Consider the following 72089-nt stretch of genomic DNA (forward strand, 5'->3'; position numbering starts at 1 on the left):
GACTGCTTGTTCATTAGTTAAGGATACAAATAAAGAACGGAATCTTCGGTGATTTCTTGGTTGTTATTTTTTTTTTTGTGCACGTCAGACCTGCATACCCACCCCCCACTCCACGAGACGTTGAACAAAGGCCTGTAGGACTGGACTGCGGTAGAGTGCTCGCACCCCAAGTACTTTTAGGGCAATCCCCTCTTCATAAAGGAAGAAGCCTGTCATATCAAGATGCCCACCTTCCATATCGCAAGATAAATCAGTGGCCTTAAACTGTTCGGTGTTTTTAAACAGTATCTCAAGAATTGCTTTCCCCGAATTCCCCAGAGGTGTAGCTGTGGACAGATATAGATGTTGTTGTGGATAAAGATGATGATTATGATGACGATGATGATATCACTGATTGGTAGAGGGTAATCATTTAGAATCGGTGTAGCTACCGACACAACATAGCCAGCTAAAACTGAATACGTTTTCCTTGCTGGAGATTCCTGAATCCGTACTGCTGAAGGAGCTGTACTGGAAATATTAGTGAACAAACACAAGTACAGCCTCGGGGAGCACAAGTGCGTCACAGGTGCTTTCCAGCAGACAAGCTCAAGGACAGGTGACGTCTCCGAACACAATCACGCGTCACGATACGGTCGGGGCGTTTTGCTGTTTCAGAAACGTCGACCCATCCTTTCGTCGTTTTGGTGATATTTTCGTCTATATACTATTCAGCTTTCATTCTGTTTCAGTTCTTATCGCGAGGGCTATTTTCGGTGTGTCGTCTTATCCGTGAAAGTCAGAATAGTCTTCCTGAATACAACTGAAAATCTTCATTTGCGCCTCACAAGGAAAATGGGCTTGGGCATACTTTAAAATTCTAAATGTGTGTAAATTTATATGTATGTAAATATTGTCCCGGTCATTTTTGCCTGCGCAATTCTTGCAGAGCACGCCGGTGCAGATAGTTATGATGTTGATCTGTATCACAGTTATGCTTTGGGAATTACATTTTGCTCATAGAAGGGAAAAACACACTAGATTTTTGGCTATAACCTTTCTTTCACCTTACTCGCCTCATCAGAAAGCTTCTCCAAAACATTAACATGAAAAGACACAACGGACAAGGCCTTTTCCCTCTTCTGAAACTTTGAAACAAACCTTACACAGTCCATCTTTTGCAGACTGCACAATTGGCATCGTACTGTATTTGTGTGTCTAACGCAAAGCGAAAATACTTGTGTGCACTAAAATAAGAAGAATGACAATAGCCCTCTGTCGTCGTTTGTCGTTGATCATAAACCGACAACACTGTTGATAAACATTCGCCACGTGGGTATTGAACAGCTTATTCTGCTTTAGTGAGTTTACATTTTCTTTTAGCTGTTTCTATTTTCCTTTCACCCGATTTGTGGCTATACACCATGAACAATACGTGAACAAATCTGTTTTGCTACGTTTATAGTAAATCAGTGTAGATTCGAATCTGCCAGCAAGTCCGGAACACGCGGGGTAGCATGATCATTATTCTTATCGTCGTGAAATTCATATTGGACGAACCCGGGTGACGGAAAACCTGACAGCTATGGTAGTGCAATTCACACATAAACTATTTAACTGGGAATTAGTTCATGTCGATATGATCATACAAATAAGTTTAGCGGGGGAAGGGTAGGGTGTCAAATGCTAATAACATCAGGGCATTACAGCGTGTTTGCTTACTGGGATGGAAATCGTAGTTTATCTACAAGCGTACACACACGCAGCACATAAATACATACAACCTTCATACACAGCATCATTCTAGTAAGCAAATAATAAAATCAAGGCTACAGTAAGCCGATGAATTACCTCCTACCCCGGATGCATGTGCTATGCCATCGATATCTGTAGCGATACAGTCATTAAGACAGTTACGAGCAAGAACAGTCAAGACGCATTAAAGTCTTCTTACGTTACCGTTGTCTCGTTGTCTTTTTGTTAGTAACACCATCTCATGAAATCGTTTAGGAATGGTTTTAAAGTAGACTAGTTTTTCAAGCGACAGTTAAAACAATGGTATTTTTGCCTATCAACACCAACCAAACTGTATCTGAAAGGAAAAGATTCTAACTGCTGAACATTTTACAGGCCGGTAAATACATACAACATACGTACTGTACGTTTGCGGTTTATGTTTAATTGTAATTTATGTCACCTGTTTTTATTGACAGTATTTTATTTGCACTTAGCTTTACAGTCCTATCGAGTTGGCTCTTCTTTTAAACCCCAATTTTCCGGATGGATAATTCGATGCTGTTTTCTGACACTCTTTTCTGTTGGTAGTAATCTGTTTTAACATGTGATTAATTATACCGTTTTACGCTCTTTTCTGTACGTTTTACGTTTTCATCATACTTCATTTAAGTATTTATCAACACCCTTTTGATACCGAAGCATTCTGAGGATTTTGAAAACCCAGAAGAAAAAGCGGTAATAATTAATATTAATAAAATAATAAGTATAACAAATGCAGTGAATTGAGTAAGGGATTTATCTATTACGCAAATATATCCCCACGCTGGAACATTACTGGTAATAATCAGGCTTTCATCCAATTTCAGGTCTACGGACGACTTCACGAAGACCAAAAACAGTGGAAGTTAATTCTTCATGATTATTGTACTATCATAACTGTCATTCAGTTACACATGAGGAATTCTTATATAACGTGAAAGAAAGCGCGTTCCCTTCGATCGGAGATTCTTCTCGAGTATTGTTGGTGAAAGAAGGGATGAAAAGTTTTCTTTAAAAGTTCCTTTTTTTACCATTCTAGTAATCACAGCATAAGCATCTACACGGCTTTACTCCATGAACAGGCAGTTCTCGAAAACGCTTCTAACAACTCGCAGTACCTTGCACGGATGTGTTGAGACATTTTGTTGCTTTTGTTTTAATATTCGGTGTGTCAGTTGTCAAGCCAGCTAATTTAGCTACCGACCTTAGTTCGCCAATCGCTGCATACCACTGGTAACCTTATAGCATATGAAATTTCAAGAACATGTCTTTGACTTGCCCGTTTTTCCAAAGATCAGATTCATTAAAAATTTAACATTTTGAAATATGACAGTCATTTTTACCGCTTTCAATTGGGATATAAACACTTAGTTTAGCCTTTATATCTTCACCATGAAATAAGGACACGTCTGCCACCTAGTGGCACAGTTGCATTGTCAGCTTCTTGAGGACCATGGCTCTTTGGCACAACTGCCGTTAAGCATCAAAGCTGAAATGTATATTCTAATAACGGATTAGACTGATGCAGCCAAAACCGTCCTCCAATAAGTCCAAAATTGTTTTGATTTTCCTACAAGAAAACATAGCTCAAAGTAACATTACGAATGTTATTGAAAACTCTTAATGGTACACAAGTTAACTACACTTCATACATATTTGAATGCAGGAGAAAAACGCAAAGTGTACCGTATTAATCGTATGCAAGACACGATTGACCAAACCTGTTCTTCATACATCTTTGAGCTGTATAGTACGAGAACTGAAAACCTATCAAAATCCTATCTGTAACAAACCGTGCAGTCAACGGGTTCTCCAAGAAAACAGATGTAGTATCTTGTATTACAGTTGTTAAAATCCTGAAAGACAAACCTTAAAAAGATGAAAAGTTTCTGTATCCTTTTGCCTTCATAAAAAAAAACTCAACATGGCCAGTATTGAAGCCATAAAGAGACTTTAACCAATTAAGGGGGGAAACAGCATCTTAAATGGTTTTTGGGCAGAAGTACTGTGAGCTTTGAATTCATTTTTATAATATCAAGAAACCACATGCCATATTGCACATTTTGAAAGCTCGGTTACATGTCCCTGGTCTGTAACAGGGGCAAACCCTTTCGAATTCATCAACGAAGGCTTTGTGAATAGTCTTACCTCTGTTCTTCAGTCTACCAACCTGCTGTTAAAAAAAACAAGTAAAGAAGCAACACAAATGAGGGGCCGGGCAGCCTCCCCTCTCCCAGAGCCCTTCCTGTGTTCCGACTCAGGACTGCACCGTTCTTGTCCACACCCCTAGCAGCCACGCAACTGCATACGCAAAAAAGGCCACAGAGGAAACTACAGATCTACTATTCACAAAATTTATTTAAAAAAATAAAACCCAGACAAAATAAGTATTTTATTTACAGAAATATTAAAAATAGAATATATAAAGTACAAATTATATACAGCTGTTAATATTTTTTAAATTGCAAAAAAAAAAACCACTGAAATTTACTGCCAAAAACGTGGTTTTGAAATATCTGCTGGCTCTATCTTCCCCGCTTGTCTTTGATGGTGTAATGAAGAACCAAAGGCTGCGACTACAAAAAAACAAAAAGATGATGCTGTATAAATCGACAAGGTCGATGACATTAATTACTGATACAACACTTATTCCTGCTGGATAGTACCTCCTGTACTGATTGACCCTGTAAGGGATTTTTTAGGAAAAAAAATAATGGAATACTGAGCAAAACTAAAGCTTCGATTAATGCCACTCAAAATGAAAATGGAAAACGATTATCATGTGCCAAAATGTTTTAAAACAACCTGAGAGTTTGACTGCATAACCATAAGCTCTTTAATCAATTCATATCTTTTCTCTTCTTTGTACTCTACAATTAATTTTTGTCCTTAATCCTGTTTACAAAATAAGATGTTTTTTACTGAAGTGATTTCAGTCACACTTCTCCTAAAAGTGCTTTACATGTTGCTTCAGTGTGCAAAAGCTGCAAACTAGTCTGCACAGGAATTTCAAATTTGAAACAGTCGTTACCTTTCCAAACCAATGTGACAGCCAAAGTTGTTTCATGGTCATGTGATCCGGTAAGGACTCATTGTTGAATAACATCTGAACCTATAAGTGGAAAAGACAACATGAACCGATGAACATTACGAGATCTCTGTAAAAAACATAAAAGGGAATTTAAACATTTTCTTTAAATCAATTAATCTCTCTCACATGAGGGATTAGGTCAATTTAATCAGGAAGCACCTGTTAAACTATTTCTACTTTGAGCCCATTTAATGTGCTGCTTCTCAGGAAATGAGAAAGGTATGCAAAGGAATGAGCCAGGTAAATGTTATGTATATTCTTATAGCACAGGGGTGTTTTACAATCACTGTAAATATGCTTGTAGGTCTGGGTTTGCTACACATGGTGGTGGCTATATGTCACTTGCAGCTTTAAAAGCTGCTTTTCTTTTTCAAACCTTACAGCACAAAAGCAATTAACTATTGTCTGTGAAATGTTTGTTTTTGCCCATGTCGATTCCAATGCTTGTAATTCTTAGGATGGTAATAACATGCAATAAAAATAAAAATGGTAAGCCAACTAAAAAAATGAAATCCCCTTTCACAGGAACTTTCCCAAACTGGGCTATGCTGTAGATTATCTGCAGAGATCTGTGCTGAAATAGCAGCTTGACCTCAAACAGCAGTGCTTCCTTGAGGAACACTTTACAAAAAGTTAGAAATGTAAAGGAGACCACATCAAGTCTGCATGTTAACCATGTACGCAGTTGTTATTCCCTTAAACCAATGCAGTTTGATAGGACAGACAACTCAGTGATAGGCCCACTGTGAAAGAAAAGCAACCTTTAAGTTATAGTCTTGCTTTTGCTTCTGTTCTCCACTGCAATCTTAATGATTACAACAGGCAGACTCACCTGTTGTTTTTCAACACTGAGTCTGTGACAAAGGACTCTTCTCAGGTGCCTCACCTCTGCCCTTGCAGAACATCTGACATACTTCTGCTATACAGGAGAGACAGAAGAGTAATTACATGATTATTGCAGATAAATCCCACATATTTACACAAGAAAGTATAACTTCTGGAAATGTGACAATATTGTAATTCTATCAATTTTTTCTTACTTTGCCTGTCTCATTATGTGCTAATATAAAACATAACTATTTCCTCCCTGCATATTTCAGGAGAACCAAAATTTCAGTTTTCACCAATCTTCATCAAGTTACAGAACAGCATCTTGATCTGGACAGTACTCCCTAAACTCATGACCATAGGATTCTCAGGCAGAATTAAGCTTTCAGGTCAAGTCCATATCACATCATATCTCACAGCTGTATAAGCCTTGAGCAATGTAGTTTAAGCAGATTTTTCCTGTGGGTAAATTGGTACCAAACGTTACCTACAAAATAGGTAATTGACATCTCTGCGATCCACCTAGTGTAAAGAAACCGCAACATTTGAAATTCTGAAAAACATACATCAGAAACTCGGGCAGCAAATACAACTTGTGACCTGTCACACCACATATGTCTATTAATGTAGCTCTTCCCACAGTGTAGCCCCTAAGACACACAAGCAAGTCATTCATCTAACAGAATTCATTTGATGTAACTGGTTTATAACAGCCTTGATGCACTGGACCATTGTCTAACTAGAGATGATGCATCCAGATTTCACCCCAAAAACAGATGCCCGTTCTCTTGACCAGCTGCAATGAACCTCAGTCTGATGTCCACTAATAGTTTTTATCTTCTCACCAACTCCTACACTATCTGTAAAGTACTCTTGGATATCCCGGGGAATGGCTAGAAACGTAAACTTGTCAGATGCCAACTCTTGTCCTGCTCCTTTTCTTATGAGATTAACTTTTTTCTTCATTTTATTAAAAGGCGGGATACGTGGAAAAGAAAATTGTATTCTCTGTTGATGTTTTTTTCTAATTCTTCACAAGACAGGGGCATGTTTTGCTTTTATTTTAGAGTATGTACAGATTAAGAAAAATTCCTCTTTCATGCTAAAAGGAGCAGCTTAAGGATTTTCTACAGGAAAGGTTATTGAAGCCTTGGGTTTCACATGATGTGGTATTCACACCAACCCAAGAAGAGAAGCATGTCCTGGACTTCAATGTCTGTGGGTCACTACAGGTTATCCTCTACCATAAAAAACAATCATATGGTTTGGTTTAATTTACAAAATGGCTTTTTTTCCCCACAAATGATGGGTAACAGTTTTAACCAATATAAAACTGTGTCATGCGGTTCCCATGACATACACCACCTCTCACGCCTTACTCAAGTATGCCATTTTTCATTATATACAGAGACACCAAAACTCATTTTTGTGCTTATAATGCCTCTCGGTATAATTTAAAGACAGCGAGTAAATACATCTTCCACAAAATCACTTGTTCATACTAATGCCTAGAAAATCCTTTTCACGATACAGCTCATGCATAGAACCCAGAACTCTATAGACATTTAAAGTCATGAGAACAAAACTCACATGACTGTGCTTGCTGCATCATTTAATGCTGAACACTTAATTCAGTATCTGGTAACTGCATGCTACTGTGACATTGTTATGCTTTTACAATTTGCTGCAATGCTCAATTAAGATGACAGATTGCCTGCCAGGAACCATTAAAATTAACGAGTGTTCAAAGAACAAGAAATAAACTTAACATACAATATACCTTTAAATAAGTCTTAAAAATCTCCCCTTTCACTAACACAAAACTTGAATATAGATTGAATGTGCCTATTTTTTACTTTGAACAGCAACTGGTTCCTAAATTGAAAAAGTCATTTCAAAGATTAAGATATAACAATGAAAGAATGTCAATACTGTCTACAAGCAGAAACCTTTTGTGATAATTCTATTATTTCATTTCTATTTACCAATACATTTTTAATAAAGATAAAACACCAGCAGAAGGTCTGATGTCTTTTTTAAAAATCTTCAGCTCCCTTAAAGAAAGCAACTGCCTCTCAATAGCAAGGGAATTAATAAATTTACTGCAACAAGCCGAGAAACACTGAAATCAATAAACTCCCATCAACTGGAGTCAGCTGCTATAGAGAATTCCTGACCTCTTCCAGCCCTCCTTTGCTTCACATTAACTGCTGAGAGTGTATCTATTTGCTGTTAAATATGTTTTTGATTTACTGCCTCTTTGGTCACCACTCTCCCTGGCTATGTCCCCAGTCAATGAAAATGGGTAAAAGTTAATGAGAATTGACCCCCTCAGGGATCAGCAGAATTCAGTGGATACGGTGCTTTGGCACTGTGCAATATTTCTAAAACCAAACCCGCCGCCTTGATTTTAAGAGGAACCTTTTCCTCTCGGACCACTGTTATCTTAATTATACCACTTGGGTTCTCTATCCAGCATTATACCACTGACATGCTTCAGGAAATTTCATGATCACTTCTGCATTTTTACATTTATAGAAACACAAATTCAACATTTTTCAGTAAGCTCTATGTATATAGATATATTCTTTCATAAAATTCTAACAAACACATCAGTTGTATATTACAAACATTTTGAAATGCATTTCACAGCTGCAGGAATATTCACCCACCACTTTCATGCTAACATCTGGAAGTGCTGGTATATCAGTGAAGATACACACTTGATCTACTGCAGAATACTTGGTCCCAGTTGAATGTTTACAACTTAAGGAATTCCTCTTCCCTAGTTCTCATACATTCTCCTTACTCTAGTAGTATTAATATACTAATACTATTATAAATGTCAAGTGTCCAATTTTTTCACTTAAATTGGCGGGAACAAAAACGGGCAGGTTCCTGGAATGGAATTCCATGTTTAGCTTTGTGAATCCCTGGAAGTCAAAGAACAAACAAAAGCAATGATTTTGCTTTCCTGAATTTGTGGACCACCAGTTTGCACAGAGTGCGGACTAACAGGAGCAGTGACTTGAGTACTCCTACTATAGGTAGTTTTAGTAATGGTCTACTAATAAAACTATTATTCCTTTAACCAGCTTAGAGTTTCAATGAAAAATAACTGTACAAATCAAAATTCTATGATGCAGCTTTTGTAAACATATCTTTATAGAAAATTAGTTTTTAAAACTAATTTCAAGTTTCAAAACAATTTTCATTTTTTTTCTTTTCAATAACATGCTCCATCTTGTTCCGCTCATTAAAAATAAATGCAAGCCTGTGTTCCCCAACTTTAAATTAAACAATGAACCTCAGCAGATTTAAAGAACGCCTTGCGCAAATCAAAGTTTCAACTTTCAAAGAGTCAGGGAAATAAAGTAATATTTCAGCTTGTTCTTAATTGTGGCTTATCTGTATTCTCCTGTTCACATTCTTCTGACTAACCTAATACTGCATGCTCCATGGGTTAGCCATCGTTTCTCATCACTGCCACTCACCCACACGCAGTGGTCAAGAAAAACAAATTCTAAAGGAAAACCCTTAAGAGCCAAAAAAAAAAGTCAAGCATGGCACACGTCTTGAGGCATCCTTAATTATTCCCTATTTCCATTCCGAAGATAAATGACCACTGAAAGAGAATAACTTTCAACCTCCAGGCAAAATTAAGAAAACTACAGGAGAGCTAAAATAAGTTAAATGCTTGTGTAAGGAAAGCATACATTTCACAAAGAACATAACAGATATAATGAGGGAAGAAATACTAAAGCACAAAAATGATCCATTTAGTTCCTAATTGATTATTCTTTATACAGTTAATACATAAAAGACACAATCTTGTGCAATGTAAACCAATTCGAAAGGCGGAACATTTCATATGCTAGGTCTCTTATTGGCTAACAGGTATTGCCAACTAAAAGGCGAGATGGTATCCTCACAGAAGAACCCCACAGCAAACGCAGCAGCTAGCTGGTCCCCTCATTAGCAAACACCTTTTTGAAACGGTTTTACCGACCACCGGAAAAAATGCCGTTCCTGTTCATGGCTGACCTTGGCAAAAGCTCTTCTCTTGTTATGGTGACTGTATTGCATTGAAAAAGGAGATACTAGAGCCAGGTTTAACAGTTTTGAAAAGCATCTTGGCTTTCGCAACATAAGAAGAGCTGGGGAATGTGCATCAGCGGACCCTGAAGCAGGTATGGAGTCTCTAGAGCACATTAAGAAACTCAGAGAAGTGAGGTAAGCAAAAACAAGTGTACTCAAATGCCTCTGAACACAGCATGGTGAAACCTCTGCTGATTTAGGCTTTGGAAGGTAAATCATTGACCCTCTATACCAGAGAGCTAAATAACAGCAATTGTCTCACTGCACAAGTATTTAGGAACAGTTTTAACAATTGTTTCAATGCTCTGCTAATCCTACACAATATCCCAGTTAAAGTTGTTTACTGTAATTTTCGTCCCGGGTTCTGCCCTCGTAAATTAATTTTCTAACTTCTGTTTTTAAATGGCACTTAAATCTAAGGTGAGTGGAGCACCTTCAGAAACAACATAGGAACTAGCAGTTATTGCAGCATATTTGATTTGAAACATTTTAAATTCTACAGAGCATGTGATGACTGAATTCCAAGATCAGCATCAAACAGAATATTGTGAGGTGCACACAAAAGCAGCAAAGATTGTGGGATACTGGCAAAAGTGTGGTTCATCCTTCTTCCACCAGAACTGCAGTTGAGCTAGCTTACAGGAGTACTGAGTGAATACATACAGAACACAAGTAAAGGCAGAAGAATGCCTCAGTACCACGGTGCGGGCTTTCCATAGTAAACTCTGTGACTCAACAAGGGGCAGAGATGCCTCAAAGTGAGGGATGGGAAAAAACTGCAGGACCAATGTTGTCGGTCGAAAAATATGGCATTAATGGTCAAAAAGAATACAAGATATAATAGGAAGGGAGCTGTGCCTCTATCAGGCCAGGACAGCCAGTGCCTGGAGGAAGAGAACCAGGCAGAACAGACAGAGAGGGAAAACCTTTGATGTGGGATTAAGAAAAAGTGCTTGCTTCTTTTGTTTAAACAAAGGATAATGAGAGGCTTTCGAAGTAGGTGAGTATCCACAGAGGTAACCTTAAACCTTATATATAATAAAGCACTTGGCTGTATGGTTAGAACTGACTGTGCACTCTTTTATTGCTGGCCAGGCTTGGCGACCATCAACCAAGCTATCCCAACTCCAACACATACGGCAGCAAACTAGTGTGGTCAGAAAGGTAGCTGGTACTCACAAATATAATAAATCACTGCCTACACAAGTCCTGCCTTTCTCCTATTCCCTAACATATTCCTTATGCCAACACATACAAAAGAATGAAACCCAAATAAAATACTTTGAGTTTTTTTCATGTTTTGCCACAGTAAACATTTTCAATCAGATTGTTCCCAGTGTTGACAGTGTATTGCCATTTATCACCTTTATTGCTGGGAAATACTCTGCATCATTAGTACTGATACCTCAGTGCTGCCATCAAAGGTGTGCCCACAATCAAGTTATGTACAACTACGTGAAATATAAAAAGGGGGAAGGGCTCTAACCCTGCATTTGTGACATTTTCTGTAGCATGCGATTGGCCTCTTGGCATGCTACATCACACGCAGTACAATGGAGGGCAAATGAATTCAATAACACCTTATGTCATGTTGCTGTCGGTATCTTTTCGAAAAAGTCAAAATCAGTCTCACTAGTTTAGGAATGCGGTTGGACTTACCAAAACTGCCAAACCAACATTTTACTACACACTAGTTTTTAAAACATGCCAGCAGCCATATCATTCTGCAACTGGCAGCCCACTGGAGCTCAGCAGGTGTGAGCCTGGTCAGTACCTGGATGGGAGACTCCTGGGAAAAACTATGGTTGCTGATGAAAGAGGTTAGTGGGGCCAGCAGGGGGCGCTCACCCTGCGGTCTGTGTGGGTCCTAATGCCCCAGCACAGTGACGGGGACACTATACTGTAAACAGGCGCCTTCCTTCAGATGAGATGTAAAACCGAGGTCCTGACTCTCTGTGGTCATTAAAAATCCCAGGGCGTTTCTCGAAAACAGTAGGGGTGTAACCCCGGCGTCGTGGCCAAATTTCCCATCGGTCTTTACCAATCATGGCCTCCTAACAATCCCCCTCTATGAATTGGCTTCATTACTCTGCTCTCCTCCCCACTGATAGCTGATGTGTGGTGAGCGTTCTGGCGCACTATGGCTGCCATCGCATCATCTAGGTGGGGCTACACACTGGTGTTGGAGGGGAGTCCCCATTACCTGTAAAGCGCTTTGAGTGGAGTGTCCAGAAACGCACTATATAAGTGTAAGGAACTATTATTATTAAAAGTGAAATGAATAGATGGGGACCTCTGCTGGCACACAGTGGAATTTCCACCTTTTGATTGCATCCAGTCTTCTACACATTTGTTTGAAAGCTCTTACTGGAGATACTGCATAAAACAAAATGCAGCTGGGTACAATTAAAATACTTTCATAACCAAAGACATGATTCTCTCATTAGAAGAGATATTAACAATATTTGGTTTCTTTAAAAGATACTTGCAAATGTTAACAACAAGATGTTAAAAACTACTTTTGTAAACAACACTGCAGCAAGAACTGACAGCTGTTGAAAGCAAATACCAACATTAGCAGTTGTATTCTTTATAAGCACAGAAAACCCTTACCTGCAATGTGAGCTTGTTTTTGTCTTTCCCAGATGATGAACTAAAAGATGAATAACAGGAAAAAAATTAGCTTCACTAATGTGCATACTTTAAAACAATGTGTCCAGTATGGTCAATTCCAACCTGTATGACAAGAAAAATCATTGACCTACAATAAAACATCATACATATTTGAACAGTCTAACCAAATCTGAGGAACCTACTAAAGCTGTTTATTTGGAGAGAAACAAGACAAGAAATTCATATCCTGCAAAGCTAGAAAGGCAATCCATAGACTGATGACCTGTTCCATATAAGAGAATAAGGACACAAGGAAATTAAACTAAGAAATATCAGCTCTCAAGTTTCACATTTACTTTGGCCAGACATAACTCAAACACCAATGATACAACCTAACTTAAAAGGATTAATATTGCAATGCAAAAGGTCATTCTACTGTAAACATAATACTTATTTCAAAGTCTGGTTCTCTTATCAGAAAACCTAAGCACCTTATTACTAGTCATCTCATTTAGCAACAAGACAATATTTATTTCTTCATGCACATCTAAAAGTTTTAGGGTCAGTGTTTGACCCTAAAAAAGTGAAGACTGATCTAATTAAATTACCTTTGAATGTCGATTGAAATCAGCAACACACAAATATAGCTATCAAGCAAAACACTGCAGATATGTCTCACATGCTGCAGGAAAGAGATTAGTCTTGCCACCAATTCTACTAATACAAATTAAAGAACAATTCAATGTGTGAATTTTCCATTTGAATGGCAACCAGTTTGTCAGACAGCTCGTAACTGTAGCCAGGCAGCACACCTAACTAAAGTGTCCACAGGTGGGCCCTGCTAATTATCACTTAGAACTTATCCGATCACTTAGTCCTAATCCTAATTAGGCGTGGAACCAAGCAGTTGCAGAACTGCAGAGATTACCAAGCAAATTCAAACCTCCATTGGCTACTTTACAGATATTCAATTCAATTTATTTTATATAGCGCCTTTCACAGCAAGGTTGCCCCAAGGTGCTTAATGCAATTGACGATACATTTTGTCAATACAGATGTGCACACTAATTGAATTTACTGTAGTTTTTAAATGTGCTTTCTCTTTTTACACTTTGGGCTCAAAAATACCAGTGGAAGACAATGAACTCCATTTTACCATTCCCAGGCCACTGTTGATTTTTTATAAATCATGAGAGGACCACGCCTTCAGCAATCTGTGCATTTCAGAATTTCAGCAATATTAAAAGACTCTTTTCCTGTGATACTGTTCAGTACATCAAAAAAGCATCACCTATCACAAAAATGACAAAACTGATTAGGTAGGATTCACACTAAAATTTAATGAACACATATGTTACATGAATGTATTATACTGATTAACATATAGTCATCAACAGTGTCTTACTGAAAAAAGTACCAGGCTGCTAGCATGGGTGGCTACCAATGAAAGTGAGCGAAGCGGCACATCTGCGACAGAAGCTTTACACAAGGTTGCAGATGTTTTTTGGGGATTCTGGGATTCTATCCCATTCCTTGAGATGCTTGGGGAGGAGTCATCCAGGAGGCAAGGAGTCCCTAGGACACGATCAATTTAGAACCATGTAGTTTGTCTGCCATCAATTGGAGTATTGAAGCAATTAGAAACCCCTACCCAGACCACCGTACTTAAATCTTCCCAATTAATGGGTCTGCATGTCTGCTCCGTATCTGCTGACATGGGCGGATGTTCTCCTGGTTTACTGGACATCAACTGGAAACATTCACTAATAACTCAACTAACCAACTGATCTACTCCACACAGAAAATTTGTATAATACAAGGTGACATTTTCAAGTATAAAAGTTAAAAATATAAAAATAAAGACTATGTTTAAAAACTTTTATTCTGTTATCAATCTTAAGAACATGCTGTTCTATGCCTTGTGTGTATGGTTCAGCAAATTCACTTCATGTTGCAAGATACTTTAAAACATTACTCACTGTTTACTGCAGTGTCAGAATGCAAAGGAGCACTTAAAAGAAAGTTATACTGTTGTCAATAATTTTTCTTTTACTTTGAGCTGAAACTATTCTCTAACAAGTTAAGAAAAATTGGATAGTGATAATAGGCTTAAGTTTGATCTTGTGAATTATGAGAATCTGGTGCATTTCTGATATTATAATGCAATTCACTACAGCCTATATTATTACAACCAGAATTTTTAATGCATACAAAAAATTGTATAAAAAATAAGAATTGAAATAGCTTGTTTACTCAAGTATTCAGCCCCAAATCAATACATAAAGTCTAAACTGTATAGTGCTTCATATGTTGTTTTCCTTGAACAGGTTCTCCAATTGAACTCTATAGTTGTGAGGGTAGTCATTGGATCCTTGGTCACCTCTCTGACGATGGTACTTCTTACCTGGCTGCTCAGTTTGGAAGGACAGCTCTAGGAAGAATCTGTATTCATTCCATTTCCTAATGATTGACTTGACTGTGCCCCTTTGAATTTTTAACACCATAGATATGTTTTTATACCCTTCCCCAGATCTACGCCTCCTTACAATTCAGTAACAGAGTTGTAAAGATGGCTCTTTATGGTAGTTTGTGCTCTGACATGCACTGTCAGCCAAGGTACCTTATACAGACAGGTGTATTTCTTCTGAAATCATGTCAACCAATTGAACTGTCCACAGGTGCACTCAAGTTTTAGAATGATCTCAGGAGGAAAGTCAAGGCACCAGGGCTAAATTTGGAGTATCACAGAAAAGACCATGGGTACATATCAAATTAAGACATTTTCTTGTAAATTATAAAAGTAAAATAAATAACTTCTATCCCACTTTAACTTTATAGAATAAGGTGTGTAGATCAGAGAAGTCATTCCATATAAATATTTATATTTTATTTAAGACTGTGAAAAAATCCAAGGAGGGTGAATAGTTTCTGAAGGAACTGCATATACTTACAATGAATGCAGCACTAAACGTTTCTTGCAAACAAGACAAAATATTGTGACTTGAAATGCGAGGTCACTAATGATAATATAGTTAGAATTAATGTCTTAAAAATATCTAAATTATTTATTTTTAACAAAATTACATAGCATTCAATAGGTGAGCTCTAGGTCTCAACTGAATTCTTTTGCTTTTTAAAAAGTTCATTTTCCACTGTTTCAAGAATATAACAAATCTAAAGTGATTGTTTTTCTCGTTTTTTTTCTCTAAAATGGGTATTGATCATAGTGCGACCCAGCTGACTAAAATTCACTAGATTGAAAGATGAGTTCAGCCTGAGACAAGAAAGTCAATACAGAAGCTGATTCTGTTTTCTTTAACAGCTATTGATTGCAAAGTGTATGTTTGCAGCTATAAGAAGGTAATCGAGAAAGTAATCACTGTAGACAGGCTGTGAGTCAGTGAAGCAGTTAATGCATCATCTAAAATTATTAACAGTAGAGTAGTACAGACACTTGTTAATAAGAAATATATTCCAAATGAAAGTGCTTCTGTGCTTTATATATTCATACATACACACTAAGAGTATTTCGTAAGTGTTGAGTTTTACGGAAGTCTGTCAGAAAGGTTAATAGTTTAACCCTTTATTTATGGCCTGATTTTTTCTTTTTGTGCAAAAAAAATAAGTACTCATAAATTATATGGCCTGTTCACATCTTGCTCACTGGGAGATGTGCCATCTCGATTCTGATATTAATGTCACTGCTCACTTTAAATCTTCCCTTTCTCCTCTTTAAAGCCCAAATTCCTGGATCATAGCCTGTTTCTACTGAGAGGACTTTCAAGTCTTGACAGGCCATAGAGGGTTAAGAACATTTACAGTATCATCACTGTATTCAACAGACAGAAAAAGAAAAATAATGTATATTAAAAATATTTAAGTTTTCCTTTCCAGGGAAATTTTTCCAAATCTGATGTATTTCTAAAACTACTGAGAATTTGAAACCCATGTTATTGTAAGGTTAACCACAAATGTGTCAAGTAATTATATTTAAGGGCAAATGTAATATTTTTAAATACAATTATAATGAACAACATTAAAAAAAGATGACGAAGTACAAATTAGAAAGTAAAATAGAAAAGAAAAACAGGACATACTACATGAAAAAGACTGGAAGGGACAAGTAGGTCTGCACTGCATAATAGAAAAGTGAAATCAAAGGAAATATGAACTTTGGATCTAATCATAATTAAACATCCTTACCTTAGTCTTTCTAAACAGAGGGAGACCTGTTCATCGTATCTGTAGAAATGGGCTTTTGAGTGATCAAAACTGGCATATGGCAAGCCAGCTGGATCTGGCACAGAGTCTTAAAAAGAAAATAGAGAAAAGGCTTAAATCTGTGCTCACAACAAGTAGAACATTTTTGAAAAAGGCCTACAAACAAGAAATTAATGCAAACTAGAAGCAGAAAACTACATACCTTCAGTAGCAGGTTGGATAACTCGTTCTAAACCACGTGACTGATAGAACTCTCTAATCCTTTTGTCTTCACCTGGTTCATATGAAGAGATGCAAAGACATGAATAGTGTTCACATATGCATATCCAAAACTATAGAAGGTGCAATGGACATAGAATGGACATAGAATGCCCCAATTTTTTTTTATATGAAATGTGAAAGAAGAAAGCTAGCATTTTTCAATAAAAAAGTAGAAAGAAGCAACCTCCATAAGATTAAATAATACATATGACCTCCTGGAGATTTTAAAGATTACTTATTGATGTGTGATATAACTTGAAAGTTAGAAAAAAATTATATTTGACAACCCCCACAGCCATAATTAAATATCAATTTAGCCTTCAAAATTAAACTATAATGATGCATAACAATATACAGAGGATAAGGTTTATTATATAACAAAAAAGCAAAAACAATTAGAACACATTTATTACCAATTGTGTGAGTTTTAAGTCAAATGATCATTAAAACTAATCGAAAAGACTGTGGATTAAGTCAAGCATTACTTACAAATCACATTAATAATTAAATCAACCATATAAAATACCTTTTAAATACAACCACCAAGACTGAACTTTAAGCATGTTTAAATATAAGATTCTACATTAATATCTACAAAGGGCTAGGCACACTGGATGCAATTATGAGCTAGCAAATAAAAAGCAAGGTAAATAAAGAGTGAACAGAAAATTTTCTGAAAAAATAATCGCAATGCCGAATCCTATTACATGTCATAATGGATCAACTGCAAATCACCTTTATTACTACAGAAATACTGAACTGAAGTCTTTCAACTGGTCCAATGACTTCTCTGTAATTAGTAGCTTTAGTGACAACAGAGTCCTGTAACTGGATTGAGCAGAACACTGCCGTTTTAATTACCTGGTGGTATTCCTGTTACCATGTCCTTACACCAAATGTTTCACCCTCAGCTTTGTCTTCGTTAGTTAACAACAGTTTCCCTTTTTTGCATTTTTAAAAATTTGGTACACTTCACATCATTCACGTCACTACAGGCATTTGCTCACTCGATTCACACCCAGTGTGTAAGGCCCTCCAGTAACAATGTTAGTAAATAAGAGATATAGTACAAGATGTTTCTCTTGAGTAACTATTGATAAACTCTCCTCCACAGGAATTTGTGTATATATGGATTTTAAAGAAGTGAACTCAGATTGACTTTCCGAAAGTAAGTAGCCACTGGATTTTTTTAGACATCCAGTGTAGAAACCACTGTGATACTCACTGACCCTTGTCTTTAACATGTCTTAAGAATCAAAGGTGGTTCAACATATACTACCTTTTATCCATTTTTCCCCAAAACAAAGGGTTATATAAAAATCACAGCTGTATATAATGTTATTTTGTGTAACCTTTTTCCAAATTTATCATTTCTGGAATTTCATTGTAAAAACAAACTAATAGATTCCTAAAATTCAGCAGTCTGCTAACAACCAAGCATACATAAAAGCATTATGTAATAAATTAGCAATTTATAAGTGCTTTATTTGATAACCCAATTCATTATATTTAGGTTATGTTAAGAAACGCATGCTATGGATTACTTTTGTAGTCTTACATTCTGTGAAAAATAACTACTAAAGACTTATCCATTCCTTGGGACAACCTCTTTTCTGAAAAAATTAGTTTTGGTCAAAACCCACTTTTAATATCTCATCACACCTACACATTCTTTACAAACTACCATTGCTACATGGAACCTGCTTCAGTGAAATAGGTTGAAAAGCCACTTCCAAAAAGAGAAATGATTCCAACTGGAAGTGTTAGAACTTAATCCCATCACCTTTACCACACTAGTAGTACACACAGTATTTACCTTTTAATTGGCATTTAATTCTGTGAGAATGTTTTCAAAAAGTGAGGAGTAAAAAAACATGTTATTACTTCAATGCCAAGAGAAAGATCAGTTATTTACGATTTTTTATAGTAATAACTCAATGTGGCCAGTAGTACATACCAAGATAGGGGTAGGGAATGCATTATAAAGAGATTTGGAAATGAATTATGACTATTGTTTTCAGTTAAGGCTACCTATTCTCTGTAGAGCTGATTGGTGAATTTATATTCTAACCCTTTCCCTACAGATTTATGACTTAAGGTGAACAAAATTAGTGGGACAGGAAATTTTATACTTTTATTCCAGGAATACTCATTTAATAGTCAACAAGTATAATAAGAATGCTGATTGAATAAACACAGTTGCCGCTATTCTGAAATTTAAATGTGGCACGACATTCACCCAAACCAATTTAAAATTTAATACTTACTCTCTTGCAATCCTGGTACCAGTTTGTAGACAATGTCTTGCATCACTCTGTCCAGTTTAAGGTTCAGTAATGGCTGTGTTTCATGGATTTTTATATTACACATTGGACAGTATTTGCTGGTTTGAAGATACTTCACAATGCAGCTCTTACAGACTGCAAATGATAAAATGCATTTACATATTAATAAAAAAAAATAACAAGCTCAGTGCCAATATCCACCTGTCCATTTTCTAACAGCTTTTTCCAGGAGCCTATCCCAGGCATGGGCGCCAGGCAGGAAATAGCCTGGACAGGACGCCAGTCCATCACAGAGCATCCATGGACACAAGCATTCACATCGAGGGCCAATTTACCCAGATGCCTATTGACCTACCAGTATGTCGTAGGATGTGGGGGGAAACTGGGACATCTAGAGGAAACCCACAAACACAGGGAGAAAACAAAAGCTCCCTGCAGACAGCACCCCAGGTCCAGAGTCAAACCCAGGGCCCCAGCACTGAGAGGCTGCTCAGTGTAACCACTGTGCTGCCCCAATAACTCTCCAATAAAGGAAATAATTAAAGGTTTGGCTCATGTGATCAAATAAGGTGGGAAGCGGAAATCATAAAAAAGAAGTAGTTCAGGTGGGTAGCTGTGTCAGCATGCGTAGTCTGCACCTGAAGAAGGCTTCACAGCTGAAATGTTGTGTTTTCTCTATTCTCTTTGCATCGTAAAAAAATATTATGCTTGGCTGGACCTTTAAGTAGTGCGACTGTTTTAAAGCTCCTTTAAGAAAGGCAAAGTCTCTAAAGGTGCAATTAAAATGAAAAAAGAATATTCAGTTAACTATGTGCTTTTTGGAATGAAAACTAGGCATTACCTGCGTCACTGAGGACAAGGACTTATTAGAAATTATTAGAAAGGCTTCTAGTAGTACCAGATATTTAGATGTGAACTGCATATCAGACTCTATAAGTTTCTTTAGATATTATTTTAACTCGTTGCACAGCATTTGAAATACCTGATGATTTCAAACAGCCTAAAAACATTTTAGGTAATCTGGAATCTTACACTTCAGAAAAAGGCAAAAAAACACCTTTGTAATACTCAAAATAAGTTACACTTACATGTATGCAAGCACTCGGTGATTGTTGTGGCATCAATGAAGTACCCGGCACACAGGTAGCAGACAATATGCTCATTTAGGTCTTTAATTTTAACCTTAACTTCTTCCTGCAGATAAAAGTCAACACCTGAGTTCATTTATACGAAATTGAAACGAAATCCATTATTTTACATGCTGCGCACAAAAAGTAAGACCAATATAAAATTCTTTATTTTGTATTTTTAAGTTATTGGTCCCAAACAAAAACACTTAGACGATGTTACTTTCTATCCTGTGCCAAAGATCTTAAGCCCCCAAAATGTTGGCCAGATTGACCAGCACTGGGGAAAACACATTTTCTAACGTCACCAATGGTTCGAAGGCGAGATCTGAAATTTTCCAAAAGGGGAGACAGTCACGGAAAACTCTGCTTCTGTTTACTTAATCTACTGATCAGAACAAAGAGGCGTTGCGCAGCGTTGACGAAAACAAGGGTGTCATTTGCAGCTCACGGGTGTCTCGTTATTTTAAGGCTGAAAACAAAACCCGTTCCGCGCCCCCTGCATTCAAATTCTAAGGAGAGTGAAAACTAGTTAACTAGCTCTGGCTCCAGCATCTGGTGCGAAAAAACAAACAATGAGTTTCCTCTTTACAAAGCAACCCCGAGTTAGCGGGCATGGGATGCTTAGCACAATTAACCTGCTATATTTAGCTCCCCTGCCCAGTCTTGGCTTGCCGAAGCGCGCAGCTGGGCGAGAGAAGTCCTGTCGCACCAGCGGCGGTGCGTCTGTGCGCTCAAGGGCCCGAAACCCTCCCGTGTTCCAGACACAACTAGGATACCCATAACTAACTCACTTGTACAACACAACTTCCCATTTTATCACGTAAAGAACGTAAACAACAACAGACCCCCCCGTCCTAAATATTGTCGAAGATGCGACGGAGACTACCTCATTTTTGTTAGCTAGCTACCCTCATAATACTGCCAAGAACCAGGGTTTGTTCTCTAAACGCGCTCAAGCATCACCGAGTCCCGGAAAGAGGAGAGCACGCTGCTTGAACTTCGGCTACACGGAGGACGGCTGCCAGCGAGAGGAGAATTTAGCTGCGCAGGTAACACACAAGTAGTTCAACGAAACAGAAAGCAGAAGAAACTCTCCCACTCACGCCTGCGCAATTACAGCGTACGAGTCTACTGTCCATTGCTCCTCTCGCAGAACAAACATCTCGAAGTGGCGCTGCTTTCCTGCCATTTATACAGAGCCTCCACATCAGCTCCCGAACACCCACTAGATCGAAACGAACGCGAAAACCCAGATACTGAATGGCACTAACCTCATTCCTTAAAGGGTCAAGCTTATAAACCGACTGCAGCTGATTTCTCAGCCGCATAGCTATCGCCATCGGTCCCTGCGCCGCCATCTTTGGCACTTAGGCCTACTTCCGGTTTAGAATTGTGTTGTCATAACAACCGCAACAGCCTACGAGGGAAAAAGATGTAGTACAGTAGATCGAGATGGAAAAGATGTAACTTCTGTGTTTCCATTCGTATCTTTTTCTTCAGAAAGATATTTAAGATGATGTTTATTTTCCGTACACTATTTTATGCAATTAAACCTTCTCGACAAAAACGTTTGAATGCAAAATCAGACGATTTGATTTAAAACTAAATAAACTAATTACATTTATTAAATAAAACCTGCTCAGACAATTTCACGGTCAACCTAAATTGCACTGAATAAGGCACACGAACATAGTGTTTTAAGAAAGGTATAAAGAAAGGTAGTCATTATTTTTGTACCAAATAATAAGCAAATAAGCTATCTCATTAAAGAAAGTAAAAATAAATGGAAAATCGAACTGTAACCTATGGGTTTACATCTATATGCTGCACTTTATCCTTCAAAATATATCTGTTACAAGAATTGTGTATTTTTTTAGTTCCCCTAGTTAAATCTAGGGTATCACCCGTTTTAGAGCAGCAGACAACTAAGAAAGTCCAAATTTGTTAATATTTTAATCAAGCGTTCCGCTAAACCCCTTTGGAACTAAAACAAGATTGTGGGATATAATGTTTTAAGTGACTTTGGTAGCAGAAGATGGTTCACTGTTCACACCTAGGCATCGATAGGTTGCTTTGGATAAACTTTGAACTTGTTTTATAGCTTTGAAACAACCGTGGTTTTGAAACTAAAAAGTAAAATATTGAAGGTAATTTGGAGTCTTGCACGCCTTGAAAAGCTGGAAAGATTTTAACTGTGCGAATTATCCATTCAATTTTGTACATATTGAACCAAATCTGGAGTCCCTGGACTGAGAAGCCTTGGAGTACAATTTATTACAGAGACGATATAGCGGTAGTAATGTGTAAGTACCACCCTAGAACTACGATAAGTCATCAGAATAGCCCACAATAAAGTTACTCTCTACATTAATAGTTAGACAGCTTTACAGTATGTCCTGAGGAAGCCTCTGTGGCTAGCGTTCTTTGTAGTGACACTTCAGGATATCTTTGTTATACATTTACATCGATTTGCAATTACTAACTAGCTACACCATAACGTAGTACGGCTAACTAAGGAAGATGTGTAGTTATGAAGATGTCATAAATAAAGGCAAATGGCGATTGTAACGATCGTAATCCCTCCTCTTAAGGGCGCTCCGGCTCTTTCACATTTTGCTGATTCCGTGAACCTGCCCTCAGTCCTGCCCCTCCTTATTTAAACCGGGCGCTCTCACCGGTCTCTGGGATCGCACTGGATCCCACTCCGGCTTCTGTCTCCTCAACCGGATTTGGACCTTGGACCTTGGACCTTGGACTCCCCCCAGGATTCCTTGGACTTGTTTGGCATGGCCACGCCCCCCGAGCACCAGTTCACTGTCGTCATTGGCTTCCTCAATGTACACTATCATCTAGGTGACACACTGGTGACTGGGAGGTATGATGCCAAACAAGCCCATAGTTTGGATGTTTTGGCTTACATTTTCAGAAGGCGGCATGGATTTTTCAAGACTTCCCTAGAATATTAAAGGCCCCAGTCCCACAAAATGTGAGCCAACTATGCTCCTTCATAGATTTTAATATAGCAGATATATACCCAACGTTGCCACATTGCTGAGTCGCTTGGTGCCAGATCTGGCATTGGGCAAAAGACTGTGTCATGCCATTCAAAGGGTACTCAAAGACCATTCTCTCCCTCACCTCCATTTTGAAGCTGCAAAAAGAGGTTCCTTCACTGGGAGCAGCCAGGATGTCTCTTCTTTAGTTAAAAAGATGCTTAATGTGGGGCATCGCAGTGATTATCCCTTCGCCCTTAAGAGGAGTCACTACAGGGATGACTCTCTGTGGTCATTAAAAATCCCAGGGCGCTTCTCGAAAAGAGTAGGGGTGTAACCCCGGTGTCCTGGCCAAATTTCCAATTGGCCCTTACTAATCATGGCCTCCTAATAATCCCCCTCTATGAATTGGCTACATTACTCTGCTCTCCTTCCCACTGATAGCTGATGTGTGGTGAGCGTTCTGGCGCACTATGGCTGCCGTCGCATCATCCAGGTGGATGCTGCACACTGGTGGTGGTGGAGGGGATCCCCATTACCTGTAAAGCGCTTTGAGTGGAGTGTCCAGAAAAGCGCTATATAAGTGTAAGCAATTATTATTATTATTAATTATTATTATTAATTACAACTGTGCTGTTATTCCCTTGATGAGGTGCATGTGGGAGAGCCTGGGGTTGTTCCAATTAAAGCTTTGGCAAGAAGCTAAACTTGGTGGCTGGGAATTGACTCCCTAATTGAACAACAAGTAAAAACATGCACTTTGTGTCAATTTGTTCAAAACATACCCAGTCATTCCACCTCTTCATGCCTGGATCTGGCCTGCATCTCCTTGGCAGTGTTCAGTGCACATGTAGATTTTGCAGGACAACTTGAGAAACACATATACCGTATGTAGTTATTGTGGGCGCCCACCCCAAGAGGCCAGAAATTCATGTCATGGACTACTGTTCATGACTCCATTCATGACGTGTTACGGCGCTACTGCCGGTAAGATCATTCATGTCTTGCAAGGACTAATCAGCCACAATGAAATTCCTCATCAGCTTGTGAGTGATAATGGGCCTCAGCTCTGTTCCAACGAGTCTGCAGCATTTCAGAAATCCAATGGTGTAAACATATCCGCTGCGCACCATACCATCCTGCAACAAATGGTCTAGTTACAAGTTTCAAGCAAACCATGAAACATGCACTAAAGTCTACTAGAGGACCGACGCCTCTAGAACAGATCTTGGACAACATCTTGATCATGTGCTAAAACACCCGTCATTTCACAATTAAGAAGTCTCCAGAGATGCTCTTCTTAAAATACAGTCTTTGTTCCCAGCCTGGATTTGCAGAAACCAGACTTAGCAGCAGAGGTCCTAAGACACCAGGAGTCACAGATTATCCACAGGCAATCGTGATCTAGGGCTCAACAGTTCCGGGTTGGCCAAACAGTTCTGGAGATTACCGGAAGGGGGAGAAGTGAACACCTGGAGTCTTCGCATCCCAGACTGGCCCAATTTCACAAACAGTAGATGTCAAGACCAAGGGGAAAAGGAAATGTAAAGCTGACCTGTTACTGGGTTGCCCAGTTCAGACTGACCAAGACAGATCTCAAGGGCATCACACTTAATAGAACAAGTAAAGGTTAATTCCCTGCTGAAAAGAGAAGAAAAGAAACACAACATTTTGGCTGTAGAGCCCTCTTCGGGTGTAAGAAAGAGAGGAAAATCGTTAGCTGATAAAGCATGGGAGAAATTTTAGATGTAACTTTAACTCTGCCATTCATAAACAGATGTTTGTTTACCAGCATCTGAAAAGCAGGAGAACTTCATTAGTGTGCCATCAAGTCCCTCCAAGGTACACAAGTTGGAAAAGAACAGCAGCTGCATCCAATTCAAGGTGGCAGATGAGCCAGAGCCCATCCCAGCAAGCAATGACAAACAACCTACACTGCAGTATACACCCAGGACAGGATACCAGACCACCAGAGGGCAGACACACTGACAAGCTCACATCAGCAGCAGTTCTCCCAGAAGCCAATTAACCTACAAATATGCATTTGGATTGTGGGAGAAAACCAGAGCACCCAGAGGAAAACCACACAAACACAGGGAGAAATACTCCCCACCAGGTCTGGAATCGACCCCAGGCAGTAATGCTAACCACTGCTCCACCGAGTTACCTGGCAATTTGCTCTGCTTAAATTAATTTTATGAATGGTAGATTTAAAGCTACATTTAACATTTCAAAGGCAGCTTGAATGTTCATCTGTTTCAGAGTAGAAATCAATTTGAAAACATCTCATTACATGCATTTTCAGTCACATTATGATTTCACTTTAGTTCAGCAAAGTTTAGAACACGAACCGCAAGACGCAGGTGTCCCAAGGACCAGCATAGGGAAGCATTGCTTAAAAAGCTGTTAAATGAATCCAATATTCGGCTGTGAATTGACATGGAATAATTGTGTCATTAATTCTGTTTCAGTGCTTCAGCTTGATTGAAACACATCTGTCAAATTTTGTTTTCTGATTTCTAAAATGTGTAACCATTTTCATTCCAATATCAGTTCTTAACCTGCTTAAGTGAACTAATTATTGCCTAAGTAGGCTACAGTGTTTGTGACTTTAGTTTTATAAAATAAATTGACCATTTAAAAGATAAACGTGATTCATAGAAGAATGACTACAATAAAAAAAGTCATTGAGAGAAGTGCAAACATTGCTTAAATACGTCAGTACAATTATAAGTACAACACAGCGGTATCTTTAAGTTATAAATGACTAAAGGGGGTTGGGCTTCTGTTTGTAACATTTTTATGGTATAGTGTTTGCATTACACATTGCTGACCTTTTTGCTCTTTGACATGTACAGAGAGTCGACATCAGTAAAGACATGTAAATAAACTATTATTTTTATATGAACCACGTTTACGTTTCTAATAGAATTATGCGATGTGGAGAATTCTCAGATCGATCGTGGAAAAGGCTAAATTCACGAGCCTTCATGCAGAGTCGCGGTGTACAGCGCGGAGTTACCGCTGTTAATTAGCGTTTTTCCAGTAGATGGCACTGCTTACACAATAAATAAGGGCAGATGGTGCTGTCTTGCGTACAAGACCGACTGACGGTGAATTGGGACCTGTTGCACCATTCTTGGTTAACGTAGTTTGACTTCAGAAGTGTCCCAGAGAAGTGGCAGATCAGAACGATTTACTTAAAGCTCTCCTATTTCAAAATAGTTTTCAAAATGCAATCCAAGAATTCTACGAAGATGTTTTTTAAACATGCAGCTAATATGCACCTTTAGGCCTAAATATATAATTCTTTCCACACTGAAACATACTGTAGCTCAATACATACTATAGTATAATTAAGATATTAATATCTTCACCTATATTCAACATTAGAGGCTTTGGAGCCATAATCCTTGAAAACTCTCTGTAGTTTCTTAAATTATCACAATTTCTATGCTTTCTGTTTAATATTTATTATAATTGCTGTCTGTGTTTGTGAAGCTTCCCATTTAATCTACATAGTTTATTTTAAATATATTTTACCTATATTAAACTTAAGCCAAATCTCATCTTTATTGTTTTTAAAATATGTACTTTTGGCTTTTCATGTGTTGCATAATGAGATTTGTTGAATTTGTTATGTAAAGTCATCCCAAAAAATTTAAGTATCATCATTACCTATATTTGTTATTTATAGTACAATACTGCACAGATTTCACTTTTTGTTGCTTTAAAGCTTATACATATGACATTTTGACTTAGAAATTAATTAGGCATTAATATATAATTTACCACATAAATTCAAAGAAAAATGGATAATTGATGTGAAAGAAAAATTGGCAAAAATTACTGTTTCATTTGTATTCAAACACTTTGCTGTGGCAAACCTACATTACTTTTGGATACAGAAAATGACACAAAGGCCTCTGTGTGTGTGCAGTAATTGTGGTTCACATGTTTTCAGCAGAAATGCATCGATCTACATAAGGTCCTTCGGTCAGGTAGTGAATTTTAAGCAAATATTCAAGCATGATGTTCAAGGAACTTTGAAATCAACTCAGGGGTACATTTGTATATAAAGACACAGATCAGGACAAGGGTGTAAAGATGTTTCAAAGACTTTTAATATTTCTGTGAGCAGTGAGTTTGATTATTAATAAATGGAGGGCACCCAGACAGTCTAGATCAGGCTGTTCCTCCAAGCTGAGTTATTGGACAAGGAGGAAACTGCTTATGGATGCAGCCAGGAGCCCAACAGCAATGTTGAAAGAGCTACAGAGTTCAGGGGCTGTGAAGGGAGGAAAAGTCCTTGGGTCAGCAAACTCCCAGTCACTCCACTAAAGGGGCTTGTGTGGCCCTGAAAAACACATCTCAGATCCCACATTGGATTTGCAAAAAGAACCAGAACGCTCACCACACATCAGCTCTCAGTGGGGATGAGAACAGAGTAATGAAGCCAATTCATAGATGGGGATTATTAGGAGGCCATGATTGGTAAGGGCCAATGGGAAATTTGGCCAGGACGCCAGGGTTACACCCCTACTCTTTTCAAGAAACACCCTGGGATTTTCAATGACCACAGAGAGTCAGGACCTCGGTTTTACATGTCATCTGAAGGACAGCACCTGTTTACAGTATAGTGTCCCTGTCACTATACTGGGGCATTAAGACCCACTTGGACCGCAGGGTGAGTGGCCCCTGCTGGTCCCACTAACACCTCTTCCAGCAGCAACCTTAGTTTTTCCCAGGAGGTCTCCCATCCAGGTGCTGACCAGGCTCACACCTGCTGAGCTTCAGTGGGCTGCCAGTTGTGAGTTGCAGAGTGATATGGCTGCTTGCTATGATTAATTTATTTTATTTCCTGGTGCGTCTCTTTTACCTTTTGGTTAAAAGCCCAGCGTCCCTGCAGTTTCGGGCTCAGTACTGGAAGATGGATGCCACAAGGCTTGCCTATTTTCCAGGTTCTCCGAAGGCAGGCCTTTCCCCCGGCGTCCTGACTGCCTGGGTCTGGGATTCAGAGTGCCTGGTCCCGTCATGTTTTTAGTTCCTGTTCCTGTGCCGGTCCCGACCCGGTTCCCCTTTTTAACCGTTTGTCTTGGATGGATCTCACAGCTCTTGGATTACGGACTGCGCCCCGACTTCCCTTTTGAATTTCCTTGGACTTGGTTGCACCTGCTCACTATGGTCACTGCCCCCTGTCTGTCCACCCATCCCAACCCCGTTGAACCTTCCTCCGTCGTCTTTTACGGATTATACTGTCCGCATACGGTCTTTAATAACGCACTCCACGGGCGTCAAAACCGGCTGCCGTGACACCCACAGCCTGATGTTGCCATAGAAACCCAGGACATTCCCATGAGCACTTGCCCTCCCATGGCCCTGTGAGTACGAGCTCGGGCCACTTCTCTGTTCCTCCTTCGATTTATCTCCCAGGCTGCCAATCTAACAATTATGCACCTGGCTGATCAGCCTATTTAAGGCTTACTTCTCTGCTAGATCGACACTCCTACATTGAGCTCCCTAGAGCCGTGATAACACTGTCACTACATGCCTCTAATTCATAACAAGAAATGACTACCAAATCTGTCTAGCGCAGGCAACTTTTTTCATTCCCGTAACTGACAGTCCTCCATCTGCTCATCTGTCTGCTCCAAGTCGCCTCAGTCTTGTTGCCTCCTCAGCTCTCCAGAGCCCTCTGGAGACAAACGATGTCCTGGGCTTCGGCCTGTCAGCCCGCAACATAACAATTTTTGCCTCTCATCAGCAGGGACTGGGACGTTTGTCAAGATGGATGGTAACATCGTCTGTGTCCCAGTCTGCAGACTTAGTCTTGTGCCCTGCATGTGAGCATTCAAACTCAGGTCTGCAAAGGCTTAGGGTCCCATTTGTAAATCTGTGTTTCACAAGGGTGCTCATGAGCATCCCCAATGCACCCTTTATGTCCCCTTCTTGTGAGTCCACATAGGAGCAGACTTTGCTGAAGGGAATCACCCCCAATTCCTTGTGGAATGGTGATATTTCATGTTCTAACCTATCAAAGCAGAGAGAAGTTGCCACGGAGATTAAAATATTCATTAAAATAAACTTTTTTAAAGCTTTAAAACTCATACTATTTAATGTTAGAACAGAATTTTGTTAGGCTACTTTAGATTCGTACATATTCTAGGTATGAAGTGTTGAAATAAAGATTTTATTTCGTCACGCCCATTTTGACTGAAAATCTTCGGTTTTAGCCTTCAGGTTTTGAAAACAATATTGAGTTTAAAAAGTGGTGTCTGCGTTATTTTGTCATTTCAGAACACCATGGGAAGGTACTGAACACTTTTGCACGGCACTGTATTGATGATACCTACTTTAGTGCTAATGATCCAGACTCCAATTAATATTAGCTCTTCCATTAAAGATGAAATGACAGCTTTTTAAATAAAACGGTATGCATTCAAGTAGCTATAATTAGACACCCCTGAAGAAGGCTCCACGGCCGAAATGTTGTGTTTTCTTTCTTCTCTTTTCAACATGGAATAAACCTCTTACTTGTTCCTTTGCAGCCTACGCATGCTGACGCAGCAACACACCTGAATTAGGTTAAATTATTTTCAATTTTTAAATGAGGGGGCAACATTAAGCCCCTGGAAACAAATCTCTTTTTGTCTTTTGTGGAAGAGCTAAAGAATTCTTTTTTTTTCCTTTAAGGGTGCATTCTAAATGGCATTTTTTCATGTTTTGGTTTTCTTAAAGACCCTTTTTCTTGAGTTGGTGTTTCTACCTGAATTAGTTTTAGGTTCTTCAAAAGTGTGATTATCATCAATATCTTTAACTCCTTGCTTTCAAGTTCAGACATGTGAGTGCCACATGATGGTATAGGAATAGTGAATGTAGGCAGTATAAGATCAGAGGAGAACATATGGGAGCCATGCACTGTGCTCTCTGAGCTTCTCTCAATAACACATAGTTTTTTATCTAATGCTCATAGGTAGGACAGCAATATTTCAGAGGCAGATTTACTATTCTAAAATTTAGTGTTTACTGAATTGAATCATTTTTGACTGAAATACCATTGTCAGTCTAAAATCTCTTGAATTAAAATTAGGTTGTAGTATGCTAAAAGTATCTCCAATCACTCACATAACACCACAAAGTGTGACTATTGTTCTTTGTATGAATAATAATAATAATAATAATAATAATAATTATAATAATAAACTTTATTTTATATAGCACCTTTAAAGGTGGCTTCTCAAAGCGCTTTACAGGATGACAATAACAATAAATAAGAAGACTACAACAATAAATAAGAAAATTTCACAAGACAGGACACAATTATAATTACAACAATACAACAATAACAATAGAGGAGACCGTGGAAAATGGTATTAAGAAGAGCAGAGGGGTGAAGAATGGAACCAGTTAAGTAAAGGCTTTTCTGAAGAAGAAGGTTTTGAGTCTGGATTTGAAGGAGTTTAGAGAAGGTGACTCTCTAATATCCTTGGGTAAAGAGTTCCAGAGCTTGGGGGCATAGCAGGAGAAGGCCCTGTCGCCCATACAATGTAGACGGGCTTGGGGGACAGTAAGGAGAGCAGAATTTGAAGAGCGGAGGTTGCGAGGTGGGAATTGGGCGATAAAAGTTCAGACAGGTATTGAGGTGCCAAGCCATGTAAAGCCTTGTAGGTGAGCATGAGGATTTTAAAGTCTACGCGGAATTTGACCGGAAGCCAGTGCAAGGACTCCAGGATAGGAGTAATGTGAACACTTGCACTAGACCAGGTCAGGATTCTGGCTGCTGAATTTTGGACATACTGCAGCTTGTTCAGAGTAGATTTAGATACCCCAGGGAGCAGAGCATTGCAGTAGTCAATTCGAGAGAATACAAATATGTTGATCAGCTTTTCAGCCACAGTTAATGATAGCATAGGGCGTAGTCTTGCGATATTTCTAAGGTGAAAAAAAGATGTTTTGACAGTATGCTGTACATGTGGGTCGAATGTTAAGCCAGAATCGAATATAACCCCAAGGTTTTTCAATTTTGATTGGAGCTCAAGTACAGAGCCATCTACAGACAGGGTTACAGGACTGGCTTTACGAAGTTGATGGGGGGTACCAATAAGCATGACTTCAGTCTTGTCACAGTTAAGATGAAGGAAGTTTTGAGTCATCCAAATTTTTATGTCAGAGATGCAATTAGATAGAATAGAGACAGCCACATCAGTCAACCAATGAATGATTGGTTGACTGAGTGCAGAAGAGGCACTGATAGAAAACTATGGAAAGCATTTTACAGGGGCAATGTGTGAACATTTTATATGTGTTGTGTCTAAGCTTAGCATTGATACTCTTGAGTTTCAGACATAACGAACATATCTTTCAGTATTACAAGCAAGACACAAGCCACCTGGTGCAGCTGGAGATTATATGATCCTTAGAAGATCCTTAACAAACTTTGGGGACCACGTTGTCATTTAGAAAGAGAAACATCTGTACCATTTTCAAATGGCAAAGCTGTTCCTTTCATTTAAATTCAGGCTCAGATCCTGGCTGGGATGCTGTTGTTGTATCCTCCAACTAGGGGCTGCTCTCCTAGTAAATTCCTCCAGACAATGCCCTGATGTCCAGATGGGTACTCACTTGTCTGTTGTTGTAAATGTAAATGTCGCCTCCATCTGTTCGTCTGGTTAACCGAGGCTTTCAAAAGACTCAGCTTTTTTAAAGTGGTTGTTAGTATCTTTGGTTCACCTTACAAAACAGCGGAAGTTCAAAAGCATGTTATTCCAGATACACATCAACCAGGGAAAGAGATACATCGCCTGAGGCTATACCACCTTGAAGCCTGAACTGCTGTCTGATCTCAGGCGGGTCTGGTTAGGATCTAGATGGGAAATAGCAAAGGCAAATCTGCTGACAGAAATCAAGTCCGTGGACCAGCAGGTGGCCCTCTTGTCCTTGGAGAATGTTCGAAGTCACTACTCCACTGTGGTGAAGGAATGTACTGTGATGATTTTAAAGGTTACTTTTTTTCACAATTTTTTGACAATGTGCTAATCTTGAACCCTGTTTTCTATTCCATTTGCAGCTCACAAATACCTTTTTAGTTAGGTATCTGCATTTCAATGAGGCTTCCTGTTTGAAAAAAAAAGATTTATTACACTCTCTATAGGCAGACACTTTATATTTATTGGTAGTAGTAGTAGCAACAGTTGTAATGCTGTCATTTTTAAAATGATCGCTACGATTTTTGGAATGCTCTGATAAGGCACCATAGAAGGAAAAGCACATGTTGCTTTTGTTTGTTTGGCTAGTCTTTAGTTTCTTGTTTTGATCGCCTGCTCCACTGGATTCCTGTACGAATCATGGCACGCAGCCAAGACAGTAAAATATGAATTCTGACATTGACGTTTTTGACATGTATAGCCTGTGGTGTGAATTATTTTCCAAATGCTAATTTACAATGAAGTTATCAGGAATGAATAGTCGGCAGGAAGGACACATAATATTTGCGTTTATGACCTCTCAGGTACCAAGGGACACTTCTTTTATTCCAAATACGTTTTCTGTGCCAGGTGGTGTCTAATGCCATTTAATGTCTAAAATGTTTAATTCTCAGAAACAGCAGCCCAGTCTGAAAAGCTCCAGACATCTCACAGCTGAGATACGTATGCAGTCAGGCTCTCGGCTTCAAACAGAGATGCACAGATAGCTGTAAGAAAACGACTTGAGATTTAAAGACTATTTACAGCTCCTCCCAAAGCACATAATTCAAGCATGTTTTTTTTAATTCTTAATATCAATTACAAGTTTTGTATTTTTCTAGTAGGATCATAAAATCTGAATGACTTGCAAGACTCATTGTGTGCATTCTTCTTCTCATGATCTGATCTGGCCTGTGCTGAAATATAGGAGCTCCAACGGAAATGACTGTAAGTGATAATTGTGGACCAGTAGAGGGAGCTGTTTCATGCGGACTACCATTTTGCCACCAATATTCCCGAACAGAATGGGTTTGCAGTTTGACTGCTGAATTTTCCCCTTTTCAAGTTCAATTGGTCAGAAATACTTTCTCTCAGTTCTGCATCAGCAGGAGGCTGGTGTGCCAGGGCTAGTGGCACACTTTTGTGGTGGAAACCCCCCACCCCATAACTGGAGACCTTTGGGAATGTCGGGAATGAAATTTGCTGCAGAACTCTGATAAATGAATCCCTTCGTTCATTAAAAAATGTAATTCTGATTCAAAGACCTTTATTGCCATGGCCAAAGAATTGCAATGTTGTCACAGCTATGACAAATAACAAACAGTTGCACCTAGTATATTAGAACTATGACATTCTACCATTTGATAGGCTCAGTCCGTCCCTTGGGCTATGACAGCATGTCACGTACTGGACTGCCAGGTCCAGTGACTTTCCTACCCCCTCTCCCAGTAGGATTGAAGGCTCTTCTGTTCCTGGCATGAGTGGGAATTCTGGGATTTGACTTGTAATTTTAGTGTAGAAGGTTTGTCTAATCCCTGTAAATCCTGCAGTGGGGCAGAAGGAGCAACTCTTTCCTTTATTCTTCCTTCTGGCAGTCACAGCACAGCACAGCCTGTAGGTCCAGGCTGTGGTGAGGAACCCTGTACTTCGTCAGTGACTGCTTCTCAGCAGCTGTCTGTCACCACGGTCAGATACTCGGCCAGGATGTATTTTCTTTTCAGGACCTGGAAGAGTTCCAGTTTGTGTTTGTGTGTGCACGTCCCATTGGGTGAGTGTGGGTTGTTTAGTTTGTGTTGTGATTTGACCGACTCCAAACCGTGATGTTTTAGTCATGCTGTCCTAAATATCATTAGTGTTTGTGTGGCTTAGGGCTGTCAGCTTCAGGATCAGCTGGCTGGAATCTTTTTTTGCTCAGAAGTGTCTTGTGGTGGTAGTCCTTTTTAGGTATAGCCACTTCTTTATTTCTATCTTCTGTATATTAATTAGCAATAAACAGCCGCTGAATTCAGCCCTGTACACATGAATGAAAAATGTGTTTGCAGAACTCAGCGTACAGTGCTTTTGTGGTGTGTCGGTCGGACTTTGTATAATCTTGGTCTGTAGTTGATCCCCACACTTCACTGGCACACAGGATAGTGGATTGAATTAAACTTTAAAGTATTCTGAGGTGTATTTTTGTGAAGAAGACGATATTGTTGTGTCTCCTTATTAGGATATAAAAAGAAAGACAAACCCTGGTTTGTCCATCACTGCTAGGTCAAAGCTTCCCGATGACCTGACCTGCAGACCACACAGAATGTTTAACCATCATACCCATAAAACTTGTTACCAAGCTCAGGGCGCTGGGTCTAGATACCACCCTCTGTAGCTGGATCCTGGACTTCCTCACCAGAAGACCCCAGACTGTCAGGATTGGCAACCTAACTGCCAACACACTCACCCTTAACACCAGTGCCCCTCAAGGCTGTGTGTTCGGCCCACTGCTTTACTCCCTGTTCACCCATGACTGTACTGCCAAGTTCAGCACAAACACCATCATCAAGTTTGCTGACGATACCACAGTCGTGGGCCTGATCACTGACAACGATGATGCGACTGCCTACAGGGAGGAGATAAAAACAACTAGTAGATTGATGCAGAATCAACAACCTATGTCTCAACAGCAGCAAAAACAAAGAGCTGATCGTTGACTTCAGGAGACAAGGAAAAGTCCACTCCCCCATCTACATCGAAGGGACTGTGGTGGAGATGGTGAACAACTTCAAATTCCTAGGTGTTCACATCACTGAGGACCTCACATGGGCACTCAACACCTCCAGTCTCATCAAGAAGGCACAACAGCGGCTGTACTTTCTGAGAAGTCTGACGAAAATACGCCTGCATCCACAGATCCTCACCAGCTTCTACAGATGGATGGTGGAGAGCATACTGACCAGCTGCATCACAGTCTGGTCCGGCAACTGCACCGCATCTGACCGTAAGCCACTACAGCGGGTGGTCAAAACTGCCCAACACATCATCAGCAGTGCCTTACCATCCATCCAGGAAATCTACAACACCACAAGTCTGAAAAAAGCCACAAAAATATGACTGACCCCACTCACCCTAGTCAGAACTTGTTCGTCCCCCTAACATCTGGTAGAAGGTTCCGGACGCTCCAGTCGCACACAACAAGAGTCCGAAATTGCTTCTTCCCCAGAGCCGTCAAGCTTGGGACCCCCCCACTCCCACCACCAAACTATGATCTCTCCTCACTTCTTTCTGTTACCCACAATGACTGTTCCCCAACACCACTACATACACGACAACTGAATGTAAGCCAGACTTGAACATAAAACTGTACTTGATTGAGTTGTGCTATTTGATAACGCTGTATTATTTTGCATTGTTAGCTCTGCTTGTGTACTTTTGCACAGTTTATAACAGATATAGGTACTGTCATACTGGTACCAAACTCGTTATTTACATTGTTATTGTATTACTGTCTATTGTCTTGTCTGCTGTTCTATATATACTGTATACTGCACCTGAGAGACTAATGAGAAACACTTTTCGTTATACTATGCACCTGTGTAAGTATAATGACAAATACAGTGGAATTGGACTGAACTGAATTTAACTTTACCTCCTGCACCACTTTGGAGAAGTCTGGAAAGTAGTCCTTCATGCCAAAATTATTTTAAAAATCATGTTTTCAAAATCAATAAAACAGACAAATATTTTGCTTTTATTTTTTCAGCCGACATGTTTGTTTATAAGTGAGTCTAGGGTGTAAATGTGATCAGATGTACAGTTGTTAATCCAATGTTACTTTCATACAAAACACTATGCTCAATAAGGAAGAGCAGTTAGTACTAAGGAATTGATAACACTGCAAACCATCTGCTAATACAGATGTCCTTGTCGGTATTGGGGTTTAATCTAACCCCACTCAATTTTAGAAGCTGAGTTTTTCAGTAATGTTATTTTAGTCTAATGCTTCTGTTTTGGTAACTTTTAGTGAGGATGTTGGCTGAATTAAAATGTGTCTCACGGGGCTCCAATAAACTAATCTAAGTAATCTAGTTATAAAAAAACAGAATTGAAGTACATGTGATCAAGTCACTCTAATACACAAATTGAAACAAGGGAAATGATGCATACCCCTTTTGACTATTCTTGCAAAAAGCAGTTGAGAAACTGTACTGATAAGTCAGGCTTCACTGCTCCTTTATAGTGATTCAGTGTATACATTGTGCATGCTGTCAGTAGTTTCCTCTTTCTGTATAATATCTTATCTGTGAAACACATGGGGTCAGTAGTTATCTGATTGACAAGGCTCAGACTATATCAACTGTCTAAATAACTCCAAGGCATTAGATGGTGAGATTTGTATATGGCACAACACTTCACCAAGAGGAAATTGGGGGATTGAAGAACATGTGAACTCTTTCATTTGTTCTTGTTAGCTCATAAAGAACAAAGACAATAACACCTTTACCTAAACTAAACCATCTTAATTTGTTTAAAAAAATCTGGCTCAGACTATGACACAAAGGCACATTCAACACCAGAGAAAATGTGTTAATTTAGAGAACATTCATTTTTTAAAACATTTTTATAATAAAGATTTCTTCGATAGAAGCTGAAATATTTGATTTCTCACGTAGTATGCAACTTAAAGGTGTCTTAAAGGACAATCTTTGTATTAGCAACCCAGATCTAAAAACAAAAAAAAGCAAGCAAAAAACATGTTCCTGTTAGTGTTTTCCTCAATGAAAGAAGATCCCTTTAGTGTTTTGATCTTTTTTAAAATGCCAGTTTTCTCTTTACACAGTGTGTTTGTTACCTTGTTTTTGCTCTGAGCTTCACTGCGGTTTAATTGTCATTGCTCTGAACCCTGTTTCTGTGGGCTAACTGTTCAGATACAGGTTGTGCAGCTTTATTCATATTTCAATTTTTAAAACTGGAGAAAATAGATTCCTTTTTTAAACAATTATAAGGAAATGCATATGGCAGAAAAGCATAGAATTACCCACCAGAGTTGCTTAATAATTACTATGTCCTTAATTACTATGTGCAGTCTTTTAGTGACTGATGTACCCTAGGCAAAACTACAACAAAGAACCCCTTAAATATTTTGCCATGCCGGAATTTGTAATTTTACAGAAACGAATGCCTAATTACAAAAACACAACATTTGCATCACCACTCACAAAGCAATCAGAGCATGTAGTTTGGAGGCACAGCTTTTGTTAACTCATTTTCAGCAATTAGCCACCGAGTTGCAAACTCATGATGGGGCATGAGTTTCAGAATTCTGTCAGATGGCAGCCTTGAAGCAACCAAGCGGCCTTTGAAGAAGTATTCCGAATACAGCGCTTGGCTGGAGATTAATGACAAAAACAAAAGGCAGTGATCCTTGACTATCCCTTGGCCCCTAAATTAATACGTACCTTCAGAACTACTGGCTAACACCCCAGGGGAATGGGAGCCTAGCACACAAAGACTCAGTACTTTGGCAGAGGTGACAGGGGTAGCCATTATCTCTACAGTGCCCTGGAGAAACATGTGGGGAGGTATGTTCACCTGGATCCTGTGGGTTTGTTGATGCTGAGCCTGCTTTTCTGCCCTGAGGCAGATGGTGCACACTTGAGCACTATGTTAGCTGCTGCCCGTGCACATAAATATAGACACAACCATGCATAGACACCAACACCACACGTCACATTTAACTGGACACCCAACATAATGCATATAATAACATCATGGATTTATTAGGCAATTTTTATTCTGTTTGGAATAGAGAATTGTAAATGCTTTGTGTACAATCCTGTAATTGTAAATCACAGACTCCGTCAGCACGGAGTTGTGCACTAACTGACATTTTCATTATTGCCTGTGACCCTACTGGGCCATTCTAGGTCCATTACCAGCAAATGATATCCATCAATAATTAAAATGCCAGAAGTGCACAGGATTTAGTGTGACTCATCTTTTCTCTAATGGATAATTACTAGCAATCATTTATAAACTGTTATAAAAGGCACAGGTTTTAAAAAATATGCTATTGTCAAAATGGAGCTTATCCTATGGCCATTGTACACCTGTAATTTCTATAGTTAAGATTAATTTTAATTTAACCCTGTTAAGAGCTGTGCTTATTGTAATATTTCACTAATGTTAATTGGTAATAATTTGGTTAATTGTATTATATGACACATCTTTCATTTAGTAATCCCAGTGCTCAGATTAAGTGACAACAAGTAATACCTCTATTCCCCTAAATTATGTCACCACACTCTGCTCTGCTCTGTTTGTTAGAGTGTGTAGCTCATATAGCGAGTAGCTCTAAAACCACAGGCCGCGCTGGATGATGGTGTCAATTGAATAAACCATTTCCAAAATCTTATTCTTAGAGGCTGGATAGGGTGGAGTGCAAACACACTTTTGTATCCACTGCTAACCTTTTGTAGACCTTTTGTTTCATCAAACACAAATCTGAAGACCTTTGCTAATGTGTTTTTTTCCCTCACTGCACAGCATTGTGACACAGCCAAGTGACGAGTTTGGTTCATTTCTCGTGAGTCTCAAATGGAACTGTGAAATTTCTCTTCTGAAGGCTTTGCTGGCATGTAACCAATGGACTGCTCTGAACATTACATTACATGTTATACAGTACATGCAAGTGTATAATTAAAGTAATATATATGTACTGTACATGTTAGGCTATAAATCATTCTAGATAATCCAAAGGACAGTGTTATGAATAATCATAAACATGTTTTTCTATCTGGAAATCAGTTAATATTTCTGGCCTTCAGAGTTTCAGAGTTCAGTTTATTTGACAAAGTTTATTTCACAAAGACATTAAGAAAACATATTTAACACAGAGCAACAGCAGCAAAGTTAAATAACACTCCACTTGCACATGTACAGTATAGTCACAACACATTGCCCAGATTGAATGAATCCTGTTAGTTTGTAATGTAAAATCTAAATGTGAACTTTGTATATGCTACAGAGCACCTTGGGATGACAAACACCTTCTCTCTGAAATGTGACAAACTCTTATTATACGTGCTGCTGTTATCTGTTGAGTTAATGAATGCTCTAGATACTACAGGTTCTGACCTCACTCACCGATGTGCCTGCAAGGAAAAAACACAGCTCAGGTGGTCCTATCAGTGTAAGACGTTTTTTTCCAAGAAGGAACTGAAGAGCTGTCAAGATGAGCTGGCACACAGCCAGCATGCAGAAAGACATGAGGAAGAGTCTGACACCGTGCACATGGCAAGCCACAATGTGTTTGACAGCTAAGCTTGTTCAAGACACAAATGTATGATTTTTAAGTTGACTGCAAAATTAAAAGTGACGTATCATCACTAATTTAAAAAAATACCTCGCTCATGTAATGTCTGTTTCAAAAGATAAACCTTTTGCAGAGCATGCTGAGAGAAAAACATGCTAACATTAAACCTAAAGGATATAATAAAATCATTGTCTTGAGACATATTATACTGTCCCTTTCATAATTCACAATTACCATTTTGTTCCATTGTGCCATTTTTAAATCTAATTTTGAAAACTATACAGTGCACAAAATTCCGTGCCCTGATGGGAAAAGCTTGCAATGCCAGTCATTGAACACATTTTGAACAGGAGGAATAAAGCAGGATTAGGAATGTTAGCCCCAATTTCCTGGCTAAATCGCACCCTATTGAATATTCTGATCTCCCTGACATTTCCACCTTAATCCAAGTGGTGAAGCTATTTCCCATTTGTCACGGATCTCGGAAGGGACGAACCGTGGACTGGCAGGAGAGCGGAATAAGACCCTATGCGTAGCAGCGGGACGGGGCTTAACCCGGGCTCAGCAGTTCAGGAGTCGTTTAGAAACCTATGCTCTCAGGCAGCGGACGTGGGCGACCTGGTGCTAGGCGGGTCTCAGGACATCCGGACCTCAATGCTGAGCAAAGAGGAATGAATGACCCGGAAATATATTGCCCCAGACAGAGAGACACCGGAAGGACAGCAAGGCCGAGGAAACTAGGGACAGGACAGAGTAGGAGCGCCCTCTGCAGCCAGAGGGCGTGACACCATTTCTTCATCAGCTCTACAGTGGGGCTGCAATGCACTGTAGTAGTGAATCAAATGGGTCACTTCCTGTATGTAAAGTTTTGGGATCATTTCAGCTGAAAAGCTACATGATTGCAATTAATTGCTGTTATTACTATTCATTATGATTATTCTAATAATGAAATAATTATAGGCACATGTAGCATTGCTGATTTATAGTGCTGGGGCCCTGGGCTCAATTCTAGACCTGGGGTGCTGTCTGTGTGGAGTTTATATGTTCTCCCCCATGTTTGGGTGGCTTTCCTCCAGGTGTTTCCAAAGACCTACTGGTGGGTTATTTGGATTCTGGGAAAACCAGTCCTAGTGTGAGTGTGTCTGTCTGCCCTGCTATGGACTGGCGTCCCATCCAAGGTGTGCCCTGCCCTGTGCTCCTGCGGCCCTGGATTGGATGAAGCGGTTAGAAAATGGTTTGGTGCATTGCATTTGAATTATTACTGATATAACAGAATACTTTTATTTGTAGTCTTTCTTAATAATAGCAGCAAGAATGGCTGTAATCTTGTTCAAGGATCCTTTTCAGAGGGGGATGAATCATTATTACGCAAGTAGAGTGTAACAGGCCTTCTACTCTATGATAACTCAGATACTTCCTACACTCAACAGGATTCATAACACTAATACTCTTTGATGCTGTAACTAATACGGCATCTAACTGAAGATGTCTTGGGCCTAAGGCAGGCACAGCCTGCTTAGCTCAAAAAGCCAAGGCTTTATGAGCACAATGACAGATAAGCAGACAAATTAGTCACCCTCCAGGGAGATCATTACAGCTTTCTAATTCATCACAAAGTGGCTGTCTTGAGTCACTTGTTACATTGACTACATTTTCCATCCATACCTTATATGTTATTTTACATTGGCAATACACTACATATTGGGGTTCTAGAATTTGTGTTGCTAAGCAGAGGTTTGCAAAGTAACAATCTTTTTTTCAGCAAACGCTTTTCTTATGCCTCTGTAAATTCAGTGCAGTGGATGTAATTTTTTTATACCTTTAGTAATGTAGTACATCTTCATTATCCCATATTTATCTAATCTACATGGGCATTTAGGGGAATATGGGCATAACTGCAACAGTCCCACACAAGGTTCCTGGGATGTTGGCCAAATTTTAGGGATATGCAGGCTGAATTCAGAGCGGTCTTTCCTTATGCCATAAGGACGTTCCCTTCCCAATTACTGTGGCTCACAATCCTGATAACTGCACATCAAAGTACAAGGAGGACAAGACTTGAGATTGACAAAAATGTAACGGCCGTGCTGAGATAACCATTCACTTTGATGCCTAAGCAACTGATGCTGTTCGCAGTGTTTTTTTCTGTGCATTTCAGGAACTTTGATAGTGGTCAAAAAGGACCCTTATTGGCAGTGCTGTGTCAATAATGGCATTGTTTTGAAGACTGTATATTTATCTCCTCTGTACTGCAACATGCAGGCTTCTTTTCATCTTGTTTGGTATCTCTGTTTAGCATGCAATAGTTCATCATTGTCAGCCAGACCGCTTCTGTGCTTTTTTAACAAATGGCAACTGTTTTGTTTTAGAAATAGGCTAAAGCTGAATATCTGGCAAAAGGATTTCTGTGATGCAATTGAAATACATTTCCAAAAAGTGTAAACTAAAACATTTCAAAATGACGGTGTATGTACATATCCACTGGTACATGGGTGATGGATTTAGATAATTCCTGCATGAATGACAGTTGCATAATTCTGAAATACTTGCCACTGTTCTGAGATGGAGCAGAGTCTCTCTCATCCAGATTGCAGGCAAGAGCCTGGAAAACGTGACTCTTAGCTCAAGGGTCTTTGTTATAGCAGCCTTAGACTGTACAGTGCTGTATCTAATTTTGTGCAACTACATCAGAGAATGTAGAACATAAGGAAAAGCTTTAGTTTGGTGACTCTGTTGTGTCAAAGCTGTGCTAATAATAATAATAATTCCTTACACTTATATAGTGCTTTTCTGGACACCCCACTCAAAGCACTTTACAGGTAATGGGGACTCCCCTCCACCTCCACCAATGTGCAGCCCCACCTGGATGATGCGACGGCAGCCATAGTGCGCCAGAATGCTCACCAGACATCAGCTATCAGTGGGGAGGAGAGCAGAGTAATGAAGACAGTTCTTAGATAGGGATTATTAGGAAGCCATGAGAGGTGAAGGCAAATAGTAAATTTGGCCAAGATGCCAGGGTAACACCCATACTCTTTTCAAGACACCAGTTCTAGTTGAGGGTTTTATAGTCTAGTTCACTTGTCTGGGAGCAGAACAGCATGCTTCAGACACAAAACATTAGTAAAACAATGTTTTTTTTTTGTTTAGCCACTGGGATGCATGAGCAGCCTCACAGAACAGCCCCCCATCTGACACTGCAATTTGAAAAATGCAGTTGAAATACATTTCCAAAAAGTGTGAACTGAAACCATTCAAAATGACGGTGCATGTACATTTCCACGGGTGTGAAAGCCTAGCTCCCTAACTTTATGAGTTAGGTAAGGATTATTAGAAATGTGAACATGGGTGATGGATTTAGATCATTCATGCCGGAATGATGGATGCATTATTGTGAAATAAGTAATTAATAACATATATCGAATGTTTTAAACTTTAGAATGTATCTCAATTATTTGAACTGGAATAACAACAATACAGTAGTCAAGTTGTGGGTAGGAGGGAGAGCAGAGAGAGAGAGATGGTCTGTTTGAGTGTTTGCTGAAAGCGAATTATTCCCCAGTGGGGCAAGGAGAGTAGAAAACAAGGGAAAGCATAACTAGTTGGCAAGCAGGAGAGGAGAATAAATAAACAGCAGAAACAGACAGCTATGCCTGCAGCTGTTTTGGCACGATCATGTGCCCTAATGCAGATAAGATGTTCTTTACATGTGCAATTAAGAAATCATTAGGTCCATTTATCAACATGCTGGCAAAAATGTGCCTGCTTAAATAATTGCAGGGAATCAAAGGCAAAGTGGTTGAAGATCAAAGAAGCATTCTTTGGTAATCCTCTGGTGTTGCAAATCTTTTGTAATCTTGCAAATGCATTTCCACTGTTTGACATGTATTTACTGTATGAAAGGGGACGGTGCGATTAATTACGCGGCTGTGGACTGAGTTTACTTAGCCGTTTGTGGGTATCTGCTCTGCCTGGAGAAATATAGATTTCCCTGTTTGTTCTTCACAGGCCGGGGTGTGCACGCATGAGGTTGTCAGGCAGGGTCTTCTTGTGGAGATTAGAAAAAGGCAGCGAAAAAGGCAATGAAATCGGACAGTTTGTTCAATGTTGGAAGTTTAACAGAAAGAATGCGCTGTGCAAACCAGGCTGGGCTCCCAATATTGATTAGCCTTTTCACAGAATCAGAATTTCTGGTGATAGACTGACTTGTAGATAGGACAGCTTGATACAAATGTAGACACATGCCGGACCAATCAGCATGAAAATAAGATTCTTGTGAAATCAGAGAGAAAAATGAAGTATATTTTAGGGTACATTGTTTTGTGAGCTAATTTTTGCTTCTGTGGTGGAAACGTACACCTACATTTAAATTCCCATGGAATGTACAATACAGTTCAGATTTTATTTTGCATTTTTTAAAAGTATGCGTAAGGAAGGCCCTAACAGCGTTTGCATCTTCTGTTTAATCTGATTGGAGCTAGGGTGAACAAATTCTCTAAAAGTGTGCAAAAAATGGTATAATTTCCAATATGTGGATCTGGCAATCTGTCGTTTAATGATATAAAAGGGATAAAGAAAGTTTACTATTTAAATATAAAAAAAATAGTTAAATTCACTGTTCTTAGCGCTATGAACAAGGCAATGTGCTATATGCTACTGTTTTTTAAATAAGAAGAAACTTTGGTTCTTTAGGTGTGATAGCAGCCTAAGGTGTTTAGTCTCAGATATTATTTGAAGAACATGCTCCTGATCTGTTTATTTATTTAATTTCTGCAATATTGTTTAGAGGACAAGAAGTGAGATTCAGAGACAAGAAGTTGTGTCATCTGGGTTCCAGGACAGTTGTCACAGTATAGTCAAGTGAAGAAATCTTCATCTGTGTCATACAAACATAAAAGACAATCTGATTCCATATTCTAGATTTACAATATAACCACAAAAAGAGGTCCTTTCAAGAGTTTTATCTGCATTGCTATGTAGTTCTTCCTGGATAGTTAGTGTGTCTGCAGGTTTTCATTGCACCTCAGCTCTTAATGACCAAAGGCATCTTGTTTTTGTCTTCATTGGACCAATTTAACAGCGTCTCCCAGCTCAGATTCTACTGTTCTAAAGAGACCTGGGAAACCTCTAGACACATTTCTTCGAGTTTGCTTTTACCCTGTTTCTGGAATGCCTCTTGTATCTTCTTTTGGTGTGATTGCCTTGGCAAAGCTGGTATAAGTGGATATTTTTGGGAGCCTGAAAGCTCACACCCAGGCACTGTGATCAACCTCAAGGAGAAGATAACAGAGGATCACATTTTCAATGTTTGTAGTGATCACCTTGGGAGTCATCACCAATCACTAGCCAGTCTGTTCTTCAACTTGGAAACAGTAATGCTGAGCCCTTTTCTAATACTGTACATTTTCTAATATTTCTGAATACTGTACAGTAAGATAGCTCTAATGTTACAATCCTCAATCACCCACTTCCTCAGGCAATCAAAGAAATCTTACAGATTTCAGAATTGTGCTGTATTATGGTGCCAGGACTTTTGTCTTCAAAATGTTACACGTAAGTAACAATTTCACCTAGCGACAGTCAATGTATTGACAATGAGATGCATGTTTCTTAAGGCACATTGACCTCTAAATCTTTGTCAGCATACTGGATTGGGAAGGTTACAGTGAGTGATTTTAGTTCTGGACTGCAGTTGTTGATGAGTAAATGATCAAAAATTCTCCTCTGTGACAAACCCTACCCCAGCAGGGCAGTTTGCAGGGTTAGCATGCACAAAAACACAATAGCTACAAGAAGTAAGTCCAGAAGGCCTTTTTTTCATCTTTTAGGTCAAGATGGCAAACAAAACTTTAGCATAAAAACCACCCAACACCACTAGCTTCATGCATGTTCTTTAAATACCAAATGAAATCTTAATTACACCAATGGGAAAATGTACATTCCTACACCATTGACCAATTAACATTTAATTAACTAATTCCTCTCTAGTGTGCTTATTTACAAGAAATGTAGATGCAATGTAGTGGTCCTTGTGGCAGGTCAGATGGCCATTTGCCCCATTAAGCTTAATTGTTAATAAATAGTTAATTGATCAAGGGATTTTCTATTCATCTTGATTTGATGCTCCAAAATGCGTTCTTATGAAAAAATGTATTTTCATTGGATCCTTCAGTGCTTCAGTGTTGGTGTTCTATGGATAATTCTTTCATTGGTGATGTTTGAGAGTCAGATCAATAGACATAATTAAAATGATGACAGCATTAATCAGCAGTCAGGAGCACCTGTCATTGTCCTGGTGATGCCGATGTCTTGGTGAATCTGGCACAGATAATAGTACAGTCAATCAGGTGCCTGTTTAGGACTGTGGGTGCTGTTAGGAAGGTTGGTGTCTGTTCTTTTTCTGGTGAAACAGGGTAGTGGTGATAACAAGCCCATGCTCTGTGCATTTGGTAATGAGTTGGATGCTGTTGGAGTTGACATTCCTAGCTCCTTCTTTGCCAGTGGTTACATTCTAGACAATAACATCTCTTCAAACTCAGCTGTCTCCTTCAGGAGAAACCCTTTGCGCAAACTTAGCGCATGAAAATATAGTGCTGACATTTTGGAACAGCACGCCTCCGTTACAGACTAGGAGCTGTCAGGCAGCACTATGCTGTTCTTTGTCATTAGTGGGTCATCAAAGGCTTGAAGAATATGATGTGCATGGAAGGTGTTTGTGCATGACATTTGCAAACACCGTTGGCACACCAGGTTGACAGGATGAGAACTTGATCCAGTGACATGGAGACCAGGAAGATTGAAGGTCTCATTGTTTTGCAGTGTTAAACAAATAGCATAGAAACCACCCAACATCCCTAGCACTGTTCATGCCCTTTAAATACCAGATGAAGTCTTGATTACACCTCTGTGGTGTTCACAATAGCCATTGAGTAATTTTGGCTTGTACATCCCAACATTACAATGTTACTTTTCTTCTTAAGTCCGTTTAAGGATTATTTTTTTTAATTCCTCTTTGTGTTTGCTTTCATATACTGTAGTTCAAACTCAGTGTTTGGTACTGAAATATTATATGAAATATGAAATATTATACATACTGTACAGGCATACAGTACTTCAAAAGAGCTGGGTGTGGTTAAAGCATTTTATAAAATTCTGTCTTTCTGCTGAAATAAAGTTTCATAATTTGTTTTTTTTTTGTTAACATTTGCTTTTTTATTAAGTGAAGGTACCCAAGATGCTTAAAAATCTGATATCTAGAAGAAAAAGAAGAAGATAATACTTTATTAATCCCGTAGGGAAATTGATGACTAGTGACATTTCTCAGAACTCTGGGAATAGAACTGTCTAGGTTGCTGACTCTATTCCAATAAGTTCTTCTACTGTATGTATGCCACACCTGTTTCTATAAATTGTCATTGTTACCAAAGCCAGCATAGTTCTTTGATGCTGACAGTTCTTGAGAGCAACTAGACGTATCCTTGCCCCGAGGGGAATGTCATACTTGAACAGACTAAAGGAACTGAGAGGATTACATCAGGGCTTGAGTCAGGTATTCAAAATCACGAAAGGCATCACCCAAGTCACCTGGGGGGACTACCTCAGGATCAAAAGTATCACAAGGACCTAGGGACCCAGAGGGAAATTCAAATAGGGCCCTTTAAGACTGAAATGAGGATATATGTCTTTATAAAAAAAGAACATGGAACAAGTATGGAAGACAAGTATGGAACCAGTTCCCAGGATATGTGGTTTAAACAATATGTAGTTGATCCCACTCCGTGGATCCTTCAAGGAAAGTTCTAAGTATTCTTTGGGCATTGAGCTACTAGTAACCAAATGATCAAGACGAGATACAGTATGTTACCCCCTCTTGACTGCAACCTTTCTAATGTTTTTATATTCTAGCAGGGAGCATGAACTTGAACTTCATTGCCATGTGTAACCGGTTCATCTACTGGTGCAATAGAATTCTTACTTACAGAAAGTCTCTCGATTGTAAAAAAAAAAACACAAAGTGCAGACAGTGCATTTAGACAATGCTCAAGTAAACAGTTCGAATGTAAACAATACAGACATGTAAACCATGACTGCAGATGTGCAATAAATAAATACAATGACAATGAGGCAGATGGTGTAGGTGTGGTCTGAGGAGCACTTTTAATTTTACCCAGACTGATTTCTTGTTCTAGGGAGGTGCTGAACGACAATTGAAAAAAAAATACAACTCCATTGCGTGTGCCAAAAACAATGTACGTTTTGCTCAGGAATCACATCCTTTGAAAAAAAAATCAACATTGAGCAGTGGGATGGGGTCCAAAGACCAGCCTGGGCAAGACACAGGGCCTTAACCTGAAAACACTGCTGTGTCAGCAGCCCAGGTGTCCAGGTGAGCTAGAAACTCAGTGTGTGATGTCAGTGCCCTGGGGCCAGCCAGCTATCTCTCTTTTTATTATTTTTTCATTATCTGTTCGAAGGAAAACGCACATGACAGCGTGTCACAGATATGCTGTGGATCATAGTGATGTTGGGTGAGGCATGAATGGGATTCTTAGTTCCTCTCGCAGCATGGTCCTGAGATCGTCCTGAGCAGTTGTACTAATTCTAATTTCTTTTATGTTTAAGTTGTTCCGCTATTTTATGCAATTCGTTTTTTTAGGAGGAAATAAAGTACCATAAGAATTTACCATACCGTACCTAAGCCTTGTCCTTTAAATAGACTACTGATTTTGCATATGCAGAAGTAAAATGTTAACAAAACTCAAATATTAATGGCTTGATCTGAATTTTTTTGAATTTCCAAATGGTGTATTTGACCATGATATTTAGTCAACAGAGCATGCACTTCCAGTATGTTATCCTGACGGAATAGCTGACTTGTCCAAAGCTTTGTAAATGATATGTGTTGGAACATACACAGAGTAATCTACCTCCACTTTTTCTAACTTCTGAAAAACTGGCATGAAAGGTCAGAATGCCTGCCCCAGGCTTTGTGCTATTGAAATAATTAAATAACCATACTAACCTCGTTTTCATTAATCTCTTTATTCTGCTTCCCATCACCATTAAGAAAAGTTCACTTTAACTAAAGAACAAGGCACACACAGGGTGGAGGAATCATGGCATTTAGCTGTGTAAGCACTTTACTAAAAGTTTCCAATTCCATCATTAACTTCTGGACTCCTAATGATTGCATCCCTTGCTTTGATTTTAACATCACAGCAACAAGAAAGTATAATTTACCTTTGGCTTGGACAGAAACTGTCTCTCGCCAATATGGATTATTGTACCACAAGCCTCATACTGACTGTACATTTGGTCGTCTGAAACTACAGGGGAATCTGCAGTTCCTGTCAGTAGGATATCTGTAAGTTTCCAGAGATTTTAGGTTTGCCAAATTCTAATGAAATACATTTTGTTTGGAAGTGGAAGAGCATAGGATATGCTATTGAGGAAACTCTAATTTCCAGAGCTAAATTTAGGATTTACTAGACATTGAAAACCATTTCATTTAGCTATAAGAGCTCTGGGTAGTAGCTGTCATTTTCTGACACATTTGAGAAAATGCTTGTAATCGAAATTTCAAGTGGAAATATTAAGAAGAAACCACACAAAACACATGTAATGGGACAGTAATCTCAGGTGTTGTTCAAATGTGAGCATCTCATTCATATGGGTTACAGCTGTTGGGAGAATAATAAAAGGACAACAATATGTAGACAGTTGATTTAGAACACTTTTAACATGATACCACTGACATTAAAATTTCCCTTGATGTCTACGTTGCTTAACTTCTTTTTTTTTTAAATGAAAGTCTTAGTAAGTATTCTTTTTGCAGAGTTTCTCTGAATCAAATAAGATTGTATGTTTTGTATGGTGTCTTTAACCTTTTCTGTAATATCTATGTCAATTTATTTTTTAACATATTGGTAATGTGACAAGCAATAATACTGCTCATACCATATTGAGCCATGAGGGGGCAGCTTAATTCAGTCCTAGTAAGGAAAAATGAAACCCTAACAGAGACCTGAAAAAGGTCTAAGTGGTTGCATTCTCACAGAGGTATGAGGAATTAGTATAAATATGGTGTGAATGAACATTTTGTGCTCTTCTTTCATAAGAGACTCTATATCTACAGTATTTTGAGTTGTCTCAATGGGAGTCAGAACAGTCTCTGGATTATTCTTTTCTAGGATAAGGCTGTTGGTTATTATTTTGTAGGAGAATTACGGTAGGATACTTTGTCATGTTCCTATAGGTATGGTCCAACTTAATTCTCAGCTGTGAAGTTTCCAGCGCATCTGTAAAATATACAGGGAATTCTACCATAGCGTTTGGTCAACTGACAGCATATAATAGCTAGACCCCAAGATTATAGCTGGTTATGTGACAGAGAATAAGAAGCCTGGAAAATAAAGCCCTGGATTAGTGACTGACTGACACTGACCAAGTACACATGATGTGAACTGTTTCAGACAATAAATGGTTTGAATGATCATAATTGTTCCAACTAGCAAGATGGGTTTCCTCTAGATGCTCCGGTTTCCTTCCAAAGTCCAAAGACATGCTGGTGAGGTCTTTGTCTCCTGGGAAAACTGGGCCAGGTGTGTTTGTGTATGTGCTCTGCGATGGACCGTCCATCACCATCACAAACCACAATAAATGGTTTAAATGATCATAATTGTTCTAACTAGCAAGATGGTTTCCTCTAGATGCTCCGGTTTCCCTCCAAAGTCCAAAGACATGCTGGTGAGGTCTTTGTCTCCTGGGAAAACTGGCCCAGGTGTGTTTGTGCTCTGCGATGGACCGTCCATGGTGTGCCCCACCTTGAGCAAATGAGCAATAAGTAAATCTAGAAACCCCAGAAATACAACAAGAAATTTGTGTTACAAAGTCTAAGACTCGTACTTTCCATACATATGATGGAAAAACTATTTTATACTATTTATAAGACTTCCACAGATTACACACAGTGCAAAATAAAAAAAAACAGGAAGCCAATTCAACAAGGCTGTAAGGAAATGAAGAGCACAAAAAACAGAACACGATTTTGTCACTTTTCAAGGAGACAATAGAGTTCAGCAAATCACCATCAAGCTACAACGGAGTTTGTGGAGGCTTTAGCTAGGGCAGATATGCTGTTCCACTGGAGAAACTTGGTCACCCCAAGATAAGGGAATGCAGTCAATGCAACATGAAGCACGCAGACAGCTTGCCAAGTGTGAATCAGCTACGACAAGACAAAGATGTTTGAGACACCATTAGAGAACGTAAAGTCTTCATCCATTCATGTGCTACTTTTTCATTTGTTCTTGATGAGTCCACTGACAAGCAGGAAAACTATGTGCTGAATATAAGACTGTAAACCTTACAGCAGTGCTAACTGACTGTATTCACTTAGATGCTGTTAACCACATCATCACTCAGCGATTTTAATGATTTAGACCATTTGGAAAATTGTGCAGACAATGCAACCAGTATGACGGACATTCAATTTGCTCTTCCAGGGCTCTTTCCAAATGTTGTTTAAATAACATGCAATTTCTTTACAATTTTCTTTAATCAGTGTGTTTTGGAGATGAGAGTTTTCTAAAGCTGATAAACTAGTGAGCTACACTGAGCAGATATCTGAACACTTCCCAGTCTCAGACTCCACTACCAAAAAAACGGCATAAAAGACAAAAAGTAAAGTGAAGTGTCAGAGTTGAGCATTAATACCTGTCACTCTTGGTTTTGAGCTGTCCAATTTAAAGGTCTACACAAATTGTTTCAGAGGACCTCACAAAAAACTGGGACTTGACTGATTATTTTCAATATTCTCCATAATATCTCCCCAGATACATGAGCAAATGCAACCAAACTGATGGACTTAATCACGTGTTTTGAAACTCACCATGTTGCAGTCCTCAAAGCTAATGTCCCAGAGAGAAACAATGGGTGTGGGGGGTATTTTAACTTTAGGTTTGCATCGAATGGCCAGTGTCTCCCACAAGGTTATTTCTCTCCCTATTCTGTGAGCTTTCTTTCATTGATCAAAGGTCCTCCTTGCGTAGACACATCACCACACAGTTCAGAGGTGACATGTGAGATTGTGAGACACATCTAACTGAGCCCAAGACCTAGAGGGGGGTCTCCAGAAGAGGGTGAAAATAAACAATCCATTGTTACTCCTACCCATCTGCATACAGACAGATCCTCAATCTGCCCCAAGCGGGTAGCTCTGCCAGCCCAAGACATCAAAGGGGCACTATACGATACGATAAGATCTCTTTATTAGCCACATACTGTACAATTACTTGTATTAGGAACTTGTCTTTTTGCATACCCCAGCTTGTTCTCCATGAGACACAGAGAGAGAGAGAAGCTGGGGGTCAGAGCTCAGGGTCAGCCATTGTACAGCACCCCTGGAGCAGTTGGGGTTAAGGGCCTTGCTCAGGGGCCCAACAGAGTAGGATTCCTCTGCCAGCTGCAGGATTTGAACCGGCAACCTTCCAGCCACAGCACAGATCCTGAGCCACAGAGTCACCGCCCCGCCCCTTCACGGAAGTCGGAAGGGCATGCTGTGAATTGATAAGGAGAGCAGAAGAGACTATGCGTAGCGGCAAAAGGGACAACACAGAGGTTTGCCCAGGCTCAGGGGGCCGGATGATGTCTGTATAGAAACCTGTGCCCTCAGGCCACAGACGTGGGACAACCTGGTACAGTACTAAGCGGGTCTCACGACATCCATACCCTCAATGCTGAGCCAGGAGCAGAGCAGACACAGGAAGTAAATAGGCTACACAACAGGACACACAGGAAAGACATGAATAATCACAGGGAACTAGGGACAGGACAGAAGTAGAGTGTAGAGGGTGTGACAGGCAATTCCACACAATCAGGAGAGTTCAGTGTGTTTGTCATATGCACAAGTGCAATGCAATGCTTATTTGCATGATTGCTCCAATACAAAGACATTAAGAAAACAAACCAATTTAAACACAGAACAACAACAGCAGCAACAACAACCAAGCTGTCTTATCAGTCAGTGGTAATCTGACAACAGTCAGTGGTGATGTATAATATTGCGTGGGGGTGCTAAACAGGTTGGACAAGACTGAAAACAGGGAGACAGAGAGGAAGCACAAGGGACAAAGGAGCAAGTGACAATGCACTGTGACATCTGGTCAACTGCAAACAGTCAGTTTCTTCATTGGCCTTTACTCACTAGGGGTGCCTACCCCCCATTGATCACTCTAACACTTATTCAAGTCCTGAAGTTTGGGACCTCTTAGAACCTCTTAGAAAACTCTTAGAATCAAAAAGCTTAAATCCATTTTCAAATACTCTCATCTTTATAGGCCCATTGTTTGGCTTTGTTTCAATGTAATTGCTCTGTGGAACTCTGACTTTCTAGAATGGATTCTTCAATTGGCAAACGTTCTGCATCAGGAGTAAGGGTAAGAGGGCCGACTATCATCCATGAATAAAGACAGACTGTAAAAAGCCAGTGGTATTTTCACCCTGCCTGTTGTGACAAGGTTCTCTTCTGGTTGCTTGCTGAGACAAAGTAGACCATCACAATATTGTCACGCCCTCTGCAGCCAGAGGGCGCTCCTTCTCTGTCCTGTCCCTAGTTTCCGGTCTGCTGTCCTTCCTGTCCCTCTCTTTCCCTTTGGCTGTGTATTTCCCGGTCTTGCACTCTGTCCTGGCTCAGCATTGAGGTTCGGATGTCCTGAGACCCGCCTAGCACCAGGGCGCCCCACGTCCGCTCCCTGAGGGCATAGGTTTCTATACGGCATTCCTGAACTCTTTGCACTAATGAGCCCGGGCCTTTTTCCCGTCTCGCCGCTACGCATATGGGTCTTTTTCTGCTCTCCTGCTCCCCACGGTTTGTCCCTTTGGACGTCCGTGACAAATATGTACAGCTCTCATGAACTCAGCAGTCTGAAGTGTTTCATCATCTTTGCTTTATAAGTCAGTTTTTCTTCTTAGTTTCCCTTGGGAAATTCAGATTGTATCTCCAAAAACCTTGTTTTCTTTATGAAAATTTTTCGAAAGTTCCAGATTTGCTCTCTGCACTCAGCTAGCTTTACTCTTAATGTCGGCGTCACAAAGACAGTACTTCTCCTCACCCTTGCTCCTAGACATCAGTCTGCAATTAACATCTACTGAGGTCTCTGCTTTTCCCAAGTACCATATTATACACATGACCTGCTGTGCCTGAGAGCCACTCACCATGAGCCAGCACCAACCGACTTGAGAGAGCTTGAGGAAATCTGACAAGAAGACTGGGGATCTGACAAGAAGACACCAGATCAGTGTACTAAGTGAGTGTAGACTGAGCCAAAAATACTTGCCGTTTTAATTTCTGTCAAAGCTGAGTTCATGGGTCTGAATACTATGAAATCAACATTTTTCAGTTTTGCACTCCAATTTTTGGTGAGGCCATAATGTATCGTACCCTTTGAAGTCCTTAGTTTAAGCATTCAGGTTAGAATGAAACACTGGGTTTAAAAAAATGTGTATGAGTTTTGTAAGTTCACAAATTACAGTAGGACACCAAAGGGAGAGACCTTTGCAAGGCACTGCATTTCTCCCACTGGCCAAGGCTTAGTCTGACCCAGTTCTTGTCTCTGTCAGTTTAGGTGGTGCCAACAAATCTGGAAGAAAATTCTCCCCTTGATGATGGAATACAGTAGCTGGGGTTATCACCCTCCCACATGGTGTGAGTCATGCGCTGGAGGTGGCGTGTTATTCCAGCCATAGCCTATTCTCTTCTTGTGCACTCTCAGTCATTCTCAATGCACATAGCAATCAAGCATTGCTGGGTGTTCAATCCTCACACCAGGTGAACAGGCCACAACCCTGAAGGCCTTTCAAGAGCTGACTGGATGAAAGGCATCAGTAATTTTACATTGATGAAGTTCAGGTAGGGAGGCTGCAAAGGAACAGGTAAAGTTTTTATTCCATGCTGAAAAGAAAAGAGACAACGTTTCAGCTGTGGGGCCGTCTTCAGGTGTCAATTACATTGAAAGCTGGTGAACTAAGGCCCTGCTTATGTGTTTTGTTTAGATTTGTTCTCTGCCATTTTCTCCATTGGCCTTTACCAATCATGGCCTCCTAATAATCTCCATCTATGTATTGGCTTCATCTCTCTGTTCTCCTCCCCACTGAGAGCTGATCTATGGCTGCCGTCGCATCATCCAGGTGGGGCTGCACACCGGTGGTGGTGGAGGGGAGTAACCATTACCTGTGAAGCACTTTGAGTGGAGTGTCCAGGAAAGTGCTATATAAGTATAAGGAATAATTATTATAACCTTGAAGCACAATAGCAACACATAATAGCAAAATGCTCCTGTCGTGTTAAAGTGTTAATTTTATTAACAAACACATAACGCTATGAATAAATTTCCAAATAAAACAGTTGTAGGCAAAGGCATTCTATGGCAGTATCTGCTAGTTTTGCAAATACTAACTAGCACATTAAAAATACAGCATATGTATGCGTATGAAAGATACAGTATCTTCTTGCCAGGTTTCAGGGATCATGGTTATTATTTCATAAATGACAAATTATTATGTGAGAGTTTTCATTTCAACTGACTGCCTGCATTTTTTTGCTGATATATCGTGTGTCATTGCGAATGCTGTTTTTCTGAGATTGCACAAGTCTCCACACAATCACTGTCACTAAGCACACAGCATACCAGTGTGTTTCTAGGAAAAGAGATGCAAAACCTTGTGGATACCTCAGAAAATCCAGTTTTGATGTAATATGAAGTTCAGTGTGAAAGGTAAAAACTGAGATATAGATGTATCTGTGAGCAGGCAGGACAGCTATCGGTTCTAACAGTCCTACTACATTACTCCAACGCAAAAAAAGGATAACTGCAGAATTGGCAATAACATTTGGCCTTCTTTTCTCTTGGAAGAGATTTCATTGTCAAATTCACTCTAAAAGTACAAGAGTGTTGCATTTCAATTGTGTTTGGATACAGTTCTACACAGCTGTACTTTTTTTTGGGTTGGGGAATATTATGATATAATTCAATATAAAATATTCTACTTGCAGCTGTGACAAACTGGAATTTCTGGCAGTTATATTAACTATGAACATGTGTGATTAAGCACCTTAACAAACCAGTAGCAACTTATTTCCAAATATGTAATATCCATATTTCCATAATCTCCTTTTGTCTCATACAAAACAAAACACACGTCCCATACATACATAACAAAAAACTACGTCAACTCTGTAGTGACGACATGGATTTCCAGAACCAAGCACTCAAAATGCATTCTTTTTTTTTTATCAACAGAGGATACCCCACCCATGTTATTGATAGGGCCCTCACCTGGGCCAAAAACAGCCCTCTGATCATCAACTCGACCAGGAACTCCCAATCTCACAACTGCATTCCTTTGGTGCTTCCCTACCACTCTAACACACTTTCTACCCCAGGACCATTACTAACAACTACTCCATTTTACAGGACGATTCCCTTTTTTCTAACCACTCAATCATCTCACGCCATCGGCCACCCAATCTACGTAAGCTTCTGGTTCACAGCTCCCATTGACCGCACTCGGCAATCATCCCCACCAGGCACCTCCCCCAGCAACAGAACTCGCTGCATCACCTGCAAATACATATCTAACAACACGCTCATTCAGGGCCCCTCAGGTCAATTCCGGATCACCCAGACGACACCCCCTACCTCCAGCAACCTCATTTACTGTATCTCCTGCAAAACATTCCCAGCTATCTATGTTGGGGAAACCGGAAGGAGATTAGGAGGAGGACCGCTTCAGAGAACATGTTAGGGCTGTGAAGATGAAAGATTTCTCCAAGCCCATAGTTTCTCATTTCACCTCAGACGGCCATGATCACACTGATCCCTCTGTCTCTGTTCTCAAAGAAGGGTTTCTCAACTCCCACAGCAGAAAGACTACAGAAACGAACCTCATCCTGAAACTAGATTCACACCTTCCCCCTTCTCTCAATGAAGGACTTATTTCTGTGTAATCTTTTCATGCCGGTTCTGACTTCACGCCTCCCTTCACCCCTCTCCACTTCGCACCTCCTGAGTGGCCTCTCTGCCTCCTCCCCTCTCCCAGCTTTTGTTCTTCTGGGCTATTTAATCTTTGCTGTCCGCCCTGTCCTTCTCACACCTGAAGAAGGCTTCACAGCCGAAACGTTGCATTTTGTCTCTTCACATTTCAGCATGGAATAAATCTATTACTTGTTCCTTTGCAAAACAACACACACTTCTTTCCATTACCTTTTTTGTACTGATATAGTATTCAAATTCCTTGCATTTTGGGTTGCATTCTGTCTTGATATATACATTCTTAATTTTCTTATAGAGCTGTTCAGTGTCAAAAGTCCATCCATTTTCTAATCTTTTTATCCAATACAGTAGTGTGTGGACCAATCCAAGAAATTTCAGTAAAGGAAGTGACAGAAGCTATCAAAGAGATGAAAGTGGGCAAAGCAACTGGACCATCAGGAATAGCAGCAGAACACTTTAAGAACCTCGATGAAGAGGGGATTCAGTGGCTGACGAGATTGCTAAACAATATTGCAAAGGAAGAGAGAATTCCAGAAGAATGGACAAAAAGCAGTATGGTTACCATCTACAAGGAGAAAGGAGACCCAGTGGAGTGTAAAAACTATAGAGGAATAAAACTTCTGGAACATGGATTGAAAATCCTGGAAAAAATTCTGGACAAGAGACTCAGGAAGATAATCAGGATCCACAACTCACAATTTGGATTCTCAGCAGGGAAAAGCACAACAGATGCCATTTTTGTGATGAGACAGTTACAGGAGAAGACACTAGAGAAAGGGAAAAAGCTGTATGTGGCCTTTCTGGACTTGGAGAAGGCATATGACCGTGTGCCCAGAGAGGTGGTGTATTGGTGCTTGAGGAAGAAAGGAGTACCAGAAAGCATGGTGAAGTTAGTTCAAGCAACCTATAGAGATGCAACTACGAAGATGATAACACAACAGGGAGAGACAAAAGAGTTTGAAATCACAGTTGGAGTACACCAAGGATCAGCACTAAGTCCTTTCCTTTTCATAAACATTATTGACACACTGACAGAGGAGGTAAGAACAGAAGTGCCTTGGGAACTCATCTTTGCTGATGATGTGGCACTGATGGCAGACTCAGAAGTAGAACTACAGGAGAAAGTGTTCAAATGGCAGAGGAGTCTGGAAAAGGGTGGACTGAAAATGAATGCAGAAAAATCTGAAATAATGGTAATGGAGAGAAGAGGAGATACTATGACCAATGTTGAGGAGACAAATGGAGGAAAACTGAAACAAGTTGATGACTTTAAATACCTTGGATCAAAACTGGTAAAGGGAGGAGAAACACTGGAGGCAGTAAAACAAAGAGTGAAAGCTGGATGGAACAAGTGGAGAGAAATAACTGGAATAATCTGTGACAGGAAAATTCCCAGAAAGTTAAAGTGCAAAATGTACAAGACTGTGATTAGACCTGTACTACTATATGGAGCTGAATGCTTGGCAGTTGGAAAGAGGGAAGAGAACTTGATGAGAAGAACTGAGAGATGGATTCTGCAGATTTCAATGAAGGATAAGATCAGAAATGAAGAAATCCGTAGACGATGTAGGGTGGTGGATGTGGTTGAGAAGATGCGAGAGGCGAGGTTATGGTGGTATGGACATATCATGAGGAGGGACGTTGAGGAAGTAACAAAGAGGGTAATGGAATTTGAGGTGGAAGGTAACAGAGGAAGAGGCAGGCCTAGAAAGAGATGGATAGATTGTGTGAGAAAAGATATGGAGGTATGTGAAGTGAGTGAGGAAGATGTGCTCGAAAGAGACAAATGGAGAAGAGCAACCAAAGCAGCTGACCCCAGGACAGTCTGGGACTAAGGCTGTGAAAAAGAAGAAGAAGACAGTAGTGTGGGGATGCTGAACACCAATGAGATCATAACTCTATATAAATTAAATCCACACAATCTTGAAAGTTGTTTCTGTTGGATCTTCAATTTTTTTCTTAAAGTATCCTAATAAAATTATACTCTTTTGGATTGAGACCCCTAAATGCATTAACTTCTTTTGCTTTGTTGCTGACTACACCACCTAGCAATTATAAGGATGCTAGTCTGCTTTTTCCCCTGCCACAGGTTCTTCTCTCCCAGAGTCACCAGTGCACCCACAGACAAGACAAAATACTCATCCTTCATAAGTTCCCATTTTATTACAGTCCAGTAATCGACCAATCACACAGATCCTTGTGTCCAGGTCTTCTCCTGAATCACATAGTAATGTGTAAAACCTCCAGTTTGGTCCACAAAAGAGCCAAAATATCCAGGTAGGTGTAACGCCATACTACTATCATTTTCTGCGATTCAGAATGAGGTAACAAAACGTCCAGTGACATGAAGTGGCCCTATTACATTGTAAACAAACAAGCTTGTGAACACATCTCTTTTAGTGTGATAGAAATGTTGCTCTTTGTAAAAAAATCCGTATTTAATGCACATCTTAACTCAGGTCTTAAACAAAACTAATAAAAGGATTTTTTTTCTATCGAGCACTGAAAATCATCCCATCCTCCCACTGCTCTTTCTTTCATTTGCTTTTTATGAACAAAAAGGGTTGGAATGGCACCAGGTTTGTACAGAAGTTTTGATTCAGTACCTGAAATAAATAACTGTCAAGTTTCGTAATCATGTAAACTCCAAAGTGGAGTTTGAATACACATGTCCTATCCCAAATTGACAATATTTGAAAATCAATCTATTTCTGTTGCAATAAATCACGTTAGACCAAGTGATTTTGCACCTGTATTAATTTATATGTAATGATATGAAACAGATATTAAAAGTGACATGGTTTTTAGATACTTTATCTAGACTCCGATATCAATAAGTGCAATTGAATTGAATTCAATATATAGACTTTGAGATGGTTTTGCTGACAAATACTACTCATTAACTGCATATAGATCACATTGAACATTTCAGAGGTGAAATGTCTGCTGCAGAACCTCTACTTATTTCCTCATACATTGAGCTAAATCGTGTCAAGAAACTTGTCAATGGGACCAATATCAGTACCCATGTTAATTACCCACCTCTTAGCTAGGGAACAAGCAATAGGTTTATTCCATGCTGAAAAAAAAGAAGAAAGAAAACACAATGTTTTGGCCATGGAGCCTTCTTCAGGTGTGAGGGAACCACTATGTTCAGAAGGCTCCATGGCCGAAACGTTGTGTTTTCTTTCTTCTTTTTTTCAGCATGGAATAAACCTATTACAGTACTTGTTCCTTTGGAGCCTACGCATGCTGACGCAGCTCCCCACCTGAACTACTGAATCTCTTAGCTAGTTTAATATCCCTTGGAAAAGGAAACAGTTTGACTTTCTGCTGATCCGGACTTCTGTTTAGTGTGCATCCACTGTGCTCTGCACAGCCAAATGCTCGACAGTAAGACATCATTTAAAATGTATAGGTGAATCAGAAAGCCAAAAAAGGATTAATGTTGTTTGGACACCAAGTTTCCCCTTTTTGCTTATAGGGACTAATGAGCAGGAAAGGCTGTTTTTACATCAGAATTTGCATGAACTCTAGCTCTCGTCCATGGTGATGTTATAGTACCAGCATCCAGCCACCAGAGGGCACCTACACAGTTACAGCCTACTTCATCCATTCTGAGGAGACGTAGGTTAACCAGGCCTCGTTAACCCATTGCCACACCTCCCCTTCAGTCTATTTACTATTTACGAGAAGGCACTGATGTGAAGCTCACAAGGTACAACCCAATACTAACCAAGGTAGAAACAGGCAGCAGGGTTTAAATAGACCGCAGGGGAGGTGTGGCGATGGGTTAACGAGGCCTGGTTTACCTACGCCTCCCCAGAGTGGATGAAGTAGACCGTAACACTGTAGGTGCCCTCTGTTGGCTGGATGCCGGTACTATAACATGCAAGACCAGTGGTTTGCAACAACGTGGCAACCACACAGTACAGCTTGAAATTTGTCAAATTTGGCTGTCCCGCCAATGAATTTATTTTGTTACAGAGATTTCTTACCTGGTCTGAGGAATTGGGACTGCAGATCCCCTCTAAGGTCAGCACAGTCCCTGACATGTGTTGTACCATACCCAAATTTTAACACTCTACAACACTAGGTGCAGGGTGAAGACAAGTGGAGCAAGGAGCCCACACTGCTGGGATTGTGGGAAAATGATGGGGTTAGATCTCATCTGAAACCCTTACTTCATCCTGCAGATTGGAGTGTAGCAGAGGCAGATCTGGTACCTGTAAGTGGACTCTGAATGGTCAAATAAACATAAGACAGGTTAGAGGCAAGAAGAGGCCTTTTCACCCATCTAGTTTGTATAGATGGTAGTGATCTGAAGATGTCATTCTGCCATTTCCTGCTGTGAAAGAAAACTAGAGTATCACCTTCGACCACACGGCTGGGCAGCTTGTTCCTGACCTTCATAACCCTTTCTGCTAGATGTGTCGACTTGCCTCTGCTTTATTCTCCGTTGCCGTTATATTTCACTATTGAGTCTTAAGACATTTTAAGCGGATGAGTAGTTCTGAACCCTGTGCAGGTTGCTGAGAGAGTCTGATGCCTACGAGCCCGAGAGGAGTGAGGCAGCAGAGTGGTCGGTAGTTTCAGGTAAGAGGTAGGATCCGGTTGGAGAAGGCCACGAGGCAAACAATTCCAAAAAAGGGGCGAGACGAAAGAGTAGCCAAAAGGTCCAACACTGGAAAGGTCTGAATTTCAGTAGCCAGGGGTTCAAGGACTTTGCAAGCTCAGGTGGCAGATAGATTCCTAATACCAAGCGATGTTACCAGGTGAACTGAGGGTTTAAATAGTGAAGGAAGGGGTGTGTGAGGGAAATTGGGTAATGAGGGGTTAACTAGGACCGGCTGCAGCCGTAAAAGACATCCATTGGGTTGACAGATTTATTTATATTTGAATCAAATCCCCTCACTATCTTCTCTGCTCAAGACTATAAAAGGTTCATCTCTTTCAGCTGGTCAGAGTTGAGCATTCCTTTAGGCCTGAGTATGAATCTGGTGACTGCTACCTGGATGGATCCAGTGCAGTAGAACCCAAGGCAGAGGGTTGTCCAGTCGTGAGCCTGGAGGGCTCGTGGGTCTGCAGCAGCACCTGAAGACCTCGGAGGAGCTATTAAATGAGTTCAGTTCACTTATTTACCAGGTGCTTTAGCTTGTTAAGAACTGGTTTGGAATGAAAATCTACAGATTCACTGGCCCTGTAAAATGAGGCTTGCACACCCCTGATCTGAAGGGAAAGGCTTCGTTTTCTTTCTGCTCCATTTTCATGTCTATCACTAATCTTTCCAGCAAAGGGTGATGTAGATTTGGTGTCCCATCACAATACCCTGGGGTGCTCTCTGAAAAATTAAAAGGAAAAGAGATTAAAAATCCAAGACACATAAGTTGCATGTCATTTAAAACTCTTTTGAGTCAATCCTGCTGCTCACCGTCATGAACAGCTGCACTGTTTATTTTCTTTTAACAGCCATAGCCACAGGTTCATATGCTTAACTGAACATTCATGCAACACAGTATTGTGAATGATGTGTCCTTCTTATCTACAAGACTAAAACATAGCCAAGGTGGGAGGTTTCTTTCATCTATATTGTTATTTTTAAGAAAGAATCTCAACACCACATTCTTTTTGACAGCCCCGTTTGCCTTGCATAAAAAGGGAAGCACCACTGAGGTCTGGTAATGCTGGGTCTGTCACTGTTCTGTAAGAGCTGCAAACCATGGTTGAATTAGATTTGTGAGCCTGTACAAGTTTGTGTCTTTAATTACTGTACCACTACCAGTTCATTGTAACTTACAATACATATGAGACAACATGAGTTTAGCAACAAAAGATTTTTCATTCTGTCTGTTGCTGTTCAGAGTCTGATAAAAAAAAAAAGATGAAAGGCACTAAGCTCTTACCTGGAGCTATTTCTATTGCTGGCCAAATGCCATGGGAGTCTCATAATTCTACCAGTTTGCCAAGTGTAGAAAATGTGCACCTTAAAGTTTATGTTTACAGAATTCTTCAAATGGTAGATTCAGAATTCAGCTGCCTCTCTTGTGATCATGACAGAAGACATGGATCTTTTCTTTAACCTAAGGCCATTCCTCTATGGAAAATGATGCCTTAAAGCTGTTATTACTATAACTTCTTTTAAATCTCATAATGCCACTGCCACTAATGATAATTTTATTCTCATTGTAGAACATGTGTCAGAACCCTTGTGGCCAATGACAGCAGTGTTAGCGACTTGCCAGCAGGTGGCGCTATGAAGCAGCATCTTTGAGGGAACAGTGTGCTTCTGCATCTCGAGTTCTTCGTCTTCGTGGTGCAAAGATATTCATGTCCCCTGCCGCCTGCCCCCTCTCCTCAGCCCCCTTTACCACGCTCAGCAATATCTAATTGCTCTTTTGTATAGTTTTGGAAAATAGCAAAGAAACTGGAACATCAAAATTGACAAGGAGTGGATGTACAGCGATTGAAAGACGTTGTAAATCATAAATTAAATTTCACAAAACTGCCCTTTTGTTGATTAGCAATTGCTGCTAGGTGCTATCAATTGAGTACAATTGCATGCCATTACATTGTTTTCAGACATTCGCTAAGCTGCAGTACCAGTGAGTTTAACAGAATCTTGCCTGGCACGAGCCTTCAGGGGATGATATACCTCAGTTCTGTATCACGCTGAAGGGCTTGTTACATGCAGCTGTGTTGGCAATTTCTCACTGTTTCTTAGGAGCTTCAATTTTTTTGTTTTTCTTCAGGGGGTCTCCAGTCAACGTCAGTGATGTTCTGTAGCCTGAATGTGACTTCATTTAACATAAAGATGTGTTTTTGTGCCTTACATAGGGCTGATCTATAACGCAGTGAGAAACTGCAGTAGTCTCTTGCTGTATGGTCACACGCAGACGATACTACATCTTTAATTAGAGAGGAACTCTATGTTTCAGGCAACCAAATCAAGCACAGCTGTTCCATTGGTGTCATTTGTCCCATTGTTAAAAACCTTTATTCACAAATATAACAAGGTTATTCGTTTTTCGCCGTCTGCTATACATTACAGTTTACAGGGACCAAGGGAACATTTAGTTGGCTGTGATACAGCTTAAATCAGGGTCCTGACTTTGACTGTGTCCATTGAGCACACTATTGGGGGTATCAGAACTGAACATTTTTGAAATTTTAAACAAATCCCCCAAATACGAAATGTCTGCTGTGTTTTGAAAGCTTTAAAACTGTGTATGCATTTAATTGGCTTTGACATAGGTATAAGGCTCTCTGCTCATTCTGGGGTCCCCTGCCATCTGTTTGGAGAGTTAGTGTATCCTATGTGCTCAGTTGGGGAAATGAGAATGGCCACTGGGGTTGGAACAAGTCATTCAGTCCCAAAGCCCCTGCTGGGGAGTACAGAAGAGCAGCCAGCAGTAAAGACCCACTGAGACCCAGCACACCAAATGCTGCAGAACCGCGGCTCTGGTTAGTGATATCAATACAATGACAGGCTGCCAGTGTGCGATTTTACTGGCAAACACAATGTCAGGAAAGAAACCAATTGAGTGCAATTACCAGCGAATGTTCCAAACGTTGCAACTATTTTTACAGACAGTATTTTAAGACTGAGGTGAATTTTCAGTCAGTTCTTCAGTCATAAGCTCCCCCGTAGTTCAGTCAGAAAGGTCACACACAATAGGATTCTGAATGAATTAAAAGGTTAAATGTACATCTGGATGTGAAAAGTACAAGGTTACAGCTGAAATGAAAAGAAGAATTTTCTCTTCACCTTGGGCTTGTCATGTTAATCTCAGGTTAATACTCTGCATACTCTACTCACAATATTTATGTAGCTTAGCCTGGCCTGATATATTTTCAAACTTAGCTAAAGCTGTTAAACAGCTCCACACCCCCCTTTCAAATCTGAACCAAACTCCATAAGTTTTAAACATAGTCTTCTGAGTCACACAAAATATCCTTGAAATTACCGAAACTAAAATGAATACAAAACACCAACCAATATGTTTATGTTCCTGCAAACATTATTTATTTTAACTTTCATCATTTGTGGTCATAGGTTATTAACACCCTGCTCAGAACTACAAATAAATGTGTGGCCACTATTTTGTAGTGTCTCAAAGCTCTACTCCAGCAGGACAATAGTATCTGTTGGTTTTCATTTCACCCAAGCTGATAGCTACCTAGACCAGTCTACTTATTGTATAGGCTTAAAGCAGTCCTTTAGATGCTAAGGATACACATAAGACCTGCTGTATCACAAAGCAAAGCCCTTGCTAAAGCAATATTGTCTTACTGTGTCAAACTTAAAACCACTCTGGGTGACTGAAAAACAAGAATAGTCTTGACTATTATATAGTCTTGACTATTATAGACATATTTGATTAAACCTGCCTGAGTCCAGTCAGAGAGAGCATCATATTCCTTCATTAAATAGCCTATCTGCATCCACAAAGTGCACAGAATACTGATTGTACCAAACGTTCTAGTCCTGTTTGGTCTCGCTAACTACAGAAGACAGAAAAAAACAGATGTCATTATTTGTACTTGGTTCTTCGGAGTCATTGTACAGGGAGCAAAGATTTCAAGGTAAACCAAAAGAGGAAGTAACACATTGATTCTGAAACAGATTACAGGCACTGTAACAGCAGCATTATTAACAAAAGGACAGATGGGTTAAAGTCATGCTCAAATTAAAGAACAATATGTTAGGAATCAAAAGCAATAAGGATATCACAAAAGGAAAACATACAGTTTGCCAAAGTAAGTGACAAAAATCAACCAAAGTGTGACTGCTGGTTCAAAGTAACTAATATGTGTGCTGTGGATCATTAAAAAAAATTAATATAGGAAACATATAGGATAAATGCAGAAATGCATGGCTTATGTTACTGTGATAATACTAAAAAAAGTGCAAGGGACACCTCTGGGTACTTCTGTTTCCTCCCACAGACTAAAGACATACCAGTAGATTAACTGGCCTTAGTGAGAGTGTGTGCGAGTCTGTGTCTGTGTGTACGCAATGCTTTTGGCATAGGCTCCTGGTCACTGTGACACCGAATTCGATAAGTGGTTAATGAAAGTTCATGGGGCTTCATGTGATGAACTGCAATTTAATTACAATTGATAATAATTATTGAGCGAGATGCCTCAAACTGAATGTAAAAACATCCCAGTGTTATAAAGAGAAAGAAAGACACTTTATTTATATAAGCTTTTTATATATTCTCAGATGTCCAGATTAGTGATTGAAGGAAAGTGTTGTAACAGAGAACCAGATTTTTATTTCCTGGATTATGTGATCCAGTCTTCCTTGCTTCAGTGCTTTTAATCTCAAAGAACTTCAGTGCTTTTTACATATAGGTCATGTTTAACATCCAAGAATCAGACATTTACGAATGTTATTGAACATTTAAGTATAACATGTTTTGTCTTAACCTGTAACCTGTATTTTTAAGAGGTAGCATCCTGGCCACAGGATGAAGAGACTTGGACCCCGGTTCAGAACGAGGAGTTAACCAAGGGGCAACTTGCAAATGTGGAAATGGGGTATAGGAGGGATGCCTGATATAAAATTTGAGAAAGTTGTACAGCCTGAGATACTGTATATATATATATAAATCTATATATCTAAATTGCTGCAATGATTATAATTTAGAACAGCTGGATGAAACTGGCTTGTTTGCCGAGAATGTAACCTGGTTAGGGACCTCCATGAAGTATCCCACTGCTTCCACCAATGAGGTTCAGCACCTGCCTGGGTGACAAGAGACTTTTCTGTGCCAGTGGGAGCATTGCACAGTAGATCAGTAGTGTAGTGAGAGAATGTTTTTAATCTTAAGAGTGACTTAAGAGGGAACTTCAGGGAACCCAGATGTGTTATCATATGTGATCGTACACGAAAAACATCAACTTTAAGGTAGCTAGAAGACTTTACAACTGAACATAAAGTTATTGTTACTGAAGGCAACCTAGCAATACAGTTTTTTACCTTTTCATTTTGTTATTTTCAAAATGTAATTAAAATATCGCTCACCTTTTCATTATTATTGACACAATTATTCAATTTATCTTACTTTCATTTCATTCATGTGATGGACAGATAATAACCTTTAAAGCTAATATACTTGGAATCAGAAATTCCTGACCCAATTCACTTTTTAATTCAACACAAGCTATATTCTCTGTACAATCACTTTATTTAAATAGCATACAAATGAGCAGAGCACATCCATATTCCAAAACCTAAACTTTAAACACCTTCATAGGTGAAGAAGGACTGGGCTGGTGCAACATTACAGCCAGGTCGGTCATTTCCTCAGCCAGGTGATTTAATGCCAAACTCTAAGTTATTAAGTGTGCTGTCCTTTTTATGTCCATTTGAAACCTTTTTATTAAAATATCTTTAATTCTCTGGCTAATGGTTTCCTTTATGTTCAGGTGGTATTATTTTTTTCATATAATGCATTTCAGGCTTAGACACAATCTGTGTCTTCACAAACTGAAAATAAATTTCACAATAGAGCTGTTATGTTCTTTTTTCCAGATAAAATAGTGTTATTGCAATCCTGAATGCGCCAGGAGATTGACAGCGAATGGAAATTCACAAAACTAAAGAAAAACAGAACCACGTTTGGTTTGTTCTCAGAAAATCACAAGAATAAATTTTCCCACCCCTGTTACATTTTTTGAATTCCCTCTGCTGTCTTTGTCTTTGGATATTGGATAGCACAGAAAGCAAACTCGCTTATGGGCTGTCATAATTTTACTATTCGGAGAACGAATACTATTCTTTGCTCACTGTGCAGTGGGTCCCTGCAATAGTAACTCTATTCAATAATTGTAATGTTATGATTCCTTGAGGATTTTGGAGCAACATAATCCTGCTTACTGTTTCCTAAATAATTTCATTAAAATGTGACATCACTGAATGTTTGCTTATACTACTGTATGTAGCTATTTTTATACTCTACCAAATGGATTATGAGCCAAAATATCCCATCTTGTTTGTTTCTATTCTTATGTACTTTTTGCTTTAATCCCAGACGTTCTTCTAGCATTTTCTTGAAGAATTCTAGAGAATCAGCATCAGTATTTTTGGGGAATGATTTTTATTTAGTGCTCCTGAGCAAAGAGATTTTCCTTTGGCAAAAAGAATGACAACATAAATACAGGAAACAATACGATGAGGAGAAACGTGTTAATACATACAATAATAGAATTATAAATAAAACTGTCTAGGGATATGTGTTTTACAGAATTCCTTTTTCAGAATAACAGCATCAGTGTTAAATCTTTATGCATTATGTTAGATTTCACTGCCCCTATAATCCAAACCTTTCAGTGACATGCATTATCTTAAAATCTGAAACACACTTCAATTTTGTTTTTGAGAATTGTGCTTTCATATATAATATTCACATTAAGTCATTCACTGAGAAAATCACTTTTCTATTGTCACAAAAAGATTTTATTACACTTTCAGATGCTACTGGTAATCCGATCAGATGTCTGAGATCTGATGTTCTTATGGCAGAATCCTATAGCTTTCAGTGTATCCCTTTTTAAAGGACTTTAAAAAAAAACATCTGCATTAGCTCAGCTCATCCTTCTGTTACCTGGCATACGTGATTAATCATATCAAAAGTGGGTGGGAATTAAGTAAATATTTTGACCTTTTCAAAAAGATAATATTAACATATTTGTCTGATGACCTAGTTTGGCAGAGATTCTTGTAAAAAAGTTTTGGAAAGCAGACCCTGCATTGAGTTGACCCAGGAACAAATCCATTAGAAAGATTTGGATATGTATTGTTGCAGTTTTGAAGACAACATTTGAAGAAGTAAGTGAGACAGAAACCATGAGAGTTTTGTGGACAGTATGTAAACAGCAAGACATACATTTCATTATCATTAGGGAGAGTTAACACTAAAGTGATTTTGAGGGATAATTTTTAAAATGGAAAAAAGTTGTAATGAACATTTTATACTCAGTGATTGTTGTAATTTTCTGGATATTGAGTTCAACCACATTCCACATCAGGTGTGTCTGTTAAACATTTAATGAGAAAATTGCAATGTGGTAAAACAGCTGTGCCTGAAATCTGTACATCTGGATAGACACTGCTGGCACTGCAACAAATCACCCCCTTTAAAAAATCAAAATGCTAATACTCACAGAAAGAGTCTGAAGTAATTATTAAATGACAGTTTTTCACTTGTAATAATAAGAAATTGGTGCTCATTCCTGTGGTGTATGTTACCTGAGATATTTTCAGTTTTGGTTTGTATTATAGCTATACAGTATCTACATTTGTACACTCCCAGCTGTTTAATGTTTGCAATCTTTGCAATTCTGATAAGTTCTTCTGAGGCATGACTAACATTTTCAGTTTAGTTTTGATAGACTACTGAAATATATTAACATATTATATGTGACATACTGTATGTAATAGTTTATTCAATATTACTGATAATTATGGATCTATAAAGTGGGCAGTATGGTCATATGACAGATTGCACTGCTGCCTCATAGCTCCTGGATCTTGGGATTGGTTCCAGCCTGGAGTTCCTCCTGCTTTGATTTTGCATGTTCTCATGATGTTCACCAGGTTCTCTAGTTTGCTCTTGCCACACTGTGTGTATGCCTGGGGACAGGCTTGTCATTATTTCAGGTGGGTAGCTGCATCAGTATGCGTAGGCTGCAAAGGAACAAGTAATAGGTTTTTTCCATGCTGAACAAAAGAAGAAAGAGAACACAACGTTTCGGCCGTGGAGCCTTCTTCAGGTATGTGAGAGACAGGGCAGTAGGCAAAGGTAAAGTAGCGGAAAAAACAAAGGTTGGGAGTGAGGAGGAGTAAGAGGCAGGAGCAGGGGACAGAAAGAGAGGCCAATCAAGAGGTGTGAAGTCAGAATGGGTGCAGAGAGGTGTGAAATGAAACTTCCAATGAATGGACAAAATTTAAAAGAACAGTAGTCTGTCGTTAAGAGAAGGGAGAATGTGTGATCCTAGCTGCAGAATAATTTTGGTTCGGTGGTCTTTGCCCTGTCTCTCTCACACCTGAAGAAAGATCCATGGCCGAAATGTTGTGTTCTCTTTCTTCTTTTTTATCAACATGGAATAAACCTATTACTTGTTCCTTTGTCATTATTATGACCTTTATCAGGAGCCAACGGATGTTCAAAAACGGTTTTATAAAGCATGTTTTCAAGAACAAAAACTAAATAAGACTGGCTTGAGGTGAGCTGTACTGATGTGGAACCAGGATAGACAGGTTGTGAATTAGTGTTTGCTGAAGTTTTTTAAAATTGAATGGTTGAGGATTGATTCCTAGTCAAACCCCTTAAAGAATAAGAGTTATCAGCTACATTTGCAAATGGAAGTTTGGCCAGGGGAAAGAGTCGAGGGCCAACACTGTAACAGTTGGACGCCAACAGATAGGAGAGGAAACCTGTCATTGTAGTAGCCAAACTCATGACTGGGGCATGGGCGCCAGTGATGATAAGGCCTGTAAACGAGGAGCTCTGACTCAGTTTACACTCGGAACGGAGTGAGAGTCAGCTACCGGGAATGCTCCAACAGCATTGAAAGAGGGGGAAGGAAAGAGCTGGATCAACAAAAAGAGGGTGGGGCCATAGGTGTGGGGCACAGCTGGTTGTCCACTTAACTAGCAACAGAGAAAGTGGGGGTGAGGAAAGAGAGTGAGTGAGTGGAAATGTCTGCTGTCATTCTGGAGTTCCAGGAAGGCTTGACGACATTGGATGGACAGGATGAAAAGAATGGCAGGTGCAGACAGACAGTTGTTTTCCATAAAGGAATTGAGGTTGAAAAGCTGCTTATTTGAGAGGAGGCAAGAAAACTCCCTTCCTGGTTTGGATGAGATGTGAAGTAAGGTCTTAGCAATGCCTCCCACAAGACCAAAACAGCAATTGCTAGAAAAATGCACGTAAAGTTGTATTTATATATAAGTGAGTGGAAGTGTAAGATTACAATTTGGCTTCTGTTTAACAACACTAAAAATGAAAAACATTTTTACATTATCTTTAAAATTAATGACTTGACAAGGCTGTTACCTGTTACTTGACAAAAGATGCTGCCTTTTTAAAACTTTTCGGGCGACACTGCATTTGAGAAGCCTCCCTAGACTGGCAATAACTTGGCACTGTTCTCCAATCAACTTTTTAACTCAATTACTGATCTAGAGTAATCAGAGCCTTAACAGATGATGCATTTGTATGAGCACAGTGAAAAAGCTTTTGTCTTTGCAAGAATTGTTTCTTAATACCTGCATTTTCAATTTAAATGTTATCCTTTCATTCAAAATGTCAAGAACTCCCTTAAATAAATGTCTTATTTCCAATTGAGCAACAGACAAATTAGTTCAGAACTTTTTTCACCAGGTTGGGTATAAGGCTGTGTGCTGCAACTGAACATTTCTGAATAAAACAGCAAATTCCTTACAAAATTCAAAGTGTATCTTGCATCATATAAAATACTTCAGTAAAAAGAATTAGCACTATATTTTAAAGCATGCAGATCATGTTACTGTATCACAAACAAGGTGAGAATATCTCAATTAACAGGCATGTACAGTAATTTAATTAACAGCCATGTAAACAGTAACAAAGATCCCTTACTACCAGGTTATTTCCTTTTTCTTAATGTTTTTTTTTTAATTATTGTGAGTATGTGAGTACATATAAGCCCTACACTGATAAGTCCTTGCCTTATCAGATCACAAGCAGTGAATTTCTATTGTGTCTTGAATATAGTAGGAGGATTCCCATTTTGATCAATCAGTCAATCTGATTACTTCATAGCATCTTTCAATACAGAGTATTCTCGAGACACTACATAAATTGTAAACAGTATAGAACACAGAATATACAACAAAACCTGGTGTAACTGAGAATGTTAAAAGAAATGGATAGATGAAGAATTAAAGGCCAGTGAAACCATACGTTTTAATATGAGATTTAAAAACCCTATTAACATTAACCATGTAAACCATATACACCTATTAACCATATAAACCTGACAACAGAAGCTGCATCTTTAAAATGGTCAAGAGAAGTCTTTAAATTTAGATGAGGGTATGAGGACAAGTAAAACCTACAGTATCCCCATCAATCTTAGACCACTGATGATCAAAAGAGACTTGGAGAGCCTGGTGGTTGGCTCATTGTGTGAAATAGAGCTAAAACCTCTGGTCTAGACGTGTCTTTTAATCCAAAACACTGTTTTGTCTTAATATCAATTTTGAATGTTCTAGGCAAATTAGCAACAGTTTTTTTTTTGTTGGTATGTAATAATAATAATAATAATAATAATAATAATAATAATAATAATAATAATAATAATAATTGCTTACACTTACAGTATATAGCACTTTTCTGGACACTCCACTCAAAGCGTTTTACAGGTAATGGGGACTCCCCTCCACCACCACCAATGTGCAGCCCCACCTGTAGTGTTTTTGGGCTGAGAGTTGGGTATTCACACATGTTTTTCATTCT

General features: G+C 39.4%; 1 protein-coding gene across 3 annotated transcripts; it reads right to left on the reverse strand.

Annotated features, from left to right (window-relative positions):
- Positions 1–4095: 4095 nt before the first annotated feature.
- Positions 4096–21699, reverse strand: pcgf1 (polycomb group ring finger 1). 3 transcript variants are annotated; one of them, XM_006629134.3, is made up of 9 exons: positions 21554–21699; positions 20241–20346; positions 19135–19287; positions 16809–16880; positions 16589–16694; positions 12386–12425; positions 5679–5765; positions 4787–4867; positions 4096–4331 (listed from the first exon to the last, which is right to left on the reverse strand). In XM_006629134.3, the coding sequence occupies exons 1-9, from the start codon at positions 21638–21640 to the stop codon at positions 4281–4283; spliced, it is 783 nt and encodes a 260-aa protein (XP_006629197.1). In that variant the 5' UTR covers positions 21641–21699; the 3' UTR covers positions 4096–4280. The 3 variants fall into 3 exon arrangements, with proteins under 3 accessions (XP_006629197.1, XP_015199374.1, XP_015199373.1); XM_015343888.2 differs by lacking the exon at positions 21554–21699 and adding an exon at positions 21386–21486 and having other exon boundaries at positions 5679–5762; XM_015343887.2 differs by lacking the exon at positions 21554–21699 and adding an exon at positions 21386–21485.
- Positions 21700–72089: the final 50390 nt, after the last annotated feature.

This window comes from Lepisosteus oculatus, chromosome 1, assembly GCF_040954835.1.
Source record: "Lepisosteus oculatus isolate fLepOcu1 chromosome 1, fLepOcu1.hap2, whole genome shotgun sequence".
Classification (NCBI taxonomy): Eukaryota; Metazoa; Chordata; class Actinopteri; order Semionotiformes; family Lepisosteidae; genus Lepisosteus; species Lepisosteus oculatus.

Coding starts and splice junctions, on each gene's coding strand:
- pcgf1 (XM_006629134.3), bottom strand. CDS start 21,640: ATGGCGGCGCAGGGACCGATGGCGATAGCTATGCGGCTGAGAAATCAG. Junction 20,347..21,553: donor TTGACCCTTTAAGGAATGAG/GTTAGTGCCATT, acceptor TTTTATCTGCAG/GAAGAAGTTAAGGTTAAAAT. Junction 16,881..19,134: donor GGTACCAGGATTGCAAGAGA/GTAAGTATTAAA, acceptor CATATGAACCAG/GTGAAGACAAAAGGATTAGA.